Genomic DNA, 72,089 nt, shown 5'->3' with positions numbered 1-72,089 from the left:
ACAAAAACCTCTCTAAACAAATTTGCACTGATGTTGCTCTTCCGCCTCCAAACTTCCTCCTGTGTATCTCACTAGATAATCCGGACCACTTTCTGAGACCGTCTCTGACCAGATTCAAAAGCATTTAGGTGCAGGGAGCCAGAGCAGCCTGTCTAGTCAGGGTTTCTAAAGCACTTGAGTATTTCAGGTTAAGAAATTTATACAGAAATTTTAAGCCTGCGTTGAGTTCCCAGAGAAACTATGCCATTAGGGTGGGATTCCTCTTCTGCCTGTGCCTGTTTGATATGTAGGAGTTTGGTCTCTCCCACTTATCTAAGCCCCTAAGCAAAGGTACCTCCAGAGATTGACATACCCCATCTTAAGATGGCAGCTAGGAGGATAAGGGGAACTGACTTTTACAGGTGCTTCTCTCCTTTAACTATAGGAGGAATTATAAAACTAGAGGTTATACCTTGTGTTTGGGTGATTAATACTAGGTGAGAAGAATTTCATTACTAGGTGCCCACATTTGTGTTTTAGATGTGATTTAAGTACTGAGGACTTCAGGTCTGCTTCCAGGTAACAGGACTTGGTTTTAAGATGCTTTTGGAAATAGTCCTCTAAATATGTGTTAACTATGACTACAATGAGGGACGGGAAGCAACAGAGCAATGTTCCCTCCCCAGTTCTGCCCAGGAGCTGCATGTGTGTTTCAGCAAACTGCATGAACACCCGATGCCTTGTATATGTCCTCATGCAGCACTGAGCTGCTTCCCTCCAGCTCGGTCACTGTCAGGGTGGCAAGTCCTCACCGGGAAAGGTTTCCGCAGAGAGTCCTGCTGCAACCGCTGGTGATGCTACAAGAGCTCTCACAGAGCACACAGCATCTCAGAAGGTCTCTCAAGGTCTCACATGCCTCTCAAAACAGGGATAATTTTGCATTTTGGGGCCTTCTCCAGTTAAGTTTTGAGTATCCTCAACGATGGCAATTGCACAACCTCTCCAGGACCCTGTCCCAGTGTCTGACCACCCACATTGCGTAAAACACCTACGTCTGCCCAAGGGGTCTGCCCTGACATGTGGGGGTCTGCCTCGGTTAGTCTTAGCCACCGTGAGCTCGCTGAATAAGATAATTTCATATCCCTCTGTATAAAAACGCAATTATGTTAAGGCCTAGACACATGATGATTGAAAACTGCTGGGCAGATTAAAAGCTTCATGTTCCATCTTACACCCATCAAAGTATCCTGTGAAAACACTCTACCTGCTAATTATGGGTGTGCACACAGGCCCGCTGGGTTTGTTTTTGCTCTTTTATTACAACGTTGTACCTGGCAGGGTGAGCAGAGAGGTCAGGGCTGCAGATCAGTAAACAGGAACGAAACTGGGAAATCTTGAAGACAACTGTAAAGCAGAGTTTTTCCACTCAAAGTTTGATCTATTATTGTAATGAATGTTGCATCCTGCGACAGGAAGGTGTAAAAATAACAGGAAGGATTCCAAGGAGAAGAGGACAAACCTGCAGTCAGAGCGAGCTGGGCAAAGAAAGTCTTTGCAAGCTCATCAGCTTTGACTGAAAAATGGCTTTCAGCTCACCCCGCATAATGTGATTTGTATGCTGTTCAGAGCAATCATTAGACGAGGTAGTTAACTGGCTCTGTTATGTATTATGCTACAGGTGCAAGGTCTGGAATCCCACATAATTGCTGCATAGATCTAGATTTAGCTTATCATAATTTTTTACATTAGCTTTCGAAAGAACAGAAAGAGCTTTGCAGTTGCCCCGCGCTGGGCTGTGAAGCCAGTCGCTCTCTCGGCTTTACTGGTGAGCCCCCCGTCAGAGGAAGGGCTGTGGGCTGGCAAGCCCCCAGAAAGGGACGCACAGCTCACACATGGGCAGTGCTGCATCCAGCTGCAATGACCCGGGCAGGCAGATCCAGTATTTTGAAGAAGAAAATGAGCCAGGAAACACCTACTAGCTAAGGAAACGCCTACACCTAAGGACCACCTACTAGCTAACCCTCTGAGTACACATGGGGCACCTTCCCCTTGGGGAACCCCAGAGGCTCCCCAGCCTTCTGACCCCCTCATAACCAGACCCAACAGTGTCCATACGGAGGCTGATGCACAGAGAGGCTATGGGGTTTGCCTGAGGTCACGCAGAAGAAGGCAGTGGCAGGGATGGTACCTATATCACGTGAACCCCTGTCCTGGGCTTTCACCACAAAAACATCACCGTTACGTAGTCAGGCTGTCTTGGCAAGGGGAGATCAGTTTTGTTTAGAAGCTTCTAGGAAAGCCATGCCCTTGAGGCTTGTTTAGACAAGTACATCCCAGGGAGTTATTTTATAAGAGCCTGCGCTGGTACTGCTTGCTGCAGCCCGTGCGAGGAGCACACGTACCCAGCACTCAGCCAGGCTCTCCAGCCGTGCCCCGGCTTTGCTAGCACTGCCCCGGCACAGCTCGGCACCCACAGCCACGCCAAGTCCTGCCGGCCGCTGCTCGGGGCAGTGTGTCACGGCGTCCTACTAACCATGGCTCACCTGCCCTGGCAGAGTGACCCACACCGGTCTAATCTGTAAGTCGTTCAGCCTAACGCAATCCCCACCGGGATGGCTAGTAATTAATGCTGTGCTAACCACTATTGAGGTGGGGCGCAGGGTGGAACCACTGGACGAACAAATAAAACCAGGACACTGAAACCAGGCTAGCGCCCTTCTAGCAATGTCACCTCGGCAGGCAGCAGCCTGCTTTCCCCATCGGGACCCATGGGCACGCCGAGATCACAGCTGCGATGGGGGTGACTCACATGAGCTGGGCACGCCGACGTGCCCGGTGTGCAGGAGGGCTGACACGGTGCAACGCCAAGAGCAGGTAAACGTCAGCCCTTGTGGTGCTGTGCCTTCGGTCGGGTGTTTGCTAGCAGGGAGCAGTGTGGGCAGATGAAAAGGGGGAGCAGAGGACGTCAGTGCTGCAGCCCCACGGCTTGGGTTGCTCTCACCTGGTGGGAGTGAAACACCCGCTGCAGAGCCAAGCTTTGTGCCCTGAGTTTAGGTGGCTCCCCGACCCCCTGACACCAATGGCATAGCACTGCTGCCTCTGCAGGACTGCTGTCCTCGCTCTCCACCCGGGCTCTTTCAAAGGGATTCCCCTTTTTCGCTCCGTATATGTGGGAGAAATAAGGCACAAGATATTTTTTTTTGTCGCTGTTGTATTACCCATCCACCTTTAAGACAATATTTTTGTCTCTTTTTTAGGAAGGAGAGATGAAAACCTCTGGCCATGGGAAATGAGAGCTATCCTCCCTCAGGAAATCCTCTGATTAGAAGCTGAAATTTCAGATTCTTTTACTAGTCTGATTATTTGCTGTGAGGTAATGAGGACTTGGCCTTTACTGCAGGGAGGGAACTTCCCCAAGAAGCCAACCGACTCCGCTGCCATGAAATATAAATTACCTGTTACCAGGGCCTGAATCCAGCTGGGGACCCTCTGTCCTCAGGGCTTCCCAGGTGCAGAAGAAACAGAAAGCCCCTGTCTCAATAAGCTTACAATTTAGGACAAAAAGACAACAGATAGATGCAGACAGACAGACAGACACCCCAGGAAGTACCAGGAGGCAGTAAGAATCACTAGCCTAGTTGCAGAGCATTAGAGGCACCTTGGGAGACAGGTCGTGTACTGCTAGTTTAAGGATTTAACAACTGAGTAATGGGATCACCAGTCAAGGAAGGTAGGAACTGACATCCCAGGCAGGAGAGAGAGAGATGAGGGAGGGTGGGGATGTGCCTCAAAAATGAGCCTGAGCAGTCGACGTTTGATGTGGTAAAGGAAGCAGCATGGGAAGGAGTCACAGAGAAGACTGGTGTGACCAAAGCAATGGGCTTTGACCCCAGCCCAGGCAGCAGCAGCACCTTTAACTAGCTTTGTGTATTTTGTTCCTCTGATATTCCTGACGTGTGATGTTCCCAGGGAACTTAGGCAATGTGGGGGAGCCAACCTGCCAGAGACTGAAATTACCTGGTGGCCTCTTCAGTAGCCAGCTGCTTCATCTTTTCCAGTGTCACTGAGAGAGGCAGAGCCAGGGGCAGAAGGGACCTGAGCAAACCTGTTTCTTTCCTCAGCAAGGTAAATCCATCGCATTTCTGCAACAAATTGCACTGTCAGGCCAAAATCTTCCCGGGGAGCACAAGCCCCATCCCAGCCAGACTGATGCCTGCTGTGTTGGCAGGACTCCGAGCCTGCCATTCTTCGCCCCTTCCTCACCTAGTCCTCCTCTCCCGCTCCATACTTGGCCAGGAAGCCAGCTTGGCTCCTCGCCATGCCCTACCTGCACTCCCAGTGCTGGAGGAGAGCTGACTCCACGCAGAAGCTGCTGTGACAAGCTGAGAGCAAATGCTCATTTCCATCTTTGTGGCAGATAAAGACTCTCAAAGCAGCATTAAACACAGCAGCAGGTGTATATTAAATGACTTTAAGTTCACCTGATGCATAGAGGCCTAAGGAGCCTCTTGTTTCCTCTGCACATAATTAGGGGGAGTTTGCTGAGGTCTCACCAGGCTGCTCGTGGCTGCAGCTCAAACTGCTCCTGCATTTCCACCCCAGAGCACTCAGGGCATGGGGAGCAGAGAGCAGGAGGGCTTAGAGGCATCATTTAGCACAACAGCATTTGCAAAGACAAAGCCACATTTCCTGTTGCAGTGGCACATTCAGAAAGTGTTTGACTTATGGGAGGAAAGGGAAGGAGACCTGCTCCTCTCTAGCCACCCAGCTGGGCTTTGAAGGGACAGGACTGTGGCTTGTGGCGATGTACCAGGTACCTATGGATGGGGGCAGGCCAGTATGATGAGCCTGGCAGCAGAGGACTGGCTGTGGTGTGTGTGCCTGGACAGCCCGCCATAGTTTGCTGGTCAGGGGAATGAGCCCCACTGCTCGCTAAAGGAGTGGGACGAACGCCCCACTCACCAGTTTGGGTTATGTTGCTACCACCAACACAAACCCAAACCTCTGCCAATGCCACACTCACCTTAACTCTGCCCATTTCCCAAACCCTTGCAGAAACTGGGGGGAAGGGAGCACTTGACTGCCCAAAGCAACCCTCTCTCAGCTCCCTCCTTGGCTCACATGTCCCTGTGCTGATCAGCTATCACGTTTACACAGGGCATTTGTCAGTAATGATCCATCAGCTCATCTATGCTCAGCTCACCCACAAATCTGCTCCATGGCTCTGTGCAACCAATGATGGTGAAAAGTCAAATCAATGCTGCACAGAAATGACTGAAACTGGCCTCCTGTTAATTAATTGGCCACCAAAGCCCTCTCCCCCTCCCTCTGCTTTTAGAAAGTGAACATTTTAGAGACTAATTCTCTTATGAGGAGCCCTGAGCAGGAGAAAGGGACGGTTCATACTCAACAGAGGTCCTCTGGCTTGGCTGCTGTTCACTAGTCAATCAGACTTCTGTGGGCACTCATAAACAGCTTTGAGATATCTGTGAATGTTGGATGTCAACAAATTGATGCTGGCCATCTTGATGGCCAAGTGTACTGGAAAAAGAGCATCAGCACACATTTTGGCTTTTAGGTGTTCACTTCATGTTTGTAGGTGCTTTGACATTTAAAGCAGGTTTTCCACTGGCTATGTAGAGCTTATTCCCCCCTTGTCAATTTAAATTAAAAAACAAAAAAACCCAAACAAACAAAAACCAAACCCTTTTCACTTTAAAGAAAACAAAGTTTAACTTTTCCACCCTGCCAGGAAATCAGATATAAATGACTTGAGATGCAGCCTGGCTGCCAGTTAAGGCTGTCAGCAGATGTCACTTGCAGCGGAATATTGCCTTGGTTCACAGGTTATCATGCCACCTGTCTTAAACATCCACTGCTTTACTGACACCACTGCAGTTTTGTAAGTGACAGAGTAATGTATGCAGAACCTTGTTTAGGTGCTGGTCTAAAACCAGTGGTGGTTCATAGGTGCTAGCTCTTCCCCTGCTTGCTGCTCCTCAGGCAATACCAGAAGCTGCTGTTGGCAGTGGAGCAGCTCGTTTCCTCTTCAAAAGCCCATATTTTAGGAGTCCCAAAATGCAGGGGATTGGTGAGGGAGGCTGGGGGTGTCAATTCCATCTTGAGAGCCTGTGAAGAACAGAGATGACAGAGAAGCCCAGGAGAAACGATCATGTTAGAAGAGATGTGGTACTGGCGCCAAATTTGTGTTTGTGTGCACCCAGATGTCCCCTCTGAATCCAAAACCATGATGGCACAGGAGAGTTTGGGTTTATACCATAAAGGCACACAGTTTCCCAAGTGATTGAGTCTTTCCTGGTTGCAATTTGTCTTCTTGTAAAAGGAAAATTATTTCTAGATTACCTACGGAATTAGTCATTGTCCTGTTGCTGCTCCAGAAATAAAGTTTTTGTGGAGTAAAGCAACAGTCCTGAGTGGCAGCTTTGAGAGCCTGGAGCAGAAATCAAAATAAAATATCATCAAGAAGAGTTCTCCATTCTTTAAAGCACTAATGTTGCTCCCTGGGGAAGAATGATGCCTATACGATGGGAGAGAGTAGAAATAATATTTTCCCCCCAGAATGAGAGTTCACCCCAGACATTCCCAAACCAGTTGGTTATTTTTTGTGCTACTGGTCAGGATTTGCCTCTAAGATTATGGCCACAGCAGAGAAATGAAGTCCTGAGCAGGTGAGAGAGCTCCACAGCATCTCTGCACAAGCTGTGCTGTTTTATACCTTCTACATCGAGACACCAAGGAGGGCACATGGAGACTTCACGGTCCTTAGCCCACAGGTAGTACTACAAATTTCAAGGTTCCTTCAGGGAACAGAAGTCCCCATGGGAAATCCCCTCTAAGTCTGTTATAGTACTATCACAACCTCCTGCCCATACAAATTCCTGTTTCTTTAAGGAAAAAGGAAATCTTTTCTTGTTCAGCAAGGAAACCCTTTGGCTGCAGTTGCTAAAGAGCAGGCCCTGAAGGTTGGTGGTGAAAGGCTGGAGCTTGATCCAGCAGCACTTCTAGAGAGCTAGACATGGACACCAGCAGCTGAGGAGTATCATCATATCTTGGACACAAGTTTGATAATGCAGAACCATCAAAACCCGGCACATTGCTTTCTTTTACACCTCCACCCCCTTCCTGTACACTCTTTCCCCTAACATAAGGCCAGAAAAGTTGGAGGACAGCTAAGATGACTCATTTGAAGTTCTCTGAATACCTTCACCAGTCTCATTTTGAAAACCAATCCCTATTGGTAACATGTGGCACTGATGATTCAAGTGACAAGTTACCATTTTGAGCAACCGACATGTTTTGCTAGAAAATCTAGCAAATTTCCAAACACTGACCTGGAGACTCTTCTGCAGCCCTTGACAAAACAGGCAGGGCCTTTTTCTTACATTGTCTGAAGACTCCAGGGCTAGGCGAACATATGAAAAGCAACAGGTTAGCTAAATGTTGCTCCATTCACACATTATGGGCCAGGCTAGCTGGCTAGTACCTACTGAGGACCAGGTCCCGCAGAAGTAGTCCGTACTGTGGTCCAGCAAGATTATCCCAAAACCCAACCATCCCACTCCAACGGTGTGAAGATTTCAGTGAGGGATAGGCTTCCTCGCCACCACCAAGTGAAATTCTGCATGGAAAACTTCCACCCAAGCAGGGAACTGCAAATGAGCTAGGGGAAGGCGGCGATTTTTGAAGCCGGGTGTTGTACCCATGTCAGGGACAGGCTGTTCCTAGGGCAGCCAACTTGTCTGGTCCTTGTAGCCAGGCATCCTGTCGCTGACAGCGGCCTGTAACAGATGCCTAGGGAAGATATAAATGCTAGGAAAGCCTCTAGTGACACTTCCCCAGAAATACCAGAGACTTCCTGGACCGAAGATAGTATCTCTGTATTTAATAGCTCTCAGTGGATTTTTCATTCACCACTGTGTGAAAGACAAACTGTGTGAAAAAGCATCTTCTATTGTTCTAAAAACTGCTACCTGATATTTTAATCTGATTCTCCCTGGTGTAACAACTGCTCCCTCATTGTTGTCCCTGTGCCATCCCAGATGCGACAGGTCCTGGAGCCCCATCCTAGCTGGTTGGACCTTGCCTACTTGGCCCTTTGTACAGAAGCTGCTCCGAGCACTCTCCTTACCTTTGCCAGTTCTGCTATAAGCCAACAAGTGACACACCAAAACCTTCGTACAGCCAAGAGCTGTGTGGTGTAGCTCAGCAGCAAGGTGAGAAATGGCTCCAGGAGTGACTTGGGTCCAAGAGACCAGTGGCTCCCCAGAGCTCCTTTGGTTGTATTACGATCCAGGATGGCCCTGACCAGTCCCTTACAAGAGAATTGGACTTAAATATAGAAGAAGGTGAGCAGGCAGACCAGGAGAAATGCTTCTTCATCCTTTTGTGTTCTCAAATCTGGTAAACTGTGGAAGAGACCTCCACCTCAAGGAAGTCAAGGGAGGACCATGGCTGGTAATGTCTTGCACCAGGTGCACAAAGCAGGAGGGAATACGCCATAGATCAATGCTTCTCAAACCAGTTTTTGCTAAGGCTGTGCACAGCAAATTCTGCGTTACCACATTTATCATAGAATACTGAGCATGTTTGTCTATGATGACTGCAAATGAGGTCTCTGATAGTGATGCTCATGAAGGTCAAGCTCTAAAAGGGTCTATCAATTTTCCACCATTATGATTGAAAGAGTCAGATCAAGTTACCAATGTCTGAAATTATAGATGGCCTCAAGCATCCCCCACAAGAGAAGAGCCCTGCCTGCGGTAACCACGGCAATACGTGATTCAGATGCAGGTAACAATCTTTTGTTTCTTCTGACTTTATTCAGGTCTTTAAAACATTGAGTCAGGTTTCAAATCGGCATAACCTCTTGCTGTCTTTTTTTTAGTGAATGGAGATACAATCACTCAGCACCAGAATGATGACACAGAAATCTGCAGCAGACAATCAAATGTGCAATAATAAATTGATACTGGAGCCACCTCCTACAATTGCTGGCTGCTTAGTCATTTCTCCCTCCACCTCCTGTGGTCAGCTCCACCTCTGCTACCCCTTCCACAGCTCCTTTCCCTGGGACATCCCTAACATGGGCTAAAAACATCCGGCTGTGCTCTCAGGAAACTGCAGAAACAAGGGAAAGCATGTCTTGTTGCTGAGACTGCTGTGTGTGTGCAAGTGATATTTTTAAATCATCATGCCAAAGGATGCGGTTCCCATCAGCCAGGGCATGTCCGAGCTTCTGTGAGACAAGGCTTTTCATTTCAAAAGGCAGAAAATGTGGCATGCACTACTGCTGTTGCTGTGGCAATACCCATGCGCAGCGAATGCCATAGCATTCAGTCACATGTTAAATAAACACACAGACACAACACAAGTTAAACTAACCCAGAGTAGCTGTTATTTAGATGGTGGGCATTTTCTTAAATTAATTGTTTTCTTTCCAGTATTGCTATGAGGAGGCAGAGTATGCTAAGTCAATCTCAGATCACCAGAGATTGACTTAGCTGCTCTCTCTCCTGCTCTGCATGGCTGGGGGACACATCAGCAGCTGAATCATCTAGACCCAGAAGAACAGGGCTTCTGCCTGTACTAACACGAAGGATCTGACTTGCTCCCCATGCTTGTACTGTTGCGGCAGTAGACAAAGTTGAGGCACCCACAGGGTTGAGCTTTATGGATGGGGAGGAAAAGGATGAGAGAAGTGAAGGTGCAACAGGCAGAGAAGAAGATACAACACAGAGAATGAATCATGGATCCATCACCTGTGCTGCTCTCCAGCCGCAGAGAATACCACGTTGCGAATCTCCAGCAAGTGGTGACGTCCATCTCATGGCACAGCCTGTATTGCTTGGTTCTCTGCCCAAGACATGATTCCCCTCTTGCCTCTGGAGCACAGCTTGCAGAGGGGACCAAGACTGCTCAGTGTCTTGTCTGCACAGACCTGGAAGCGTCCTGAGCAGCCAAGGATGGACCCTCTCTGAGGGTGAGTGGCTCCAGCTGAGCTGCTGCTGCATGGGGCTGTTAAAGCAAGGAGCCTGCTTGGCTAGAGAGAGGGAGACAGGACACACGTTCCCTCTTTGGAGGCTTGTTTGTAAGCCAGCCCTTGCCCTTTGGCTGTTCTGTCTTCTTAGGTTTCAAGCCTAGCCAGCCACCCCCTGTCTCCATGAGACACACAGGCCCTGACAAGGCAGTGGCTATCAAAGAGGGCATGGCAAACCCTTTGACTGCTATGCTTCACCCAGACCCTGAGGAGCTTCACTGCTTATGCCCTGCTCTGTCCTGTGACAAACACTCTGATATAAGGCCCCCACACATGCACTACAGAAGCCTTGCTGATGTCCATCCATGGCTTTGTTCATCATACAAAATCAGCACATGTGAAAAGCAGTCACTTCTATTAGAGATGTTAAAATGCAGTTTTGGCACCTTAGGATGGCTTTTCAACAACGACTTCAGCAGCTGGCAGCTCCCATTGAAGGATGCAAACAGATTTTTCAGAGGAGCTCAAGTCCATTTGAGACACAAAGGGGCCCTTCTCTCACCTACACCAGCCCGTTTCAGAGCCTTGGCTGAGTGCCTTTGCTCATTACCTCTTCTCTCTGCCCTGCAAAAGGAGACCATTGCTGAAACTAGAGATTGTTTCCTCTCCTCGGGTTTCAGTGTAATTTTAGAATAGGTTCATGCTGGGAAGGATAAATCCTGGTCTGCCTCCAACAAGAATCTCCACTACAAATAATTGGGAATTTGGTGCAATCCAGGGTAGGGATGCAGGGGTCAACAGTGAAACTGGAATGAAGAAGTGCTGCTGATTCAAGGTCTCTCCACCCCTCTCACCCCTTCCTGACTTTCTTAAATAAGGGAGAATACTTACTTTGAAACCTGCCAAATTATTTTTTGTGGGGAGAAAAAAATCCCAAAAGAAAGACTGTGTCAGTATCAGTGAAGTTTAAGTGTAAAGTTTCAACATTCTAATTTAGATTAATTTTCTCTTAACTTTAAAACTTTTGTCCTACATTGATATATTTTTAATGTGATTTATCTCTTCATGTTTCCAGTTATTAAAACAAAATACTTAATTCTCCCAATTTTTTTTAAATTTTTCTTTAACAAGCAAATTTAAATTAGATTGCAATTGAATTTGTTGCTGTTTAAAACAAAAGCAGGTGTCAATGGAATGGAATCTGCTTTCTCTTTATCCCCACTCTAAAGCATCTCATCAGAAGAAATCGAGGGAGCAAAGCACATCAAGAATAGCTACCTGCAGAATATAGTTGGGCACATATTCCAGGAAGTTAAGTTGCACCTCAGCCCAGGAAATCAAATTTGATTAAGTAACTGAGATGATCTATGAAAGCAGGAATCCCCCAACGAAATGCATACCAAGTTCTGTCATTGAAGGATGATTAGCTGGAGATTTTATTCACAGACTGGCTGACTCCAGCATCACTGCGAGTGTGTTTCCCAGCAGCTGGCAATCCTCCGGGGTTTTCTGACTTCACGGCAGGCGGTACGGAGCATCACACCGCTCTGCTAACTATCCGCGCTCAGCGCTCATGGACTTACCCAGATCCTTCCTTCCCAGAGCAGGACACCAGAGCTTCCTCTCTCCCCTCTCTTGCAGCAACCCACCTGTGAGCTCCCATTTCACTTCAACATGAAGCGGTTGGGTTCACAGGAGATGTCAAACCCCAATGTGGCCAGCCAGCTCCTTACCTTTAGGACATGCCTCGCTCTTGCTTTGCACGTACCAGATAAGACCATCTATAATTCTCCCTGCAAAGATCACTTGGCTGCACAGGCACTGCCTAAAGTCTGGGGACTGGGCAGGAAGGAGGGTGTTGTACCACTAAGGAAAGGGAACTCTCTTCCACAAGGAAAAAGCATTGGGTCCAAGACTTGCACCCCTTATACTTCCTTCCCTAAGCTCACAAACGGCACAGCATTACTGGTCTCTCACCAGCCTTGCTCTCCCTCTTCTGAAATACTCCCATGGTGTCTCTATCCAGCCATCTTATCTTGAATGGCATCCAAAAGCTCTTCCCTTGCCTTGCTTTGCCTTCCCTTCCCTTCCCTTCCCTTCCCTTCCCTTCCCTTCCCTTCCCTTCCCTTCCCTTCCCTTCCCTTCCCTTCCCTTCCCTTCCCTTCCCTTCCCTTCCCTTCCCTTCCCTTCCCTTCCCTTCCCTTCCCCTCCCGTTGGCCTCTTCATTTCCCACACCACCTGCTGTTCAGCTTTGCATTTGCTGTGCTTAGCACGGGGATTTTCGAGGATGCCACACAATACATGACATGTCTTTGCAGTACATGAAATCCCAAAGGCACCTCGGGATGTCACAGCTATGCGAGCAGGTGCCTGGGATAAGGCACCAAGAGCCAAACAAGTCAATCACCCACGTGTGTGTATGTGTGTGTTGGTTTGCATCTTTGCTTTGTATTTTACAGGGAAAAAGGCAAACAGGCTCACCCTTGCTAATAGTTCCTAAAAAGAGGCCTAAATCACAACCTCAGCCTGTCTCCTTCACACCAGCACAGGCATGAGGTCATCAGCCTTGTCCTGCCAATAATTGTTAACTGCCCACAAATCCCTGCTGAAACAGGTTGGAGAGCTTCAGGAGCTAATTCCTCCTCCAGGGTTTTGAACAAGTTTCACAAGACGGTTCAAAGCCGCAGCAGCTGGAACAGTGATACGATGTCATGTGCTGCAGATGAAGTGCTAATGCTTGTCCATAATGGATTTGCTGGGATGTGTTTCATGTTTCCTCCACCTGTTGCCCCTCCTCGTGGAGTCCTCCCTTCGCCTGGGTTTTGTCTTCAGAACGCAAGATGTCTGTTTGCGGGGAAGCGGAGACCTTACTCTTGGTTGACCTTACTCTTTTTCACCTTACCTTCTTGTCCCATCCTGACACGAGAGCTCAGCAGTTCCCAGGGGAGGGATGCATGGTCTGGGGAGAAGGAAAACAGGCACAGCCTTCTCTAAGGCTGTTACACTAACCAGCTAATTAAGAGCTTGCTGATTGCACTCTTAAAAGAAGTACAGTTAAAGGAGGACATGCAGTGTATATCTTCTTTGCCTTAAGAGATGGTTGTAAATGAATTTACATACTACACAAAGCGGGATTACTTGGCTTGATACATTATGTAATTATCCGGACCAGCTGGTGGGGAGAAATCATAACCAAAATGGAGCTCCTGCTCCACTGCACAGATGGGATTTCTCTTCCCAGACCCACACGTTCAGTCCTGGTCCCGACATACTGTCTATATACACAAAGTGGGTATATTAAGTGACATGACTTTCCTGCCAAACATATATGACCCCCTAGAAGTTTATGCTTGTGAGGAGAGAAGAATAAAGGTCTGCACTGTATCTAAACAGGCATCCTTCCAAGCACGCGCTCTCAGACAGGTTTGGGGGCAGGGGAGGAAACGTTAAATGGTTGGAGCTCAGGAAACCTGGGTCCTCGGCCCTGCTTGGGCCACAAATTTCCTGATGAAGTTTGGTTTCTGACCTCAATTTTTTTCCCCTAAGAACACAAGAAAGTATTTGATGCTTTGTCCAAAGTGCCCATATACCACTCAAAGCTGCCTGAGATCCTAGGTCCTTAGATTAACTCAGAGTGTCTGGTACTTTAAACCATATGTAGGCACTTAAAACCAGATGAAAAACCAAACGCACACACGTAAGTGAGGTGATAAAGCATGTCTGTAGTCAAGCAGTGATCTAAACCCAGGCCTCTAGTTAATGCCCAACTTATTTCTAATACAGTCTGTCTGTGCCTCTGTTTCCCAAGCTATCAAATGGGGTGAGAAGGACTCCACTACCTCTCAGGCACGAGGCAAAGCTAAACATGTTCAGATTATCCACTGTTCAGGTATTGCATTGATGTATAAAGGACCAGGGACTGGCAGCAGTAACAAGAATCACAAATTAGAAATTAAAATTACTTTTAATAGCAAAATAAGCCACAGTACAAGTAGGACCAAATCTCTTCAAAGTTCAGTTGCATCAAGGCCTGGACTGCAATGAGGGCTGTGATAGAAACACTGTGGGGAAAGTTCATTATGGGAACTAGCAGTGAAATGAAAACTGAACTTGCTCCCACATTAGAGTTGAAGGCCAGCAAACTAGCAGATCACTAAGTGTGACCTCCTGTAAGGCGTAAGCTTTAATGCGTCACCCAGTGTTTCCTCTCAAGCCTTACAGCTTGAGAATGACTAAAGCACAACCTCCAGAAAGTCTTGGTTTAATCGGCTGAAGAAGACCCTACCACTGGTCCCCCTTCACGCAAGCAGGGAGGAGGCCTGGCTCAGGTTGCCGCACTTGCCACCGGAGGCGGAGGAGGAGGAGAAGGTGATTGCCTCCACTTTCCAGAGGAAGTTGCACACTGGGTTTTGTAGCCCGGCTCACATCAGCGCCTACGTTGTCTTTGTCACGGCAACGGCAGGGGAGATCTGTCAGACAGGCGTGCGCAGAGGGCTCCCCATCGCAACATCCTGCGGCGGGGCTGGAGCAGCACGACTCGTCTGGGAGAGCGCACCAACTGCGTCAGACCCTGCGGCTTCAGAGAGAAACCACGTACAGCCCCGGCGAGAGCGGGGAGAGGCAGGCTGCACGCTTCTGCGGCAAGAAAGTGGTCTGTATGACATGGCTGATGTCACGACTGACTGATAGGGGGTTTGAGGAATCCCCCTCCCTCTCCCGATGGCTTAGCACCCCCCTTGCCAGCTCACTCCCTCCCCCTTTACTTCCCCCATCCCCAAATCACTTCCTCTGCTGGGGCCAGTTCATGTGGTGGTGGGGCCATGCTCTGGAGCTTGCTTATCCACGTTCGCACACACAAAAATCCATCCAAACCCAAACCACAGCCTGATTTTTTTTTAGCAGGGCTATTTTCAACCCCAACGGCAAAACAGAGAGTGAAATGACACGTCATGGTGGAGCTGCTGCGACTGAAAGCGGGAAATGCTGTTCCTCCTCCCACCCCTGCTCATCCCTGTCCCCATCCCTGCTCCCTGGAGAAGTTCCCATTGCCTCCTTTGTGTTGGCTTTGGGGCTCGTAAGACCTGCTTCAGCTCATTAATCCAGCTGAAAATGATCTGTTTTGACTTGCTAGGTTATTTCACTCACTGGGACACTCTGTGAACCCAGGTTAAACCACTCTTTGTAACCTCCTAAAAAACCCCTCCAGTGATTTCAGTGGCTGGGGCCGCAGCACAGGCCACCCACGGCTGCCCTGCGCAGGAGGGGGACAGCACGCAGCAGTGGGTGGGCAGGACGAGAGCAGGGCTTGGGGTGGGGGAACCCTCTTAAACCAGCTTCATCTCCCAAGGAAACGGTGGCAAACAGCAGCCTGGATGCAATACCAGCTGTAATGATCCCAAATGAGCCTTTGTTTTCTGCAGGGAATGAGGTGTGTTTTGTTCTTAACAACAGAAGAAAACCAGCCAGACCTAGAAGAGCACAGACAACATAGTGAAGCAACCTGATTTCTAAAAAACTACTTAAAATTACTGCCTAAATATGTGCATTTAGTTGCTGCATGTGGCTTTCCCAGTAAGTCAGTGATTCTCTCACTTTTTGACTCTAGGGACCTTTGCCAACCTTCAAATTTTCACCAAAAAACAACCCGTTTTTCACTTCTAAGACTGCCAAAGAGCAGAGTCAATGGGGAAAAGGCCTGAAAATCTTAATGCTTGGGAGCGGGGTTAAATAATTTGACAAGATGATCCACAGGGAGACTTGCAATGCTGTGAGAAAAGGGGACCTGCATTTTTCATGGTTCCCAATGCAACAGTAAAATACAGAGTTTTTCAGAAAGGTCAAGGATAAAGTTCATGACTGACACTTAAATAACTGACCAGGCCCAGTGCTTTTCACAGCTTGCTCCAGTAGCGAAAGGAGTGCTGCACGCACACAGCTGGGATCCGTGCCCCGGCCATTTTGCACAGGGGAAGTGCCAACTGCCCCCATTTCCCTGCTGCAGCTCTGTTGCCAATATCCTGTGGCCTAGCTGGGCTACCAGAGCAATTATGTCTCCCAATTGTCTGATCATCTCTCTGGGTTATTTCTGACCTGGAGAGCTAAATGTATGCAGCCTCTGCAACACGTTCACGTGACTGCCACATCTCTGCTTGCCCCAGCAGCGCACGTGGCACGTACCTGCACTGGAGCACTGCTAGCAGGATGGCCTGGGCATGCGACCACCCCATGGGTACCACGCTGGGATGCCCACCAATATACATTGCAATCTGTTGTAGGTGCCTCCAGGCATTTGGGTTCTGAAAAAAGGCTAAAATTAGCTGTCCAGGCAAAATCCCTATCTTTCCACATGGTCTTGGTACTTGATTCTTACGTTGGCTTCTTTCATACTGGAGGAGTCCATTTGCCCTCCTCCCCCAAACACCACAATGCCTTCTCCATTATAAAGTTGAAACCTCTCTGCAAAACCCTGGTGTTAGTTTGCCTTAGTCCCCTCAGTAATTGTTGAATAATTAAAAAATAAACCTGAAGAATGTTGAGTGCTTCTTTCTCCCTCCTCTTCCTCCCAATTACACAACACATTGATAAGATCATTAGTAATCATTTAACATCTGATTTTCATGTTTGTTGTTGCTGTTGATATAATATTTTTGCTTTTTAAAATTCCAGAACTTGGCTTTTCAAGAGTGACTGAGGTTGTGTGGGAGAGAATTTTGCATCCTTGCCAGGGCCCCAAGGATACGCTTTATATCTGGACTGCTTAAAATTTCCCTCACCATCAAGGATCCTGTTGCAGCTACCATCATTTCTATTTTGTTATTGTGTAGAACCTTATATTTTTGTCATTGCCTATGACCTTCTTAATCTAGAAATGTCACTCTCAGACAGAATGGTACTGCTTGCTTTCTTTTCCTGTTGGAAAACTTTGTTTAGTAACTTGAATTCAAAGGTCTCTTCTGCACTTGAGATGTGTGAACTGGGACTGTATATCCTACATAACCCAGACCAGAAAATTTCACAAAGTGGCTAATAACAAAATAAGAAGAGAGGATGTCCCTTCCAACCCAAACTATTCTATGATTCTATGATACAGGATACAACTTGCTGTGACTTTGAGGAGCTCCTGTTTGCTCTTTATTCTAAATGCTAGGAAACAGATTTCCAAGTGCCTGGACAGTGCAATGGCAGCACTCTCACCCTGCTACTGCAGAGCATGCCTGGAGCAGCGCTGAACATGATTTGCTGTTCTGAAGGTGCCTTCATGCAAAACAAGAGTATGTTGAGGATCAACATCTATGTGTGCCAGACATGAACAGCCAACACAACTGTCCAGGCAGGACCCTGTTTGAAGCCTGTACTGGGGTGCACACTTGTCAGAGTCATACTTTGATCATCTCAGTGGGGTCTTCTTTGTACAGCAATACCAATTGTCTTTAAGCTCTGTGATGGGTCCTTGCTAGCCCAACCACTGCCCAGATGTCTTGGAGACAGACTGCATCATAGAAAAGCTGCACAAACTTCCAAAAAGCCCCCTTAAAACCTGATTGAAAGTCATCTAAAAGCCTGGTACAGGCAGAGAGCCTTCCCAGGAATCCCTTCAGGACAGCAATCCTTCTCAGGAGGATTACACTAAACCACTTACTCAGCTATAACAGACTTCGTGGTACAGCGCTGTGCTAATCCTCACCCAGGAGATAAACACCTCATGCGATAGGAAGCCGATGTGATGTGAGTACTCCATGTGTAATAAAACCTGCAGTAAAACAATTCTGCCAATGCATTACGAAGTCCTATTATGGATCAGTCCTACAGCTGCCTCTCGGGTAGAGCTGCTAACCCAGGTGATTGACTTTTACATTTGAACAAACTGCAGTCAGACACCCACAGAAGACCAGCTCAGGAGCTCTTTGTTTTTGAAACAGATCCTTCTCTATCTGTGCATGGCCAGGATTCACAGCAGAGGTCCTCTGCTGCTGTCACTTCTTGGCATGTGACAGACTGAAAAGTCCCAGCTATGATTTCCCAAGCAGGGCTGCCCAGGCGATGTAAGAGATCCAGTCCCTTATCATCGTAGTGGGGATGAGTCGTTCTGCTCCCCCAGCCAAGCTTGAAAAATCTCACCCTTCATTTTAGTATTCAAAACATTTTCAGTTTTGCGGAGGAGGGTTCGCTGATATTTCAGAAATGAGAAGACAACTGCTTCGTGATCTGGTAACTAGGGAGCAAACGAGAGCTCGTTAGAAAATGGGAAAGGATTGCGGGGGAGTTGCACATTTCCCACCTAACTCCTGTGGTTTTTTGCATTACAATTCAGTAGCTTAAACAAGGCTTCTGCCACAGATCTTGTGATATAAGGTGTTTTCCAGGAAGCCCATTTTCTTGGGACTCAGAGCAATATCTAAGACCCTCAAGAGTTAATACCAAGAGTAAAAGCAGAGGTTTCTAGTTCACAGGACTGAAAAATGTGGGCAGTATGAAGCCTCAAAATTCAGAAACATGCCTTCCATCAAAAACAACCGGAAATCTCGGCTTTTTGTTGTTGTTTTTGGAGGCTGTAGCTAAGGGCTTTTTATTGCTTGTGCTTTAACCCCCAAGCACAGTGAGTGGTGTTACAGTGAGTACTAATCAATTTCCCTGCATGCTGCCTTGGGAAAGAAAACCAGAAATGATTGTCCCATGTGGGATAAATTAGCACGTACCTCTAAAGATAATGCTTCCTGGTCCATGTATTGTAAGGCCAGGCACAACCGTAGAATTCATTTAGCCATTCTGGCCAAGCTGTGGTTGAGGTATACAGCTGATAGCAGACCAGAGAGCCTGTCCTCTTCTTCTCATACTAACATCAGCGCTTGGCCTGAGCAGGAGTCACAGGGCTCTTTCTCAGACAGTGGCATCTCCTCTGGGGAAATCCCACCCAACTCTGTTTGTATCCTGTTCCTTGCGGCATGCTGCGTTTTGCTCTGCAGTCCCTCCATCAGTTGAGGGACCAGCACTTTTGTTGGACCCAGTTGGTCTCTTTCAGCTGGGCATAAGGCGGGGTAACAAATAAATAAATACGCAGCTGATGTTTTGTGGTAGAATTTAGAGTCTCCTTCTTCCCCCTTCTCTCAACATTTTGTATGGAAAAAGGCTGTCAGAGATAGGTACTGGAATCTGGTCACTCCACCCAGCATGTACAGCTCTTTTCTGCTGTCATATTGCTACACTTCATCTACTCAGGGTCTTCGGAAGAACAGGGTGCCTAAAATATCTATACTTGGAGCAACAAAAATAAAGTAAAAACCCCAGTTGTAGACAGTTCTCTATCAAGTTCACCATTAGCGTTGGATGTGCTCTTTGCTAGGGAGTTATTTTTCTCTTAAGGGAAATTTAAGAGAAGAAGCACAAAGCCTGTTAAATAAACCTTTTCTATCCAATTGTTAAATTAGCTGTGATTTCTCCTAGTGACAAAGCCTCACTGGACTGCTTACAAACTCCATTATAAGGAGACAATTGTAAAGAGTCACCTTGAAAGTAATTAATCTTATCTAAGTCTTTAATTGTAAATGCATGAAATGATAATATGCTAAGCTTAAGGGTGCTCCATTTGCTGCTGAAGACTGGTAATAGGATAGGATTTGTGTCACCTTATTGATCTGTGTTTACACAACACCACTGAGCAGACAAGCTTAAGGAAAGGACCACATTTCCTTTGATAAGGGATATGCCAACTACCTCCCAACGGCCTGACAACAGGGAGGAAGGGAATGAACTTGCTCCCTTTGATTCAGAGGTGTGGGCTGTGCACAGGTCTCCATTTCATTTAAGGCACAAGGTTTGCAGGCAATATCCTCCTCTTCGATGTTCTCCCTCAAGAAGATCTGGAGGGAGAGAGCCCATGTGAGCAGAGAAGACTAGGGTGCCATCTTCTCGTTAGCCCTGGCTACACCTAGCCGTGTTCCTCCAGAACGCAAGTGTATAGGGAATTAATTACTTTTTTCTCATAGCATTAATTCTCTCCCAGCTCAGTTTCCCTCGCTTTCCAGCCACACCAATGCTAGTGCTGGCTCCAAGGAGGGAACAAGACCACAGCAGCCCTGACATACGTCTGCATGAAGATGCTGTGGTGCTGCATGTCCCATTGCTGTGTCTGTTGAGGCTGTGCCCATTGCAGGTACCCAGATGCCCCAGGACAGAGGTGAGGAGCTCTTCAGGAGGAAGGGTTGCATTGCCTTGCATGCATGGGTGAGCCAAGCACACTGCGAGCAGCCCGGGAATACAAATCAGAAGCCATCGTTGCTCTGGCTAGCAAACAATGTGGAGAGAGCCAGTCAGTCATTTCTAACTGAACAGTGTAAGCCCATTCATCCATACACATGCTCTCTGTCTCCCCTCCCTCTCCCAAGAAAGTAAATGCCATATCTTTTGTATTTCTTAAAATATCCCTTGTTAACATAATGAGGCCATTGACAGTAACCTCAAGTCAGCATCCTACCGCGATTCTGACAATTCAGCAGCATCCTCACTGCTCCAAGGAATTGGAAAACACAAGCAGTGCGGAAAACACAAACATCAATGTGCAAAACAAACACATCTGATGTATCAGAGCAGCAACAAAGAGCCTCCAGAGACTGCAGGGAAAGCACCTATTTGTTGGGGAGAGCAAACCCGGGGGACATAATGAGCTGGTGAGGCACGCTTCAGCTTCCTGGGATTCAGAAGGTAATTAAAGAAGGCAGAAGTCAGCAGAACAGCATATTACACCGTGACTTCGTTAAAGTCATCAGCACTCACCCCCTACTGAGGAGTCTTCTCTTTCCCTCTCCCCCCGCCCCTGGCACATTTTATTACCAAAACCCAAGGTCATCTCACATAAATGGAGAAGTTAATTTTAAAACTTTCTCAAAATGCAACTTGGAATCTTAGACTTTCTGTGTGGGAAACATATAGCGGAAATAAAAGAAAATTAAGTAAGAAGAAGGTTAGTCAGACAGTGAAATGAAATGAAACTACAGCTGCAAAACTTCATGGATTTTTATGGCGGGGGGAGCCCACAGCAACATTTTGGTCTCCTCCCAGCATGGGCAGCAGCACGAAACCCACCACCATATGGTTAGATCAGAATGTGTCTGCCACGAGCTCTACTGAAACCAGGCCTGATACCTGGTGCAAATACAGCTCTGTCCTGAGTTCAAAACAAGTGTTTATTTTAAACATCAGTAAAAGAAGAACCTGTCTACAGTTGGTTGCCACAATATACTGATTGGAATAGGATATATCTGACACTGAAGAGCATGCAGGGCTTAAGGGTTGCTTTCAAGCTAGTATGGTTACATACTTCCACGTGTTAAGGTCCTTGGAGTTTTCGTAGGAGACCTTGTTCTCTCTCATTTGCTTTTTCATTTTCACTCATAGCTACATATCCTGTGCGTGGCCGAAACTGGACAAAACCCCATTGTTATGAGAAGGAGTGATGTCACGGCGATTCCGAGCAGGCAGGGTACCCGGGCATTACAGCTGTGTGTTGCCATTACTGCAGTAACCAGAATAGTAGGAGACTTCCAGAATGATGAAGTACGGAGAACAGCAGGCTTGCCTATGCCACTTTGCAAGGCCAGCACCACATGGCCCAATACATCATCCCAGACAAGGCCAGACCCTCTTTGCAAGCTTACATTTCCAGAAAAGAGGAAAAGATCAAAGCTGTGGGAGTATTTTTAAATACAGAGAGAATTGCCTCACACTGTTCTGCTGCATGAGAGAGGGACTTCGTTGAAGAATTAATTGCTTTTATGTCAAGAGATCAACCTTGCTCTGCCTCCACCCAATTCCCAGCCACGCTGACCTTCATTACACCTTGACTCTTTCAGCCCATCTGGCTATAAATTAGGACAGACAGGTTACGCCCTTTCCTTCTCCTGTAATGCACATGAACATCTCAGCAGTGCTGTTGGCACATAAAAGCTTTTGCCCTTTCTGTTTCCCTCCCTAGATAATGAGCCATCTATTAAGGAGGCAGATGCAGTTTTAGCTGGTGATATCTTATGTAATTATGTGGGTGAACAACAGAGACGGAGAGAAGAGAAGATGGTGGAAACCAACAAGAGCCAAACAAGCAGAATTTCCAGAGCCCTAAGAGCTGTAATGTCACCAGTGCTCTTCCCCTTCGTTACGTCCCCGCTGCTGGAGCCTGCAAGAAAAGGTTTGCTCCCCACGACTCCCAAGCAGCTCTTTTCTGCACCTGTACTGTATCAGACTCATTTTAAATAAGCCTCAAAGCCCAGCCTATCCCACCAGTGTCAAGTTCTTTCATCAACCAGCTTAGGACAGCTGGACACCCACCAGTCCAGTCTTAGGCCTCGGCTCCCAGAGGAACAGGGTTTTCTCTGAGATTTGTGTGTCTCATCAATCCCCCACTCTTAACTGTCAGCCAGATAATATCTTTCCACTCACTTGATTTCTTTGGTATAATGTCCACCTTGTGTTTGTGTGCTGTTCCTTAGCTTGTGCCTATATTCACCTGGACTTACAGATGCTCTCTGGTCAGAACTGGTGCAACCGAGGCTGCCACCCTGAATCAGCCAAGAAATATTGCAGAGGCAGTCTTCTGAACAGGAAAACAGTAATCCTGGTACCAAACAGGGAACAAGTGTATAAGCAACACAAGAAACTAAAAACATTTTTCAGACTTCAGGGAAGTATGGGTACAACGAATAGTCACAGGTGGCAGCTGGGTTTGGGTCCCAAACATTCCTTTGCCTCAGTGCAGATCTGTGATTTGTTCTAGATGTGGGTGCAAATCCACCCCAAGTCTCATAGCCTTCTGATCTGAATGGTGAGTTTGGCCTCAGGACGAAAAGAAAAGGTTTTGGGTTAAGTTTTGGGCAAACTGCTACTGATCTTACTGTTCTTTTATTTTTACTCCACTTACTCACCCATTCCTATCTTAAAGCTGACATAAGCTTGGCTTACAGACCTCTCCTGTGGGATCCACTTGTAGCTGCCAGCCCTGCACGCACACACACATTAAATCTTACTTAATGAATAATTACCAGGGGACTGGGACATTTCATTCTCCCGATAACAGCACACACCTCAGGGAATGAAATAACGTTTCGAGGCTGGACACAAATGCACGTAACACAAAGATGTCACGGTTTACCCTACATGACATTGCAAAGCCCAGACACAACATGAGGAAACAGGTAGGAGAAAAAGTGCCCTATGGGACTAGACTCTGCTATATTAACCTGGGAATAGGCAGTTCTTCCTTGGAAGATTTTATAATTTAGGACAACAGTGCATGGGTGAGATGAAGTACTGCTATTTTCACATCACAGATTGGAAATGGATGCACAGATGTGAGAAATGATTTGCACAAGAACTTGGTGGCAGAGCCACAGACCCTGTCTCCTTTGCACCCATTTCTCGATGCTTTACCTACAACATCTTCCCTCTTACTAGTGGTGTGTGAACCGAAGAAAGTTCAGAGTGGGGAGCTTTGCTTGCAAAGGCATAGCAGGAGTGCTAAAGGTCACCCAAACTTTCACACAGAAGCTGGAAATCCTGCATGGACGTGCTGTCTCTGGCCCAGGGCTACATCTGAGCCCCCAGCCCCAAGAAAATAGGTGCTCTCCTGGGATACTCACTCCAGAGAGCTGTTGAACTGCCTCCTCTTCTGCAGCAAAAGTAGATATGATCACCTGCCCATCACATAGCCACAGACAGCCTTTACATCAAATGTGGCTGTGTCTCCCTGTTCTCCTCATTTTTATTTCATGCTGGTGAAAAATACTTGGCTGATTGCACTGGACTTTACTTACCTACGTGGCGGAGTGACGAAATCTCTCCTTCACCTCACCCAGCCAATGCACGTACTGGGACCAGCTTGCGGGCTGGAGGGGCAGTTTGGTTTCCATTGTTCACTCCCACATCAGCCTCAGACAAAAATGCAACGAAAAGACTGCCAAGTGGAAGAGGTCAGGGAGGCAGGCGCACACTTGTCTAACCGGATTTGCAGTGACACTGTGTTTCTGCTGCTGGTGCGGGGCTGGTTTCCCTCCTGCCAAACGGACCTAGATTTGTGCTGGTAACAGCTTTGCATTCAGTAACATGCTGTAGTCTTTGCTTCTAATTTCTTGCATGGCTGACTCCTTTGACCACCGTGTTAGAAGAGAATTTGAGTCCAAAATGTGAAAGAGCATCATGCAGGAGGCAGAATGATACCGGGGAAAATAGCACGGGATCCCATAAATAAAGACTACATGGGAAGGAGCATTCAGAAAAGGTGCTGAATTAATATGTTATGGACAACTTTAAATTTGGATGCAATTTAAATAGGTACACAGAATACAGAAGTGAATATGTTTTCCGATCTCTAAAAGGGATAGTCTATAAATAGACGTCTAAGTCATCTTTTAAGACCCATGAAAGCATTCAGTAAAGACATCAAATTATATTTATTCCTCAAACTCACCACAAAATGGCTGCAGCCATTTCCTTTTTTTTCCCCCCTTTGAAAAACAATAGGAAACAAACTGGTTTATCTTACTGTACCTGCTGTAAATACCTTTATGGCAAGGTAATTGCTAAGTGCATTGTGTTGAACAATTTGTTACTTTGTTAGAGGAACAGTTGTCATGTCCTTGGAGACGGCAGAAGAGAATTCTCCTGTGACCTTTGGAAAATGAAATCAGTGGCATTACTCAGAAGCCAAAGTTGAGAAGTTTAAAAACGGACTTAAGGGTTTCCCATGCCTCCTGAAAAAGACACAATCTGCACTTCCACTGGAGCCGAGCTAGCTTATTCCAGCCCTTTTAGACCATTAATGATTTGTGCCTAACTAGCACTCAGGGTAGGTGATTTCACTGACGAAAGCATTGCAGGGCTCCCTGTCCTGTGCACAGCCCCGCTCTCATCACAGCAGTACAGGGCATAACACTGCAGGCTGCCTGCACTGGAGAGAAGATCATGAGCTCGATTGTGTGCTACAAACAAAGGGAGAGCCATTATCAGACGCTGCCTTGCCAGGCTGCATGAAAAACCACCTCTGCAAATTGCATAATGCCCCTGGATGTTCCCAGCAGTGCCATGGCAGGCCCACGGGGCTGGCGCTCGGACAGAGAGGAAGCTGGATCTCCTCCCTCCCAGCATGGGAAAGCTCAGGAGAGCTGTTGTGTAGGCAAAAAACCTCCTCACTTATCTCCTGGGAAAGAGCTGTGCTGCTCTGGAGTGATGTCTGACACACAGAGTCATGGTCATGGACCAGAGGGAGGCTGGCATGGTGGCAAGATGCAGCGCAGAGCTTTGGGGAGCACCTAGAGAGGGAAACAGGAGAGACGTCATACTTGTTCTCCTTGTACGTATGTCACATCCCTGTCCCTCAGCCTGCGCTCACCATGTTCATGGAGACAGTGCACCCCAGTTTTGATCGGTCCCTCTGCATTATGATAGGAAACTATCTGTCTAAAGGACAGGAAAACACTGTAAATACAAAGCTTGTGTATACTGAAGACCCTGTCTCACACTCCATGTGGAAGAGGTGTAGTTTAACAACACAGTGAGGCTGATGTGATACCTTGTTCTTTGCTGTTCATAGGTTGGATGAATATCTGTGCCCGCACCAAGCAGGGATGGGAAGAAAAGTGCAGCTGGGGCAGGGGGAGGGGGCTGCTCGATTGCCTCAGAGGTACTGTCAAAATGCAGCATGAGCCTGAAATCTCCAAGGAGCACAAAATTCCCACCGGAACGGCAAATGGCGACATTCCTAGCCGATATTGAGTGGGCAAGATTTCACCACGAGCGAATGTGACCGTGATTAGCAGTGTGTGTGACCTACCCGGCTTCATTTCACTTGCCTGAGAGACCATATGCTTGGAATGCCTCCTCCTCCGCCTCCTCCTCCTCCGCCTCCGTCTCCTCCGCTGTTGTTGGTGGCACCAGGGATTTACGAGGCAGCAAGGAACATTTCCTAATATTGGTTAGACGTAACTTTCCAGCGTGACTGATCGTGCTATTAACTGTGGCAAAGGGAAGAGCACAAGTAGGCAGGCAAGGGAGACCGCTTCAAACCCTGGAGATGAACGATAAGTGATATTAAATAGTTCTGTGTATGCAAAATAAATGTTTGAAGCTTGCAAGGCTATTGTTACAGACGTTGCTGGGTTTATTAGAAAAAGGGAAAGCTATTTAGAAAAGTGAAGCCTATGTAGAAAAAAATGAGATCTATGTAAACAAGACAGAAAGGAGCTGGGACTTAATGGAGTTAGAGTTGCAGGAGAGTTTTAAACTAAAGACTGGGGGTAAGGGAGAGATATGGAAGAACATGCAGTTTGGTTGAAGCTCTCAAACCTCTGTTAAGAAAACAGATGGGACAGAAGGCAATGGTGGGATAAGTGAGAAACAGAGAAGACCAGTCTCCTCATTTGTAGCCCCAATTAAGTAAGGTGCACGCACACACACACACAAAGCACACAAAAATAGGTAGCTACCCACAACCACATTTAAAACCGTTTCTGTACAAATGGCAGCTATCTGAAAATAAAGGAAGATGAATTAGAATGCCTAGCTTTAAATAAGAATATTGGCAACACATGTGTCTGGGAAACTTTCTAGAAAGAACTAATTAGTAAATACTATTATACCAGGTTTAAACAGTATAAATGTCAGAACAGTTCATGCCAGGGAGGGAAAGATAAGTAAGTGACTCAAGTTCTCAGAAGATCTATGTAGATTGAGTGTAACAAATTAAACGTTTACCTTTAAAAAGGGGAACCACATAAAAGTGAGGAAATTAGTTGAAATCAGCAGCTAAAAACAGTAAAGCACTTGTAGATGACATAAAATTGTTTAAAGACACTCTACAGCAGGCTCAGCATCAAATAAAAAATATTCAAAGGGAAAGAAAAAATAAGCCAATGATGTGATTAAACCATGTAACACTTCTGAGATGTAAAAATAAATTCTTCAAAAACTAGGGAGTTAAGGAAGATGGAAAAGAACACAAAGTCTGACAAAGTGGATGTGAAACTACAATGAAGTACAAGAAAATGAAAAGCAAATTGCTAAAGGCATAAAACTGAATGATAAGACTTTTTCAAGCACAGCAAAAGCAGGAGGCTGCCAGAGAGTTCGTGGGGTCCATGGATGACCTGTATGTAAAAGGAGCACTTGAGAGAGACAGGCCATAGTAGAAAATCAAAACAAATTCGGTGTGTTGGTGTTCCCAGTGGAACTCCCACGCTGGATTACTCTTTAAGGAGGATCAGTCTTAGGGGGCAGTTTCATGACACCTTCAACAGGACCAGGCTGAGGCCACTGTGACTTCTCCCTTCTCTTTGGTCAGGGTCTCCTGTCCCGTTCCTTGCGTCAGCACTGGTCATTGCTTGATCCCATGGTGGGCTGGCTCGGGCAGTGAAGGCAGACCCAAGAGAGTCACCGAGGCTATAGGTGATACTGCACACAGCCTGGGATGCCAGGTAGCAGAGACAGGCTCCCGAGCCAGGGACTCCCTGCCTCGGTGTTACGAACTACCAACTTTCCCAGGGAGGAGTTTGATGAGGGACTTCCAAGATGGGGGGATGTGGAGGGAAAAGCCACCAGCTGGACACTCAGCCCAGCATTCAACAACAAAAAGACATTATGAAGGAGCTGTGAGAGGGGCTGAGACCTTGGACATTAATGTAAATATGTTCCCGGGTCTCCTCCTTGCCAGAAAATGGGCAGAAATTGGAGGAACCCCAGGATTATGTCATAAACATATCTGGGTCCACTGCTGCACGCGGGAGCCAACAAACCTCACCCCGCTGAGCACAGAGCCAGCGCAGCCCATCAAGTTTCCTCACCACGCTGTGCCTGGGTAGCACTCAGCAGGCAAGGAGGGGCAATGTGTTGAGGATACGAATATGACATTTCTGAGCTGTGTGATTCAGAGGCAAAGCAGGTGGACGTTAGTCAGCCCACTGAGGTGATTCATGGAGGCTGGTAAGGGCTGGTATCCTCTACCTGATACAGAACTGACACAAAGCAAAACATTCACTCTCCATTCCTCATTGAATTCCTATATAAATTAGGATAATACCCACCTCATGAGGTTGCTTCAAGAATTAATTGATATGGCCAAAGCTTTGAGATTCTTAGATGCATACACAAATTATTTAAACGGCTTTTAAGCAGTTGTCTTTTAAATGTGAAACAGACATGGTTATGTCAAGATTATGTCAAGGTTATGTCATGGTTATTTCAATTGGATATGTGACCAAGATGAAAGTGAGGGTCTGGAGCTGATCATCTTCAAAGTGGGAGCACCTGGGGTGGCTGCTCTGTGTGGATGCCAAGCACCGCACAGGCACTGGAAATTCAAAACATTCCAGCTGGTGATTTGTTACACCAACCTTTTTCATCTAAGCTAGATCAGGCTGTGAATCAACATGGCACAGACTTCCTGCGATGGACAGAACCATGCTGCAGCCATTTAAAGTAGTGGCATACTAAGGTTGTATCCTTTTCATTTCTGAGCATTTCTACTTATCCAATAATTAAGCAATTTAAAAACTTTCAGTTTTCCCATAAACATCTGCCACAAGCAATTACATTTAGCCATGTCTTGGCAGGTCTTAGTTCCATGAGCAGGTTTTTTTTAATGATAATGTCTATTTTTTTAATGGTAGCTCTCCAAGACTTTATTTGGAACCATGTTGTGCTATCTGAAGGAGAGAGACTTTATTCTGTATCCAGACCCAAGAATAGGATTCTCTGAAACCAAGTACAGCCAGAAATACAAAGACATGACCGTCACAATATCTGACATGCTAACACAATTAAAACAAAATTAAATTAAGATAACGAGCCTTTGACAATTGCCTCTTTTCCTTAAATTTGGTTATTTGGAATTTCCTAGCCACATGGATCTTCCAAACCAAAAATTCAAGTGTTCCTTTTCTTCTCCAAGTGTCAGCATGCTCTATCTGAGGGCACTAGAGACTTTTCCGGGAGATGTGGTTGGAAACACTGTCTCCTATCAGTCCCAGCCACGCTCCTGAGCCACGCTGGTACGGAGGGCAGGTGAGGTCGGTGTTCATATTCTTCTGAGTGAAGCTGGAAATCTTGGCAAATGCTTTGGATGCGCTGGGTGCTTTATTCCTAACATCCCTCCCTGAAACGTCACATGGTCTGGCCATGCCATATGGTCTAACAAACAAGCTTAAGGTTTAGGCTGTTGTTCCCTTTTCAATCAGACCTTAGGTCACCATCCATTAGGCCTTAGGCACTTTGAAGCTCATGCATGTAATTAAATCCAGTTAAATAAAGACTAAAATCCATCTTGTCTTTATATCATCTTGAGTGCTGACCTGAAATAAGCTGATGTTTTGTTTGCACTTTTCAGCACTCCGCAGCAGAGATCAAACACATCCCATTTCTCATGCTGGGATTAATAAGTGACTCCTGGCTAATTGAACCTCTCAGCTTCCATGATACCAATACATCCAACACTCTCGTTTCCAAGTATTTTAGCCACTTTCATGGTTGCCATTACTGTGGTCTCTGATCAGTTGCATAGTCTGGAATGCATATATACCCGTGACATCTCTGTGACTGACAGCTGCTCTTTTGTCAAGAGTACAGACGGACATCTCCGGGCCAGAGAAGAGAATATGTGTCCCACACCATGGCAGACACCTTCCAGCTCCTTGGAGTCCTTGGCAGCCAGCACAATCACTGCACCAACTTTTCTTTCCCATTTTCCCTCTAGCAAAAGGCATGGGCCAAATCCCACAGGCATCTACGAGCATCTTACCATGGACCTCACAGACCTTCTACTGACTTCAGCAAACTTGGCTCAAACCTAATTGCTCCTGCCAGCCTTCCTGTGTTCCTGGACTTCACAGGGTAACTGCTAAGGACAGAAATAAATCCTTTGTTTACGCTGGTAACTGGAGAGCTGCTTTAACCTCTGGCTAAAAACAGGTGCATTTTCCTATCAGGTTCATGAGTCACTCATCCCAGGAAAGACTGGTGAACTTGGAAAGCCCAGGGCTCACTGAACAACAGGAAAGGACGACTTTCTAATTGAATGGTGGCAAATGTCATCATCTGGTTTTTCCTGGGTGGCTTTTTTGTTTTTAAGTCATGTTAAGTCATTGGTTTAACACAGCTCAGGCCTGTTCCTCACAAATTCCTTTTCTGTGTGGTATTTCAGCATCATATCCAGTTTGGGATGGAAAACACTACTGGTGTTAGACTCCTATAGGAAACAGCAGGTGTAATGTGAGACTACATAAACAGTGCAGGCAATTAATACCTCTGTAATAGATTTTGTGCTTGGTCCTGCATAATCAGACCTTTCAGCACAGGGACTTGTATTTTTTTTTTTTTTCCCTGATGTGAAAACAAAGTGCTGTCTTCCTACAGACCTGTTTTCACAGAGAACAGTATTGCTTCTCACATACCGTCTGGCCAGGAACAGCCAAGGAATTCTTAAAAGGTGACCTTCAAAGGTGACTTCTTTTTGATGAATTAAAAAAAAACCAACCTGCAATATCTTTCCTCTCCAATTTTAACACTAGAAATTCAGGTCTCATCACCCTCTTTTTCCACAACTGAAGACTTATGACAACATCCCGAGAAGCCACTCTGGGGATATTTCTCCACTGCACAGTTAATTCATGTTCTGACTCAAATTAAAATCAGTGGCTCTTGTCATATACAGAGGAGAAACCTCTGACCAGGCCAGGGTGTGCTCCCAGTCCAGACCACCTTACCTGGTTGGCTGTAGAGGGCAGAACCTGGGACTGGACCTTACTTGTTTTGCACTGTGACTGCAGACAGGAAAATTAAATCAAAATCACTTGTATTCTGGTGGTTCTCCAATGCACCTCCTCTAGCTCCCCTGTGGCAGCCAAGTGGCTGCGAAAGAATCCTACAGCCTCTGAGCACCAGAAAAGTCTGGCTCCGTGGCCAGAAACACACAGATTAGCACAGCATTGGTAAGGTCACAGAAATATGGGAAGGTCTCTGCTTGAGATTGGGCCAGGTTAACTGTGCAGTGAAAACGAAGCTTGGTGGGGGAACTGATTTTTGTGTTAAATCTCCGACAGTTTTGCTAGCGCCTCTATAAGTTAAGCATCTTTGAAATAAAGAGAAGTCACGTGGTCCCTGCATGGCAGGGATGTTCAAAAGAGTCCTCTTTTCATATCTATGTCCTCTGAGGAAGATCAGTGCATGAATGGTGAAGAGAAGGCTTGACATTCTTGGCACTGCAAATGAAGCAGATAAGTATATCTTTGGTGTAATGGAGGAAAACATATATAAGTCCCTCTCAACAGAGCTATACAGGGGAACATGAGCAAAGCATCTCCCCCTTTACAAAAATTGAAGGCTTTCTTCTTTGTTTCATATCATAAACCACAAATATTTCCAGTTCCTGCCCATCCCCACCCCATTCCTCCCTCTCCCCCTGCCCTGCCCTACTTCAGGTTGCTTTGAATGACACCGGCACTACTTACAAAACCAACAGAAAGTCAATTACCCACATATATTATTGCGGGGTTAATTTTTAACCTCTTCCAGCTGCACAGTCAGCTGGCTCAGTAAGATGTGTTCCTCCAGCCAGTGATAAAGTGATAGCTTTCCATTCCTGCTGTGCATGATTTGGAGGCTCCCACATGAAGGCAGAGTCCTGCAGAGCTGCACCGCATGCTCACCTCCCTGGCCCGAGCCCACACCAGGACAAGAGAAAGACACCTGAGGACTGCAAAAGCCACACGTACCCAGAGGGCTGTGGGGATGGATCTAAGAGGGAAGATGAGATGAGTGCGACACATGCATCTGAGAAAAGCAACGTCGATTTGGGTCACTATGAGCCTCAGAGGTCTATAGGAAGGGTGTCAGTGTCACAGGCAGTGCTTATTCACCGTGACCAAAGGCAGTGTCAACAGGCTTACCGGGAGCAGAGCGCTGGCCGGTATCTGTCCATGAGCTCTCTCGGGGCCACAGAGCCCAGACTTGGTGGAGCAGGCGCCAGCACACACTATACACTCGCTCCATGCTGTTAGAGAGAGGATCTGCAAAGCATAACTAAGCCCTGGTAGGGCAGGAGTCAGTCTTTGTCTGGCTCACGCAGGGACCCACAGCCTTGCAGCCGCAGCAGCACAGAGCCTGCTACCCACCCAGCTGGGGAGAGGCATGGGGACGAGCTTCATGTGGGGTCCCACAATGTGGGGCGAGCCCAAACAGAAAGGATCCTGCTCTTCTTTGCCACCTCCTGCAGCCTCAGTACCCAGCCATATGCTCCAGCTGAACCAGCTTGCTAGCCCTGCAAGACACCCAGCTCAGAAAAATGTAAAATAAAAAATATAGAAAAATATAAAATAAAAGGGATGAGCAGATATTTTCTAGCATAGCAAATTTAACCAGCTCATCCAAAGCATTCAAGGAACACCAGAGCTGTTGTAAATGGTGGGAGAACGTGACAAGGACCGGGATTGTGGGGGAAAAAAGATTTTTTTTCTCTGGTGATGGGTAGCTGCTAAATGCCTTGCACCGTGGCAAGAGCAGTACTGTTAGGCTGTGTTGAGGGAGCAGCCACTTGAAACTGCAGATATCCGAGCTGAAGCAAGACAGGCAGTGCCTGCCCTCTCCCTGGCTCCCTCCTTCAGCCTTCCCTGCAGCGGTACCCTGCGTGCCCGTGTCTGCGGGGCTGCACCAGGACTAGAGCTGGCATGGGAGAGAATAGATTTACACCGGATCCAAGTGCCCATGTGCCCATGTGGTTATGGCAGGAGTCTACCGCAACAAGGAAGAAAGATTTACATCTTGCTGGGAAACATTTTATAAAGTGTGTGAAGTTTTGTCAAGCCTCTTTTTGCAGTTATGTCCATGGACTTTTCAACTGAAAAGCAATTTTATTCATTTCAGTTGAAGAAAAGGTATGACCAGCTCTGTGAAACACCCCTAACTGGGGAAAGCCCCAAGTGCAAATACTTTTCCCACAGGTGTAGTCTGGAACAGAACAGAATCAGAAAAGCATGATGAAAGAAAAGTTCAAAACAACCAGGTTGGTGATGCCTGTGCAGGCAGCAAAGCCTCAGCCTCCAGCCCCGCTTCCAGTGGCCAAGCTTGTGCATGAGAGTAACCCACCCAGCTAGATAAGGCTGGAAAGGGAGTTTTTGACAATAAACCTGCCTAAACAACAGCCCCAGCACTGCTAGCCCAAACTGTGTGAGAAGTCAAGAGCAAAATTCAGCAAAGTGGGTGAAACAGAAGTGGCAATGGAACCGCGCTCAGATATAAAAGTGACCATATGTTCTATTTAAAAATAATTACTCTGATCTCAGCTGTCCTTAGTACCACTAGTAAGGAAACTGGTTACGTTACTATGTCTTTTTATAAAAAAAAAAGAAATACTACTACTACTAAAAATACTTCTACCTCAGTGACAATTTAATCAAGGCTTCTCAATTCTCAACGCTCCTGAGCCCTATGGGATTAGACCACCTTTAGGGCAGCCAGTGTGGCATGCCATGCGAGCACAAACACAATTATTTCTAGTTGCCTGCTTGGAGGCCAGTATACTCGGGAGCCAGCTGAGCCTGCTACGAGTCTGATCCACCCCAGGCACTGTAAACCAGGAATGAGAATCCACTTCTGCTTCCACCACCATCACTGTTAAGCCAGCACCATCTCTCCTAATGGCAGAGAAAAGGGACTGGTCAAAAGCAGGGTGAAAAAGGATCTTTCTGCCCTGCCAACATTACAGACTGAAAACGCCAGAGAATGGGAAGGTGATTGTTCAGTATGTTTTCACAGCAGAGAGGGGAAGGACATCAATAATACAGAAAAATGCACCCTGCAGCTCTCGTGGTACCAGTGCTGTAACACGCATGTATTTCTGGGCCACCTAATAATAGCAGAATATTGATAAATGGAGGGCTAAGACCAGGGTGGACAGTGAATGGGGAAAGCGATGACGACAAAGGAAAAGCTGATGGGGAGGAGGCAGGAATTGATTAACATGAGAAAACTGGTAGTTAGCTTCACTATAAGCTGTCCACATGCGGGTGAAGGACATAAGTGGGCAGGCTGGCCAAGGTGACAGCCTGGCTGCAGGAGGTATGGGGTGTTCATCACCACCAAGGTGACGAGTGTCAGGTGAGGGACCGCAGCTGGATGGGAGGCAATGGCTTTTGTTTCTACACTGCTCAGTTTAACCCAAACCAGCCTGGAACAGCGCAGCCCCACGCACCCACCAGCTGCTGGGCTGCAATGCAGACCAACCTAATGCTCTGCGGTCCAGCCCCCAGCAGAAAGAGAGAAAACAGCTTTCTCACCACCACATACCACCCTCTGCCCCCCACCCTGCATGATGGCCAGGGCCAGGCTTTTACACAAGTGCTGATTTAACAGGATTCTCCACCTTTTGCAGCATTCGGTCCTTCAGAGGTCCACAGGGTGAGGCCATGACATAAGGGAGCACTTCGCAGTGAGCGAGAGAAAATCCAGCGATGGGGAATCCTCCCCCCCGCCCCGCAACCAGGAGACGCGGCATGGCCTCTCTGCACGCCCATAAGCGCTTCTTCCTGGGAAGTAAACTGCTAGTAAATAGACCAACACGTATGTCAACGTCTGTTTTTTCCAACCTTTTCAAGCACTTGGCAGCTATGAAGAGGGCTGGGAGGATCTAGTTTTGGTAAGGAATTAGTGAAATCTTGCAGTTCTTGTTTATGTGTCAGGCTTTGAGGAGCCAGCGATGAGCCCAGGCTGTGCACAGCCATCAGCAGGCCACGAGCAAGCCGTGCCTTAACCACCGCAGGGGAGAGCGAGTCGGGAAGAAATCCCTTGTGGATTCCCAAAACGGCCACCGGCTGATCTGGTCCTGAGGTGACTAATAACAATTTGGACTGATTTGGCATTCTGTGGCTTTACTGGAAAGTTACCTTCCCTCCCCCACCCCCCCCAGCCTAAAGAGCCTCCCTCCCCTTGCTGGGTTTCAGGGAAATACAGAGGAAGCTCAAATGAAATAACAATTTACTTCAATGCTGTAAATGTCACAGTGATGCTCATGGGAGGGAAGTGGGGAATTTAATTTGATCTGTGCTAAAATGTCCTAACTAGATCGTGTTCAGATCTGGCATCTCAAACAGGCCCCACAATAAAGAGGGCCAAGAGCAGAGAACAAAAACACACATTGAAGAGGGGAATTTAAGCCAATCTCTGTCCAAATGTAATGCAAGTTGGGCCTCAGTGCACCTTGCTCTCATTCAGCTTTGCTAATTATCCTTCCTGGGTCAGCTGGTTGGTTGCTTGGCTTTAAAATATTATTTCCCTGGTCTCTGGTTGAAACCTATTACGCCTGCTCTCCAGGCTTCGTGGAAGCATTATCAGCCTTCAAAACCTCCTGCATTCCTCCTTCATGCTCCTGTTCCTGCATCACATCAGCCTCCGCCAGCCCAGAGGCATCAATTAGAGGATGATCCCAGGGCACTCATACGATGCCATCAAAAAGCCGCCGTGTCACCTCCTCACACCACTTCCTTGGCATTCATTCCTATGATTCCCATTTTGCTGGAAGGGAGGAGCAGGAAAACAAATGTGACCTGTGCTTCTCTAGGACATCGTCGCAGCAGCTCTTTCTGTCAAATTAATAAAAGGAACTGGCAGAAAGGAGCCTGTTATTCCAGTTCTGCTGGCCACCTGATGACAGAAGCCATTGATCCCAAATGCAAATAAAAATGTTACGAAATGAGTAAGAGTCAGTTGTACTTAAAAAAAGTTTGCAACCAGAAAACTGCATTTTTTCTTTCCTTAGTAACAAGTTCAGCAACAGAAATAAATTTGTCATCTGGAGGTGCTTAGTCTGCAGGTTTCTCGGAACAATACTGAAGGATGAGATTTTTAAAAGTCGGAGAAGAGGGATACAACCAAGTTGGCCCCTTCTTCTTCCCCTTTTCTAAGCATCCTTACTTGCATTATCAGCAGAGGTACAGAAAACATAACAGAGGGGATTCAAGAAGCTCAGAAATGTTACATTTTTTTCTATCAACTTCTGAATTTTCCAACATGAGTCTTTTCAAGTGGGATGAAGAGAAATTTCTATTTTTTTCTTAAGAAACAAATAAACAAAGAAGCCACCCACAAAGCATAACACCACAAGGCATCCAAGTCGTGGTTTCAAAGTGAGCATTTCATGTAAACCTAATGTCTAGTTTTGTGAAATTGCTCCTGAGAAAAGCTCTAAGCCACAAATAACTCAATTATAACATTTTCAGACCTGGAATTCTCAGGATTCATATTGTTTTGGGGCATTTGCATTTTCCCCCTCCCTCACTTCCTACTTCACTACAGCAAATATTTCAGGGAAGTGTTTAAATGCAAGTAAAAATCTGCTTTCTGTGCTGACTATAATTTTCAAGTACACAGTATTGAATAGGGAGGGCAGGAGAATCTATCTTGATTTTTTTGTGGCTTTGTCCTGAATCACAAAGACCAGATGGGTAATTTCAAGCAGAATGATTTTTATGTCTGAATGGGAAACACGCAGAACAAATGAGAGCAAAAGCCAAGCCTCCGGCATAGCAGGTCCCTCCTATGGCAGTCCTCAGAATGAAACATGAAAAGCATCCTTGCCCCTGCAGACCCCTCAGAGATGGAAAGCTTCAGAGCACTGCAATGCCTTTATAACAGACACTTCATAGCTATATGCACCAAATTTAGAAACCTGTCTATTCCTTCACAGACAATATAGGATGAATGAACGGTGAAAGGCACAGCTCTTTTTCACTCGTTAATATAAACGTGGCCAATTCTTTTCTTCCTGTGCAGAGTATCTCGTGTACATATACTTGGTGTGCGAATAAGACAGTGCAATGTTATTCTGATTTGGTCTTTACCTCTTGCCAAATGGCTATAATGGAGAATAAACATTTCTATGAGTATATCTTGCTCCACTCTCCAGTATTTCTTCCCATCCCTTTGCTATGACTTACTTAAACAATTATTTCTACACTTATACAATCCCAATGCTAACTAACTCACCTGTACCAATTAAACACTTGTAAAGGTATTATCTCCATTTAATCCTTGTGGTCCTATAGCTGCCAATTAGAGCAGCAGTTGAAATGCACACAAGCGAACTCGACCTGTGTGTTTAACTTAGTTTCCTTGCTTGTCGAGGTGTATGTGGCCTCCCTTGCCTTAATGAATATCTTCCTATTGCTTCCCTTTCCAAAACTCAAACATCACATCCACACCTATACAATTCATCTGTTCTTGTGCTGTGCCCCTCCATATTCCCTTCTCCATCTGTGTCTGCTCTTTCACCAGCTACCCAGACTCCACCACCCTTTCACTGTGCAAATACCTCTGAGCATCTCACACACTGAACCCCAACTGGATTTGTACCTGTCCCTTCGGTATAACCAGAAGAGCATCCCTGCTCCAGGAGCTGCTGCTCTGCTGGATGCCCACTCCAGCCAGGGCACAGAGAGGAAACAATCAGTCCACAATGGCAAGGCCTCTTTTGACTGTTAATATTTCTTGCAAGTTTGCATATTTAGGAAATAAAGACAAGCCTGAAGCTGTATGACCATGGCCCCCTCTTCTGTAGTTCTTCCTCTTTAATGTTTTACATGTCATGTATTAGATTGCAAACTCTTTGCTCTGTGCAACGTCTCTGTTCCCAGTTTTGTAGTTTGACACAATGAGCCTCCAACCTTGATTTCAGTCTGAGTGACATGATCATAAATAACCAGTAACAAATAAACCGTAATAAATTTCCACATGGTTACTGAGTCTATCTGAAGGATATAGGCTGCACAATAGCATCCCTTGTGATTGCTTGAAACCGGCAGATCTAATAACCCAAGACTTCTCTAAGCCTGGAAGTAAACAACCTCTCTATGGCACCACCCTGCGCTTCACCTACCAACTCGACTTTCCAAAAATAATGGGCAATGAGTGAAAATGAAAGGGTTAATTTCTCTCTGTCTCTGGTTAACCTTTCCAGGCTATTCAGTTTCCTTTCAGACTCCAGCCCATCGGAGGCATGCGAGGTGAAGGATAGAATTACACACTGGGCATGTTTCCTGTACTTAGTGGGTGGATAGAGCACAACTTCCGCACTAATAATGTCAAGGTAATTAGGACATCCTGCAAAACCTGTAACAGGGAAGAAATAACCATTGTTTATTGTCATTTCTATTGCTGAGGTGGTGGGCTCCCCTCACAACTCTTCTTGCCTTTCGTTTTGAGCCCATCTCTACTTTAGCAGAGACACAACTCGGCCAAATACAAGAACCCCAGGATTCGCAATATGGACTTGGCTAAAGTCTGATTTTTTTTTTCCAGCCCCACCACTCCTCCCAGCCCTGTCTAAGGGCCTGAAGCAGTCACTGAAACCAGCACCTCTGTCCCTCATATGAGCCTCTGAGACACCGGGCTGCAGAAGCACATCTCTGGCTCAGCAGTGAATTAGTTTATGCAGTGTGACACAATCCCAACAAGATGGATCGGGAGCACATCTTGCACATACCCTTCTTCCACAAAGCAGACTCTAGTCTGGTGGTCAGGACAACCCTTGGGCAGACGAGGCAGGGCTCTAGAAAGGCATCTGCCCTCTTGAGAAGAGCCCAGTGTGCAACAGCTTCTTACTGGAGTCAGTTCTCCTTCTGGCTTCTGCTGGAAAGAAACATTCCTTGCTTGGCTCTTGAAGGAAAAGGCACCAGCACTGACCTTCAAGTGTTATGAAGCCCAGCAGCCCCCTCCCAGGCCATGGGGGCCACAGAGTGGGGTAAGATTTAAATAATTCTGCTCAGAGTTTCCTACTGGCTCCCTTAAAAAGCTCCTTTCTTTGATGTAGGCTTTGGTGTATGCCGTTTAGAGGAGTGGAGCTCTTCCTCTGCCCTTTGGGAAGCCAGATTTTGGAGAGAACTAACAAACTTGCCTTGGGGTCAGTGAATGTAGCTGGAAAAAAAGCAGACAAGCTTTGGGTAACTGAAACTTTTTTTAGATCTCTGTTTCACAAGATTTTTAGCAGCAGACAACTGACCCTACAGGTTTGCTATGAACTGCCTCTCCTCTCACTAAAAATATACCAAGGATGATATGGTTGCATGGGCACGATACTGGGAACCAGTTGGACATGCAGCCAGGCCCCCAGCCCAGGGCTCTGCATTCGCCGAGAGGGATGGATGGGAAATGAGACAACTGCGAGACAATGCGCAAGCCTTCGCCTCTCAAAAAACAAAAGATCCTTTGCTCGTCTTTCTGGCTGCAGTCATCGCAGCCTGTGCATGCATACAGATGCCAGCACAACCCGTCCCATATCACAGGAAGCGTCTACGTGGTCAGATGCAGACAGTCATATGGTAGCTCAGCCTCGCCGGAGAGCTGCGGGCTGCTGGGTTCCTGAAGCCATTTAGATGCATTAACAAGGACCATCCCAGTATCATTTAAACCTTGGCGAGGGAACGTGACTGTGCAAACGTACCCTTGACCAGGGCCGCTAGGTACTAATTCGTGCATACGCTGCCCAGCTAAACGGGCCTTATGTCCGTAATGGAATACAGATAATGATCTGTTAAATTATTGCTCTTTCCTTTTGTAAGGTTTCCTGGCTGCTGGGTACTGATGTTCGTAAGCACTTGAAGGAAGGCAACATTGATTTTTCCTCAGGTGGAGGATTTCAGGATGCCGCGTGTCTCTTGTTTGCTCCGCCAAACATATTTCTGAGAGTCATGGTTCTGCACACATTGCAAGCACAGCCTGCATCAATATCCTGGGGGGAATTGTGATTCTAATTAATGACAGAGTCCTTCTAAAGGTGTCTCTATTAAGCTTGTACATCAGGGCAGTCTGCTAGGAAATTTCCCTTCCCTCTCACGTGGCGCAAGCTGTTGCCATCTGCAAAAGATATTGACAATAATGCTGAACCTAAATTGTTAAGTGCACTGCTGCTGGGCTTGTGGGGAGAGCCACATGTTGTACAAGCCTTGTCTGAAGGGGCTTGTGTGTAATGAAATTCTGTGCTTGCTTTTCAGAACTGCCAGGTTTTCAAATTGCACTTGTGATTGTCATCAAATTCAGCCTGTGAAAGAAAGCTGTGCATTTCAGATGTGAGGGAGAGGCAGGGAAAAAGGATCTCGGGTCCTGAAATAATTAAAGATGACTCTGAAAGAGTCTGAAAAAATGAGATTGTGAAAATAAGTAACAGTATAAGTCAACACAAGATTGCTAGCAATCAGAAGATAATGGTTGTCTGTAACAATGCTTTTCACCCTACAAAATAACATCAGTGTCTAAAGGCTGGTCTCCACTCAGAATTTACTAGCATAATTATACTGCTGAGAACACCAGTATAGCTCTGTGTGGACACACTTACTTCAAAATAAGAACATTCATATAGGGTGGAAATACTGGTGTAACATAAAGTATAATTATTCTGGTAAACTTCCCTTCCCTAAGGAAAAAAACCCTCTTGTCTGGTTCATTGCATGCACTGATTTTAGAAGCAATCTCTGACCCGCAGACGAAAGAAAGAGCACACCCACCCAAAAGACAGGTCCCACAGCCTGTGTGCTTCTCTATCTGCCAGGCTAGAACTAAAAAGCTGAGACTTACAAAAAAATCCACCTTTCCACAAAAGTCTGGAAGGAGGAGGTTGGTGGCTGAAGTGACTAAGTAACAGCAATGCCTTTGGTCTAGCTCACTGTTTCCTCTTCGCTGCTACAACGTGGGAACGAAGCTGTGGGATAACTGGGGGTGGGAGAGCTGCAATGGTTGGTCTGGGCAGTGCCTTTCCCTCAGAGGCTGAGAATTTCATATACAAAGCAGCCTGTGCCTCTCAGCCTTCTGGAGGAGTGCGGGCGGCAGAGGTTAACAACTGACCCTAACCCTTCTGTCTGGGAGTGCGTTGAACTGAGGCAGAGGCAGCAGAAATTCCTGCTGACAGCTCCAGAAGGGTCACCTAGTGATAGACTTAAGCTCTACCCAAACTCTGAAGAATGTCCCTGCTTGCCAATCTTGCTAGGCCACTGAAAAGGTGGGGATTTCATGGAGCTGCTCAGCTGCAGGATTTTCCACCCAGTTTTCTTCTGAAAAAGAAGATCCCAGGCACTGGACTTGGGCACTGTAATCCTGAAGGTCATCTGTGAGCAGTCCATGACCATTCCCTGCCTCAGCGCTTTGCTCAACTCAGCCTGCAGTGACACAAGTTCCATGGGTTTCAACCACTTCCTTCGCAATGCTGCCTCATAGATGTCCCCATGAGGAATGCCATTTCCTTTTGCTAAGCTTTTCATGCTATTTCTAGTCATGCCCAAGTAGCTATTCTCCTGTCCGACTTAGCATTTGAAGACAAACAGCTCCTAAGAGAGGCAGGTGCCAGAAAGTGCTCTTAGGAGTCCAGCATTAGGACATGAACACTTAATTGCTGCAGGCCTTCAAGTCCCAAGCATGTTGCACCAAATCCACTAGCAACTATTAATAGCAACGAAAGAAAGGCTGTCTTTTGCCCTAGAGACTCTCCACTACTTGTTTGTAGCAGAGGGCTTTTGAAACAAAGCAGAGCTGTCATGGCCTGGATACAGACCAGAGTCAGTTCTGCTCATTGACTGCCTTCGGTTCCTCCCTTTTTATAACAGAAAGAAGCAGCTGTCCAGGACTCAAAGTTCTTCAGATGTTGATTTAATCTGTGCTCAGAGCTGTGTTTGCCCACAGGAACTTGGAGATGTCGGATAGGTATAAGGAAGAGCTTCTGGTGGAGGGAGTTTGGAGCAGCTCTGCTGTCTGCTCACAGCTGCTGGAAAACAGACTGGGGCAGGACACAGCGAGTGAAAGAGGCCTACAAAGTAATACTGGTCACAGTTACTTTGAACAAAATGTTGTGAATTTACCAGTGGAAACCCTTCAGGAGACAAACGAGTCACCAGAGAGCCTCACAGCAGGCTACAGACATCATCCAGCTGTCGGGGAGAAAACAAATTCCCTTCATTGTGCAGTGCCATGCAAACAACACATCTGCATCTGGGGACAAGCATCATGTCAGGAAAGAGCATCGAGAAGGGATGACTGGTGACAAGCAAAGAAACTGAGATGCCTTGCAAGGACCCTTCTTTAGAGGCCCTCTCATATTTTGCATGGTTTTATAGGATCCTGAATGGAGCATGTTGCCTTACATGATGCTGTCTGATGGAGGAGACCAGCTGGAGCACTCAGAAACTGCACAGGGCCTCTCTGAAACCAGTGTAGATAACCTGTGCTGGAGCTTAACTGCCAGATGGCATTGGGACTTTCATCAGACGATCAAAGGTCACACAAAACATGTACATATTTTAAAATAATCATTTAACACCCTCAGAACAGAGGTGACGAGTCTTCTCTACACAGTTATTACAGCTTTGTATAGCTCCAGTTGGTGAGAAAACCTTAAAAGTGCTCTTCTTATAAAAGCAACAACAGAAGAAATATTTCCCATCTCAGCTATCAGTCTGCGAACATTGCAGAACTCAGACTTTGCTCATGAGACACCTTGGATGTCAGCAGTGAGGTATGTCTACTAATTCCCCCAAATCATGCCTCCTGGTTCTTCAAAGAAAACAGCAGTCTCACTAAAGACATATTGCTCATTGTCATTGAAATTTCTCACACGGAAGAGAAGCAGAGCCATTCCCCACCAGGTGACCCTGTAAGGGACATCCTGTACAGACATGCTAACAGACCCCTACCCCAGCTCCACAGACACCTTGAATGACTGTGAACCCCACAGACACCTTGTCCCGAGTCTAAGTGCTTGGACTTAGCAAACGGCAGAGATTGCCCCTCCAGCTCTGCATGGGAGACTCATGAAGTCATGTCTGCACTGAAAAGCAGGGTCGGCTGTTATTTTTTTCCTTAGTTCACCCTAACACAATCCTTTGACTTGATCCTAAACCAGCCCCATTCCTGCCAGGACACAAGTATGTTCCAGCGCCATCTAGCCAGCTTGCCTTAGAAACACACAGCAGCACCTGAAGCATGAAACCCAGTCCAGAAGTTGTCCGAAAAGCACAAACCTCTCACCGCCAAACCCAACGCCGAAGGTCGCACTGCCAGCTCTGGTCCCGACGTACACCTTGGCTCGGTAAGTTTGCTAAAGGCCTCTCGAACTAAGTTGGCCAATAAGTTCAGTGCTACCCGGAGTCTGAGCTTCATATGCCATTGCTACCAAAAGAAAAAACATAACAAGGGAGCTATCGTGGCTTCAACTAACTTTCATTTCAGGTTTTGTAGTTCCTTTGAATGAGAAGCAAGAAGCGAAACCTTAGGGTGAGGGTGCAGTGTAAATCCCCAGATAGGTCTAATTAGATGAAAACTAGAGTCTCCGTTCAGCTCCATAATGTGGCTTGACCTACACCAAGACTTTGCAAAGAACTCCAAGCAGGAAACCCAGCCAGCACTTGGAGGCAGGATGGCTGTGACATGCATGGAAGGAGAACCAGTGCTAACACAGACTAGAAGCTTTCATTAAAGGATTTGTTTTCATGATCAGTTTAAGCCAATCTGAGTCTGCTTCCTCCCTGCCATACATTGCCATCAGCTCTCCTGTGTGGGTACCGATCATCACAGGGTTATGTGTAGTGCCAGACTGGCCTGCTGATCCAGTTGAAAACCAAAAGCCTGAAAAGAAAAAGTCTTCAAACAGGTAGAAACTAATCCTTCTCCCCATCCCAAGTGCCAGCACCAAGAAGGGAGGTGGCAGGAAGATGTAGCCAGATATTCAGGGGAGGACAGGACTGCTTCTTTTGGCCACAGTGCAAACCTAAGGCATAAATCCACACTTCTAGCACTCTAGAGAAATCACTTAATTTGTAACAACTAGCTAGAGTACAGGCTCAGCGTCCCCATTGAATACACTTACCTCAGTGGTGAACCTTCATGTGAAACATTAGAAGATGACATAGAGGAAACCAGAAACTGAACTGCAGTAGCAATAATAGTACCACCTGTAAGGTGACATGTCTGAATGCTGACCTTTTTTACTGAAAGTTCATTCTGCATCTGTCACACAGAATAATAAAAATAGATATTTGCTTCATCAGTTGCAAACCAACCTGCTTTGTGTGTACTGAGGATCCCCAGCATTGATATGATACAAATAAAAATAAAATTCCAAGGTAGAATGGTTTACTTCTAAAAACTTAACTGACACACACATATATATACATATATATTAAAAAAATACATAAAAATAAGCAAATCAGTACGCTGCACAATTACTTCTGGCCTCATCTGGGTAAAGGCCACTAAATTTTAGTGGAAGAAGTTTTGTGACAGCAGATTTTTCCTTTGTAGGAAACACTATGGCGGATGTCAGCACAGGCAGTTCTGTAAAGCTGGGCTGATGTGAAGCACCGAACATCCCAGTAATGAGTTCTGAGATTACGGATTTCTGAATGCCTAATTTTAGAGAACGTGGGAGTGGTACCCCTATTCCATTTGCCTGGGCAACATCAAATAATCTCATGAGCATTCTGTACTTCTGAAAAGAAATATCAGCCTCAAGCTGGTCCACCTTGGTTCACTGGTCACCAGAAACTGGCCACAGAAGACTGTAGCCTAAAGCTGCATGTCGAAATGAGACATGCATTTGCTTCCCAAATGAGCAGTTCATTCTCTTTAGAAGGGAAAGCTGCAAGGGAAACACAACAGCTACTTTCTCCTGCCTTTTGAAACCATAAAGAAATACTGTAAGCACTCAATTCAGAGGCTTGAGCCTGATGCCCTCTAGCTATGGGGTTCCCTGTCCAGCAGCGTAAGCACCAGTTGAACGTGGGGTGTTCTTTTAGCAAATATCTCAACCCACAGGATGGTCTCCCCCAGCAGAGACTTAGCTTAGGCAGGAGCTGTTCAGACATTTCCCCCCAAGCCTCTAGCGCAGATGCCAGCCAGTGCAAAGGGCACAGGCGGTTCCTGGCAGTGTAGAAATGCAGCTCCCAACTGCCAAGTCATGGGACAGTGACTTGAAATGGCCAGCTTTGCTTGTCCCTAGGACCACAATTTCCTCACTGCAGCATGTAGACGAGACTGCTTTTGCCAAACCTCTCCCCAGAGAGACAACAGTTCAACTTTCACCCGTTGTCCGACTCACCCCGTCCAGAAGACTCACTGGACTGGTGAAAGCAATGGCGTGATATTACTTACTTGGGTTATAACCCATCACACATTTAAGAATTTGGCCTTTTGATTTGTAAATGCTTTTTATTTTCATTTAAAGGATTTTAGTGCGATTTGGAATCTGTGCTTTCCCAAACACTGGAAAAGCAAAAGGCTCAAAGCTTCGGTCCAGGCCTATCTCCAGGCCAGAACTTGGTGAGGAAACCGCTGACAGGACCCAGTATTTCCAGTTTTTCAGATCTAAATTGTGACAACAAACCTTCTCCCCTCCCCAATGTTATGTGAACTTTGATACAGCTGCTTCAATAGGCACAAAGAAGGCGACAGCTGAATTGCAGATCCTTCTGTGTCACTCCTGCATCACCTGTGCCTGCATTAACCATGGTAGGGCTGGACTCTTAATCTCTGGATTTTCTAAATGAAAACAAGGATATATTTCTGAGGGATGTGCTTTAAAAAAAAAAGCCAGAAGTTATTGAGCTCAGCGCAAGGATAAGCAAGATGAAAGTCTGTCTAAAAGGATGTTTCAAGTCTGAACAGTAGCGGATCCTGTGTTATAAACCAAGATAACGGGAACACAAATGGGGTTGCTTCTGAGAGTGATCCAAGTTCATGCCATTGGAGGAGAAGGACAAGTGCTGTACCCCTGATTTTGCCATGAATATTGAGTCAATCTGGTCTGCAACACCAAGAGAGCCAGGAAGTCTCTCCTGGTCACCCATTTAGTGGCCAGCCTCCCCAGATCGTCACTTGAGGTAGCAACATGGCAAATGAAGGAGTGATTTGGTGTCACACCATGAATCAGGTAGACGTTTATTTAGGAGGCACTTATTTACAAGTAGCCTACATCAGAGCAAGTCTGTTAGGGCCAGTTATTTGAAAATTACTAAGAAGATCATTGAGCTGATGCAGAGAAGGGCTGATATTTGGGTAGATTCTCTCTATTTAGCGAAGAGAGATACAGAAGAGTTGGCCCAGCAGCAGCCTTTTCTATATAATAACATCACAGTGACAGGAAATGCATGCTGTTTTCCGGCATTGAATTTCTAATTCTGGCATCTTGCTTCCCTCAAACAATTTTTGTTGTGTATGTAGCTGCACTAAAGCATTATTATCTTTTGAAAGGCTGGTTTGCAGGTTTTTGTGCTATAGTCAAACACGAGCAGTTTTTTGGCTTTGTAAAGAGTAGTATATTATTGCTCCGTCATCGGAAAAAAAGGAGAAATTTCTTTTGAGGCAGAGCAGAGTTGCAGAGGGAGAGAGGGAGGAAATATAACTCTGTAGCTTGTTATGGGCTGGATGGAGATGCTCTGCTGTTTTTGTCAGTAGCTGTACAGCTCTTATATAATGTTTTTGGGCAATGGCCAGCTCAGCCTCACAGAACTGTTTTGGTCAATGTTTTTGGAAAGTAGGAGAGGATTTGAATATATCTGATATCTATGGGTAATGGAACGAAAGACAAAGATGATGCAGTTAAAGCTGCAGCCCACATACACAGCTTCTAAACACACTCCTTGAGAAAGGGATTTTATCAGCAACTCTTCCCTGGCTATGTACGGTAAAAGTACAACTGAATGCTGTGATGGCTAAGAACCTTAAAAAGTACCCAGGACACCCCTACACAAGGAAATAATACTTTACGTTAACCGTCCCCCCAGTACTGCTGGTGGAGTCCCACCTGCATCCAGCACAGAGGCACAGTTTGCAGACCGGGAAGGGAATAAGCACTGTGTTATATAAAAAATTCCTCCCACTAGAACAGCAGCATAGTCACAAGAAGCTTTGCAACCCTTCTGGTTAAAAACAAAACAGAACCAACCCACACACCTAAACAGCATAGTTACACTAGTACCACATCCCCCTGCCACCTTCAACAGGACACCAGGCTGGGTCAGAGGAGCACCTTGCAGAGAGGCCTGCGATTTAACGTGCCAAAGTATTTGGAAATTACTGGACAGCAGGAATCCTGAGCTCAATGTATGCCAGCCACCAGAGACAAAAATATCCCAGCATTACATAATACCTATAGCATTATTTATGGCGTACATATTTACCTAGGGGAAAAGGGAATTACTTCTGTTGTGAAATATTTTTCCTGCTTCAAAATTACCACTGTTCCAGTAAATGCTGAAAAGCCACTGGAGATGCCCCTGTTGATGCTCGACGCTGTTAAACCTGCTCTGGTGCGGTAACTGACTGTCACTGTGTCTAAGGGTGGTTACTCCCTTTGCTTGTCCATTCAGGCAAACTAAGTACGCAGTACTGTAATTTTGGGCTTGCTGAGCAGATGACTGATTTGAATAGCCTGAAGTCTGTCTCTAATAACTGCAGCATCAGTATCAAATTATACTGTTCCTATGATTCCAGGATACACCTAAAGCAACCAGCTGCTTTCTTGGATGGTCCCTTTCAACTGCACCTTCAATTCAATCCAGCGCATTTGCCATCATTTCAGCTCCCATATTTGAAGCTGGTGAGCTGATGTGCGCGTAGGGTGCAGTGTCATCAGGGACTCCTCAGTTCCCAAAAGTACCAGCTGACATCAGGAAGGAGAAAGGAAATGGTGAAAAGTCATTAATCCTGGTGGCATTAAACCTTGAGATTGCATCATGTGGACAAGAACAGCCTCATAAAACCCTTTGTGCCTGCCTGGGGATTTGCGATTTCAGTTTTTCATTTATGAGCTGTAGCCAAATTTAGTTTCAACCTATGACACTCCTCTCTCATATTTGTTCCCATCTATATTCTTGATTCATCCTAAATTAGCCTATGGCCCAATCTAGACTGTAACAGTCAAGGACTCAATTACAACTTGTGTTGCAATCAGGTCTGGGAACAAATGATTTCCGTTTTGTGGTGTTGATGGGAACTGTGCCCATGAAAACTTGAACCCAGAGAAAGCCAGATGGTCCCATCAACTCCCTTGATGGGAGAGAGGAGCAGTGCTGGCAGAGCTGCTTTTGCACTGTTGTGCTGGACTATTATGAGAGCAGATTTCTTTCTCCATCCTTTAACCCAAGCTCACATACACATTTTTGGTGGGTGGCACATCTGGCTCTCAAACTTATTGTTTTTCTGACTGACAGTTGGCAGAAGTTGGTGGGTGATTTTCATGACAAAAAGGCTTTTGTTTGGCGCTCCTTTCCAGCTAGCAGATGAGAAGCAAAGACACACAGCAATATTCAATGAACACAGCGCAGCTCTTTCCAGGGATATTTTCTTTTTGAGCCTTTTCTGTAACAAAAATAGCTTTTCCACAGAAGTCTACACATTTCTGGAGAATTTATATATATATTATTGGTGTTACTCCTCCAGAATAAACATAGATATTTTATATTTTAGCCTATCTGCTGGGAAGACTACTCAGTTTGAACAGCCTCCCCAGAAGAATCTCAAAAATGAACTGAACAGATTGAACTCAAGTCTCAACCTCAGATTCCCCTAACCAGTCTAAGCAAATTCAGCTCAGGTCTGAATCTTATAAATGTGAACCAAAGGAACTTCCCCATACTGCTCTGAAATAGGGAATGACTGCCTGCATTATATAAAAGATTATTTCAGTCTTGCACAGAAATCTGTTTGCCCAAGGTCACAAGAATATTCTGGCAGAAGCAAGAATAAAAATCTCGATTTCTTGTCTCCCAGTCTGCCCTTCAGGCAACTGAAACCAAGCAAGTACCCTGGGGAAGGAGATATGCAAGCACCATGCCAAATTGGGAATAGGAGGGGAAGAGAATTTGACATTGTGACAGGACAAATATTCTCTTCCTCATGGGAACTGTATCTCTAAGGCCCCTTCCAGCAGATGCTGGAGCTCAAAGAAAAGGCTGATCTTTGTTCTTGTACCTCAGGAGCGCTGGGACCCCACAGACAAGCCGTAAAACCAGAGCACCGACATCTCCCATCGCTTTGCTGACATCCCAGGAGAGTTCGCGTCTGACACCAATTACTCCACTCACTCCAGATGGTTTTCAAATACATATCAGCAAATATTTAAGGTGTGTTTTTCCTTTTTAGCAACCGCTTTTCTCTATGGCGTAAAGAAATGCCCATTAATGAATCGATAAGAGAGGAAATCAACCGAGGAGTCAGAGGAGTGTGTGATTTGCTCCCACACCTCACATCCTAAATCGCTTCAAGACTTTAACTGTGAAACGATTCTTCAGCATGTTAAACACGTTAAAGCAAAGCTCAGTTCCGGGCTTTAGCTGCCCAGCGGTGTCCCCTTGGGTCTCCCAGCCCGCCAACGCCAGCAGCTAGCACCCATCGCCCCAGCTTCTCTCATCATCTCTGGCTGGTGGCACCGCACTGACTCTCTGTGCTGCCTTCCCTTCATTGCTGTACCCCGCTGTGATACAGGCTGGTGCCAAAGAGGAGGCTGCCTTTGTGAGAAAGGCCAGATGAACGGAAAGGCTTCTTGCCTTTCAAAGTCAGGAAGGCACGCCGTCCCCACGGCACACCTGGCTCTGCACTTCTGGGAAAACCCAGCCACCAACTACAGTCCATGAATCCTACTTTGCAGTGGGGCCTTTGTGTGGCAGTGGGCTGACGCCACCGCCACGGCAGACTCTGGAAGATTTATTTTTTTACCTCCCTCTGAGTAAACAAAAAGACCAAGTAGCACCTGGCTGCTGAGAGGAAGGGCGGGCTGGTAAACTTTAATAATACCATGCTCGCTTAGAAGCACCCTTTGACAGAGGACTGAGAGGCATTGACAGCACACTGGTTTTCTAAGTCTGAATTTGGGAGGGGCTGAGGGTATGCAGTGGGAGGAAACAAGTGTCTAAATGTGGAAAAGGCACGTGAACTGTTAGGCACCATGCTGTCAGGTGAGTAATCAAGACCATCCAGGGCTTGCCTGGATTACGACCATTGCAGCAGTGCCTAGAAACACTGGTCCTGGTCTGAGCCACCCCATGCTCCTCAACATGGTGCAAACACAGAACAAGGACCGTCCTTAGGCAAAGAGGATACCCCAACCCACGGCACCACCAACCCGCTCATCTCCAGTTGCTGTCAGTATGGTGGCTTGTTCAGCTTAAGAAAAAAAAAAAAATCTGTAAAAGCCTGTTGAGATCTTTGGACAAGACCCAGACCCCCTCCTACATGGCATCTGTAAGAAAAAATAGGTTATATCGCATTGGCCACTGAGGATAAGTCCTCATAATAAAGCCTGGGCCTGCTTAACTTAGCAGGCATTAATACTGACAAGAGTTCAGGGTTCATCAGCCAAGCTAATTTGTTGAACATTACCCTGCTGTTGCTTATCTGGGATAATCTTTCCTGCTGGAGGAGGGCAGCGGCAGGCTAACGCGCTTGGTCCCCCTTTGCATGAACTAGTTTTATCTTCCAGCCAGTGCTCCTGCTCTATTATAGCATCTCTGTTTAAAGGTGGCCACAAAGAGGGAAAAACGTGTATCAGTGCCCTTTTTCCTTCTATTTCATGATGTGCCAAGGAGACAAAGAAGGCTTATTTCATTATGAATACTGTATCTGTGCAGTTTCAGCAGCAGTACCAGAGGGCTGATATCATGATAGGGTGAAACAGAGGGTTTAGGAGCAAATTGGTTTTGAAAAGCCTCTGTGAAACTTGTTTTTGATAACCCTGATTTTCATTTATTTTCCCAATACACACTTGGGAGAAAAAGTTGTGTGGGAGATATGCCTGCCTTTTCCATCAGGAGCTGAGAAAACTTTTACTCATCAATTCACTTGTGAAATTCTCCAGCAAAAACAACTGCCTGGAACCTTTCAAAAACACAGAACGTGCAATATTAGAAGGGATCCGAAAATAACCCTTCCCTTGACAAAGGCTTCAATGAAGGCACAGTAAATTGTGAGACCAGACTGCTTTAGCAGGGAACCATCAATGGAATGGAGCAGGGGAAGGGCTGAGGGACTGCGTGTTCACTGAAGCATATGGTTACCAATTTGCTGGACATATGTTGTATTCCCCACAGGGCACAGAAGGACTTTTGAATTAAAGGGTGTAAATCATTGGTTATCACCATAGAATTAAGTTCTATTCTAAATGTACAGAGTCTAAATATATACCTTTTTCTCCCCAGAGATCTCTTCCCCTACTTGCAGATCAAAAAAAACCCCACCAATCACACTGTGCATTGCTTTTCAGAAAGAAAATGAAAATAACTGTTCACACAGACTTTCTTCCCTTTATTATAAGACTTTTGGGGGGCACGGAGCGACAGAAAAGGGCAGGGAGAAAGTAGAAAGATAGAAAAATATCTTGGGACATTTTATCCCATAATTTCCAGAGGAAGCCATTAATCACAGATGTGCTTTTACACCACAGCAGCACCTAATTATTTTTCATGACTGTTGCAATACTTGTTTAGGAATCTCTGAATAATAGAACCATATGGTAACATTATCAGAAGGAGAAAATAGGAACCCAGTAGGCTGGGGGGAGGGAGAAGGCATTAAAATGTGCTGGCTGTAAATAGAAAACAATTTGTCAAACAAAGAATGAGGAAAAAGCAGGAATGTGAATTGTTGAAGATAAAAGATTTTCTTCACGTTCTGTGGAGAAGACTCCAAGAGCCTCGTTCTTTGTTTCCCAGCCTTTTTGCTACAGTCATTCCCAGAATATCTGTCCTGTGAGACTGGGTATGGTGCTGTTGCAAAATTTTCGGAGGACTGAGGAGCTTGGACAGTTGCTTTACACCAGGGCAGGAGACCTGGACATGACATGCACGGGGACTTCTGGATGTGCCATTGGTTGTGTGTGGTCTGATGCTTCTGTGAAAGCTTCTCCTCGTGTCCTGAAAGGTGCTGAAGCAGCTATAGAAATACGGGAAGCTTTGCCATGGAAGCTTTTCACTTGGGACAGTGTCTTTCTGGACAGAGGTTGTCCAGGCAATCCTGGTGTCTCCAGCTTCACAGCCATAGGAATGCAGACTTGAGGCACCTACACTCTTTCTTGGAGAAGTTAAGCCAGGACCCACTGAAGGGTTCGGCTCTCACAGGCACACTGAAAGAGCTCCTTTTAGGCCCAAGAGCTTCCACCTATGCCTGGAGCATCTCAGAGAAATAGATGTGTATGTAATGGATAACACATACTGGAGGGGGTAGTCTGATATGCCCATGATGGTGTCAACTCTATTTTACATACACTGTAGTTACAGTTCACCCAGAGCCCAGGACGTTCTGATGCTCCACACTTGCAGCTGGGCTGTGAGATATCCCAAAATCCCAAACAAATATCCGAAGTCCTCAAAATCCTTCTGGATAAAATGCTCACTTAGAAAGAAGAGAGCTGCCTGCGAAAAACCCATGCCCAATAACTGGTAGGACCGTCCTGGAACATTACCACAGCTGAGCTCTCTTCCCCTGACTTAATCTACACCCTTACTGCAAAGTGGGCAGGTCAGAGCTCAGCTTCAAAAGCAGCCTGGGCTCTAATCTGCCTCACCAGATGGACAAGAAAACACACGCTACAAGTGCGTGTGCACTGGCATAAGGGCTCCTTGTCTAAGTGGTTACAGGATTGGGAGCTAAGGTAAGTTTCCAGGATAAACCTACAACACAGCACCAAACACAGGAGACACAGACACACACACACACGCACGCAAGAGGAGGCTTTTTCCACCACACAGCTTGAGGTGAAATGACTCTACATGCTACTCATCTGCGTGGGGGTTGCAGTGCAGGAAATCCACCCTGCTGAAATCAAGGCATCAGAAGGAGAGTGGGGCTGTGCATGGCGCTGGAAGGAGCCTCTCCTGAACAAAGGGATGCCACTGCACTGATCACAATGTCCCCAGCATGAGGCAGGGGCAGCTGTAATTGTGCAGAGTGCTCTCTATTCATTACCCTTCACTGAAGCTGTGTTCTTGATTGTGCCTCTCAAAAAAACTTCAGGGCCACTTCTTTCTTGTTCTCAGCAAGATGCGATTTCCTCTCTCCTCCTGGAGAGTACATTTAATCATTCTGCAAGGGACCAGCAAGTTTAATTGGCCCAATGAGCTAATTTTAGATATTCGTTCCTGACTTCAGATTCACTTCAAATACACTTTATGAACAGGAAATATAAATGCTAACAATTTTAGGGTCACATTTTTCCAAGGGGCCCAGAAATCCTCACTGCAGCTATGTTCTTCTGCCTATATAAATAACTAAAGTCACAAATGATAATTGCTAATTATCTGTTAATGTGCAGAGAGCATCAGGTAGCCGGATCTCCAGAGGGCATTCACTGCAACCACAACTGATTGCAGGAACAAAATTGGAAACTGCTTCCCACACACACAGGCCCATAACGTCACTGAAGGACTGGAAAGGGGAAGGAAATACGAAGACCTGTGTTCCTCCCCTCAAAAACCCCCAAACCTAAAGAACCCAAAGAAAAGCCAAGAGAACTAACTACCTAGCCTTTGACAAAACCAAAAATGACTACTCAGTCTATTAAAAAATAACTACAGATGGCGTTAAGATATGTTGCCATCATCCTTGCTTAAATAAGTAAGTTTTGAAGAAATAAGAACAAACTCTTCATGCTTATTTCTTTTATTTTCTTTAGCTAGCTATAAAGGAACTAGTCTGGGCACAGGTAGTAATCTCCCTACACCAAGAAACTCTCTACAGGCTGGTTTACTCTGCTAAGACTCAGTTTACTACTGATAATTAAAGCAGTGTAATGTTTTTCATTGACCTGTCATTAATCTTGGCCCACGTAAATCTCTCTGGATTGCCTCAGGTGCTGGCTAAGGAAGGTAGTGACCATGTGTTAGCCAGGCCTAGACTCAACTGTTTCTCCCCATCAAGACTCAGACCTATCACTCTTCCACACACTTTCCAATTTTACATTATCTTTCTGCTTTTGCTTACCATTGCCAGCTTAATCTCCCTGTCCCTTCTGGCTTTCTTTAGCAATTACCATTTCCTAGATTTCTCTTTTTCACAACATGAGTTTTGGATTATTTTCTTCCCAGATTTAGAAGTCTGCCCAAGCCAAACCTCAGTGTTGCTTTCTGCCCAGGTTTTTAATCCTCCTGGATCAATTTGTATTGTCTTTTGTCAACAGTGGTTGCCACAAAACCTCTCCTATCTTGCCATGATCAGCTTTTAAGTATTTTGTTAATCTTTTTTGCTCGGGGCAAAAGAGGAACATTTTAAATTTCCAGCTCCGCACCAGAAGACCGCAGCACACTGCTTAGGGGCCAATGCATTGCACAGGAAATATGTTCCCTATAGACATTCCTAGATGACAGAGTGGCAGTTGCATGCGACAGACCAAACTCTGTTTTCTTAGTGATTCATAAAGGATTTGCATCTACAACAGACACCTAACATAACAATAATTACATGCCTAAATCCTTAACAAACCACACCGCTGAGAAAGACTTCCCAGATGAATTTATCAGAAAAAGGTTCAAGTGATAGCTTCTTCTGCTGCTGTGCTTATATATCTGACCTAGAGACACTAATTCCAGACTAAGAGCAGAGTTTCAGTTTTCATGGCTCGTTTCACCGTTGACTTATCACTTATTCTTTTATGAGGGGATCACAGCAAGTGCCAACAAAGAGAGTATTTTCTGGATGTCCATGGGAACAAGAAAAAGACCCAGAGCATCCTATAAAAAAATAAAATACATTAATAAAGACTTGCTGCTCCAGACACAGTGGGGCAATAAAAAACCAACGCTGTAAACTGTAAGTAGAGAAATTCATTGGGTACTTTGTCTTATTTAGGTTTCCCTATCTGCTTGCAGAGATAGCTCTGTTCTCTGAACAGCCAGTATGTTCAAGATTGCTTTAAACTGTGCGGCTATAACACAGCCACCTTAGATAAAATGTAAGGCTTTCTGGATGGACAGCAGTCAGTCAGGGGAAGCCTTTTTAATGATGATATGAATTTGAAAACAGTCATTTCTTAAAATCATGAAGGTGACAAGTGGATTCAATTAATTCAGCCTATGATCTTCTATTAGCTCTCCTTGGCCTACACCTGCTATCAAAATTTTCTGGGCAAGAATAGCCTCCATGGAGCTGAGGCTGGGGGCTTGTACACGCTCCCTTGGGATGCTGGACTTGGAGTCCAGTCATCCCTGAACCCACTCTTGTCCAGCACCCTTTGTGTCCCAAGAAGATAATTTGAGGCTCAACTCTAAAAAATGGCCACATAAAACTCTAGACAGGATGTATTTTCATCTCTGCCATAATGATAGTGAGTAGTGGGTATGCAGCAACAGATTCACATTTCCATCATGTCAGCTCTGCTTAGCATCCTTCCACAGTTTCTTTTTGGTCACACCACTGACTAACCTGACAGAGACTAACATAGCATGAAGCAAGGTAACATGATCGAAGAGCTTGAGAGATATTAAACCAAATACATTGCAATGAAATTTGTACCACTCTAACTGCTTTCCCCCCCTCCTCTTTTTTCTTGAGAAGAGCGCAGGTGGGAAGAAAGGTGGTATTCAAAACCAGAAAGGGTCTTAAAAGCAAGCCATGCGAATCCCTCAGTCCAGTAACTTGAAAGCTGGCCTTTATTTCGGGAAATTTCCAGCAGTGCCAGTAGGCTGAGAGAGAGGGGAAGAGAGGACCTCACTCCTAACCAGGGCCTTTCCCGTGCTGACGGTGTAGGCACTGCCACTGTTCAGTGGAGAATCCCCACAGATGACTCAACGAGCTAGACAACACTTATTAGTTACAACCTTCATTTTCTTCCCTTTATGCTAAACCTGGATCTGCTCTTTCCCCAGAACAAGGTCAGAGCTGGGCCCTTCCCCTCTTTTCCTTTCCTCCCTGACCCCTATTTTGAATATTGCTGTTAAAGTATGATGGCCTAAAAAGTTCTCTTCATTTGTACCCAAAAAGTCGTCCACATTTCGGGGCATCAGAAGGAAAATGATGCTGCTATCCACAGCTTTCAACCCTTTCCCCTGACTCTGAGTCAGGTTATCCAGTGCCTTGACTCTCCATTTCTTTCGTGGCTCCTTGGGTGCTTTATACCCTGTGGTGCAACCCAAGAACACTGGTTATGATATATTCCTGTTTTAAGTTACTCCAGTTTTCTTAGTAGGCCTTTTGCTGAGGAACTGCTAGGTTCTTCAACCTTAGTGTCATAATGATGCTGTCTTCCTGAAAGAAGGAAACAAAGGAAAGAAAGACAGAAAGGACACAAAGAAAGAAAAAGAATACAAATAACCTGCTTAGCATTACCACCAAGATGTACTTCAAAGCTACAGAAATGTTCACAAACTCCTGCACCAAAACCTAGCTATGGTTAACCGAAACAAAGCTATTCTGTAGCATTATTAATGACAATAAGGGGTAAAATTACAATCAAGTTTCCACTGAATCCACAGTACTGCAGCTCCATTACATTGGTATCTTAGTAAAGAAACCCTAGACATCTATTTAAAATTAATTAATTTTTCCACAGAAATACTCTTATGAAGTGTCCATGAAATTAGAAATAATTAACACAAGTGTGATACTGCTACTTTTTTGCTTTCATAGGAATGGTTTACAATGTCTGTTGGAACACAGAAAATATCAGATTTTGCAACAAGCAAACCTTCTCATTTTTCTCTCTTTATGAAGTGATTTTCTAACTCAAGCTAACTTAACAATATCTTTCTACTTCTTGCTTTTTAGTTTGATTAAAGTTCTCACATGTGCCTTTAACTTCCTGACTTGCCCTGGACTTTACAAGTCTTTTCTGAGGTTTCATTTCAACCTACTTCCCTACCCCTGATAATTCAGACTCTTTCCACAGCGTAAAAATACATCTTTTTTGGCACTAGCCATTCAGAACATCTTCTGGTGTTCGTATTGTTCAATCCACCTCTTTCAGCATTGACTCATCTCTGTGACGTCCACTATTATCTATCCTGTCATTTCTAATTCATGCCTTACAGCATTATGATGTGTTTTCCCTTCCACACTGATGGACAGATATGGTTCGAAAGAGAGAAGTTATAGAAAATAAAGGGCTTTCCTACTGATCTCACGTCAGCTGGGTTACTCCACAATGACACATTTTTCATCAGAACCCCCACCAAAAACAGAGGAGATCTCTGTTCCCCCAAAATATCAGCCTTTCTTTAGATGGATGTCCTTAATCACCATTTGTTAATTCGCTGCATTCCCACTCAGTGCTGTTCTACGCACATTTTTGTACTTGTGTAACTTTAGCAGTTAAAGTTGAGCCATTTCTCTATGAAATGTCTATAAAACATAAGCTTTAAAAAGGTGCTTATATGTCAGGAATAAGTCTTACTGACGTAAGGACCTCTATTCGCACTTAACTGCGCCTGTTCCCAGAAGGCTCATACCATGCAGATGTGCCCACGTGTACATGGCTCTAGCCACGTTGGCACAGATGCTGCACACAGACCAGGCACAAACGTCTGAGACCCCACTTCTGGCCCTTGAGCCCTTCTGCGACAGGGTTGCCGAGGGTGGCTTTTGCCCCTCGGAGCTGGAAGCTTTAGGGGTAATTGACCTAATCAAAGAACACAACAGACAGCTACTCTGAGATGTCTGACTGAACCTAGCCGTGCCAGTCATTGTCCTTGGTAGTTTCATGGTTTTTGGCAGAAATCACGTGAATACCTGTGCTTGTGTGGCTGTTACCAGAAACCAGACTAACCCAATAGGTTCTGCCTTAAGGAACAGCAATGCACTAACACAAGGAGTTTCTTTACATGAGATAGATGAGTGGATAACAGGTGGTACTTAAGAGACCAAAATGAGTAGCAAGAGAGTAGGATGTGACAAAAAAGCATTATTTAGGGACACAGAAAAGAGACGAATCAAATAATTGACAACAGCAATCTGAGGACACATATCTTGCCCAGGAAATAACAACAGGAAAACAACATTTTGAGTTGTTACCTACCGTTGTCCTGCAATCGCCTTATGGCCTCATCTCACTGCCATCAGCAGCGACCTGTGTGGCTGTTAGCACTGTTGCTAGCTCAGCACTCTGCTCCCTGATTTCCCGCTTCAGTGCAACAAGTACTTCATGCTCTGATCGTAACTCGGCAAGGAGGTATGTTGTTCCCACCAACACTTCTGATGGAGAGGTCTTTCACAGTTACCCAGGATATCGTATCTGTGAAAGATATCCTAGATATCATACCCACAAATATAATATTGGAGGAATTCCTGATAAAAATCAAGTAAAATCACGCTGACCTACAAAGCAAGCCTGAAGGCATCACCCCCACTTCTCACTGGCCTACAACACTAGGAAGGTAAATTATTGCACACTAACATAATGTTTTGCTTTTCCTGTGAACTACAGCAGTGGCAGCCTCCCAAAGCTAGGGACAGCGGAGAGGAAGACGGTGACATCCCGTCCACTCTCACATAGGCTGCAGACCCCCGTGAGAGCAGGTCTGTGAGAGGGGGAGTTTCTGACCTCCCATCTCACACAGCCCACGGTCAGCGAGCACCGCCACCCAGCCCCCTCTCTCCTCAGCTTGAGGTGAATCGAGGTTTCAGCCACACGTTTGTGTTCTGCTCCAGGTCTGGGGAGCTACTTGCTGTTTTGGAAATTTGAGGGCGAGGGAACCAGCAGCCTTTGGAGACTGGTCAGCAATACCGATTCATACACCCAGACAACTGGACTGATCCTAGACAGACCATGTTTAGGAAAGGGAAAGCTGCAGGGAATCAGCTTTGCTCAGCAGCAGGTGATGTAACGTCTCTGGAAAGCAAGATGGGCAGAGAGCTCTGATGCATCCTCTCTCTGTCACAAGAACGAGCACTGGGGATGGAGGATATTCATACAAACGTGGGAAAAAGCAGAACAGAGGGAGGAAGGAACAAGCAGACGGGGAGGAGGAGGTGCTGAAAACCGGCAGGGGAACAGCTCTTTCTGGGAGAGAGTAGAAAGGATTTTGCGTTGAGGAAAGCTGTCGCCAGTTATTTTTGTACAGATTTTAAAGTTCACCAAACCCAGCTCTGGAAGTTGCATGTTGTGTTTTTGGCTGGCAATATCAACATACCATATGGAGAAGCCTCAGTTTGAGCTTTACAATATTGTTTGGATTTGATATTGACGTATTTTCATTGCTGAACCTGCCTTGAATTGTATGTTCTTTTCTTTTGATGTACGATGGATGAAACAAACCCATGAAACAAAGCAGCAAAAACTAAAAACAACAAAAGAAATGCACAGGGAAATTCCTGTATTTTGAATTAGACCTGAAATTCATTGACTTTAGCATCCTGTCTTTAACAGCATCAACCAGACACTGTAGATTCCAGACAAGAGGAAGAGGCGAAATACTATACTACTGTAGATGTCATGGATGCTGTTTCTCCATCTGTTTGTCCCATTATTATTGGACTGCTTCCCTGTTTTAGGGATATGCTGAACTAGTGGGGTAAAGGGGGGAACAGTCTAAAGATAGTCCTTACATTTACTGGTATAATAAGAAATTAAGGGCAACAGCTCCCACCTTCTACACTCTGAGAAGATCCCTAGCAGAAAATAATCTGGAACAAAAACTTGGCATGGATGAAAGCATAGAGGCTGAAGGGAGTGAAACGTACAGGGAACAGAAGAACCGGAGGTCCCAGAGACGTGGGAGCTAAAACCACTTTCTAGTTTTTCTACTTGTAAAGCTTTTCTCTTGTAATGTTTTATTCTTCTGCTGAAATTGTGCCATACATACTTTGAAAAGCTCAGGGCTTTTGTCACTCCAGACCGCTGATCACAGCCACCAAAGGCAAGACTGTCAGGTAATTAAATGCCATGCAGCTAACCTGCTGACCTGATCACAGCACTTGGCGTTGGAGCCTGAGGACCCGATCTAAGGTGAGGAGAACAACCATGGCCTTCAGGTCAGCCCAGCTACTGCTTGAATGGAGCTGCTGAGGATGAGCAGGAAAAGTCAGAGGGTGGGTGCAAGTCTCCAGCCATGAGAGCCACTGTCAAGAGAGAAGGGCTGCTTACCTTGCAGACCCAGCATGCTGTAAGGATATCAGTTAATTACAGGGACTGTTGTCCATGGGGAATATGAGAATCTCAAGAAGGAACCTCTGAGCTGCATGGAGGAGCTGCAAGAATACAGGGGAAGTCTAAGGGAGGCTAGCTTCATGAGGCCCAAACCGGCATTTGCATATCTGAACCTCATTTTGGGGTTTTTTAATAATGTATTAAGATTGCAAACTTTTTAGAACATGAATACTGTTGACTACGTTCTTGTTGTGCTTAACACTTTGTGTCCTTGTCCTGGATAGGGTATGTCATTGCTACTGTAATATGAAATCCAACATCTAACAGTATCCAGCAAACACCGTGTACTAGATTTGAACCCGACAGCTGTGCAGTGAAAGATTTTGCATTTCGTAAGCCTCTCTTCAGCCAGCCACTGTTCCTAGTTGATACTTTTTGCTACAAGCTGTATTTTAATAAACAATACTTCCCTCTGCTAATTATCATCAGCAGCATGAAATCAAGCAGTAGTAAAAGGCTCTCCTACGCATCTCTTCCTCCTCCTTGCAGCCCATGCCGCACCAAACCGCATATTTGCATTTTCAGAGACTGCTTGCCTGAAACGTAGTTGAAGACGTACAGATCATCTGTTTACAGTAACAAATTACAGTAATTTCAGTGAGGCTTTCGTGACAATTTCACCCCTAACGTGGCTATTTTTGATACGCAGTTAAAACACAAGAAAGACGATGGTGAGATGATCAGAAAGCTTGCAAAGACATTAGATGAAGAAGGAATGCTGTAGTAATCTTTGCTATAGATATAAGAAAAGCTATACTAAAAAGAGAGCCTCTTTTCCCTTCCTGGAACTCCAGATGAGGAAGTTACAGGTACGTGACTGCAGCAGTGTACTGTGTGATGCTACACCTCCGTAGCCGGTGTGCGTTGTGCTGTGCAAGGGAGAACCCTGCTAGCCATGACCCTGCTCCAACACCTCTGCTGAGCATCTCTCTAGCAGCTACTCCAGTACCCTCTTCCCTTGGCATCTCTGTCTATTCCTTAGCCTTTCTACAGACCACAGAGTATATCCATCTTCCAGGTAGCTGCAGGAGCCATGCAACACAAGTTCAAATCGCTGCTTGATTCACCTCATGAGATTTCCTACTAGGGTTATGGCCTCTGGTCTGCATTTATTAGAGCCCGGTGACATGGGGTGCCCAGCGCTCTGCTGCAGAGTCAGAAACATGGGAACTTTTTTCACTGGTCTCCTGTCACCACAACTTGCAGAAAATGTGGTGTTGGTACAGATTTAGAAAGAAGCGTGGACAGCAAAGGGAATTACTCCATTGTGGTTGGAATCAAAGGATCCGTGGAGAAACAGCTTGTTCATTACACTGGGCACTGGCAGAGAAACTTAGAGACCAGTGACCAACACAGAACAGGTCTCTGATCTCCCTGTAGATATTCACTGCAGGGAAAAGCTCCATTGGATTCAATATTTTCAGGCTTTTCCTGTACAAGTAGGAAAAAGGAAAAGGAAAAGGCATAGATGCATTTTTAATTTTCACTGAAGGTCACAATTAAAAACTGACACTACACCTTAGGGAAAAAAGAAGAAAAGAAAAAGAAACACTGCCTTTGCTAATATCACTGATATCACTTACTTGGACTTTAGTTGATGTGACTGATATCCCACTAGCCTGCCTACTTGCTGCTCAGTTCCTAAGACTCTGCTGCTGGTGCTTCTGAAAAATGTTTCCACCTCTGCTTGTGCTGGAGTTGGAGCAGTGAGATGGAGAGAGAAAAAAAAAAAGCCACTGCTGAAAACTCAACACTATCACTGTGCCTTCATTTCTACGTTTAAGAGCATTTGTGCAACGCTAACCCAGCTCTGTCATCTCATAATCTCTAAAGGTTTATTACCACAAGCACTGCGGAGGTAGGAAGCAGTCATATTGTTCCCATTGCAGAGCGGATCAGATAATTTGCCCAAAGACACCTGAGACAACTCAGGTCTGCCAAGCCAAGGCACGGTGCTGTCCCACCTTCTGACTGGTTCAGCTGACCTCTGTTCCTCTCTACTTTCTGCCATGCTTTCAGAATATCCACCAGTTTATTCTCAGTTTTAAAAGACATTAAAACAAACAGTTATTTGCACAAAGAACAGTTTTTCTGTCAGAAATGGCAGCCAAGTACATTAAATCTTGAAAATATTAAAAGTAATTCTGGAACTCAAATACTCCCTGAATTTCACTAAATGCTTGGTTAAAGTTCTTAAAAATGAGCCATAGTCCAAGTCCTATTAACAGATTACTGCTGTTAGCAATATTCTCTCTTTTCATCACATGAGAAAGAATATGAAGCATTGATGAAATTATGTAGATTAATAGGATATAGGAAGTATTACTCAACTACTCTGACCCCAAAGTAACCCCATTATTTTTACAAAGCTATTGATCAAGCAGAGACAGCTGGAAAACACAGCTGACATTGAACACAAGTGGCTTCCATGTGCATAACTATTGATTAATTTAAGAGACTAAATGTACATATAAATTAGTAGTTTTGCAGGGATGCAGCTATAATGAACTGCAAAAAGCTTCTGTATAAAAGAAACAGTAACCTGACAGGACAGAAAAACAGCATCTTCTAGGCAGAAGACAGTTCTGGAAGAAAGTTACTAAGTTCTCACACTCATATCAGAAAGATAAGACTTCACATGTTTTACTCTTCAAACCACAACAGGTTATATGCAGATGAGATGTAAACAGAAAGTTTCTATCAAAAGCCTGGAATTGTCCCATTTATAAGGCAGATAAATTGACCCAGGGGAAATTCAGGTCAGTAAGAGAGTAAAGCAGCGTTGCAAAACTGACTTTGTAATTTTCAGATTGGCAGATTTCAGTTATATTTTTTAACTTCTTTTCCCCATCTCTGACTTTCTGGCCAGAAATGAAATACCAGAATTTATGCAAGATCTGACACTGGTCTTCAGGAGAAACAGCCAGGTCAACCCCCCTGCACCTGTCCAAACCCACTTGGCACGTGGGAGGAAGGATGGTTCTGTGGTTAAGTCAACTGAGAGTCGGATTCTGTTCCCAGCTTCCTCTAGGACTGTGGGTGCCTAAAAATTATAAATCATTCCTCTGATAAAACAGAGGCTGCAGAGGAATTTCATTCATCAGTGTGAGCAAGCATGCTTGGATGCTGGAACATTAACATATGACAAAGTCTGTACATGCAAAACGTCTGTATGGTACAACTACCGCTGCATTTGAGTTCACCCCACAGAATTTATGCCAGATCTGACACTCCTCATACTCAGGTATGCTGTTGCAAAGACAGGGTCAATGCGCACAATGGGATACAATATGGATTGTACTGTTCTGCCACAATTAGTCCCAAAGTTTTCATTTGGCCCTCATACAGGATTTTACTTAAAAAAAAAAAACAACAACAAAAAAACCCCCAAAACCCAACAAACACTCAACCAAAAAGAGCATCAAATGGAGATACCAGCCTGGCAGACAAGGCATCACTGTCTATAGCCAACAATGTCCATTACAAACACGGGAAGCAAGAGGCTGTGAAGCATATATTGCTTTAGCTGTATTTTTACCTGTATTGCCTACAGACATTGCAATTTCCTATCTCTCGCCTATTTATACTGTGCCTACAAGAGTATGTGAGCTGGTGGCAAACTCTGCTATCTCTCATGCTGAAGTTGAAAGGAAATCAGATTCTCCTCCAAGAAATAAATTGAGGTAGATAAATCCTTAAGATGAGCCAGCACCTGACAGACGGAGCCAGAAAACTCCCCTTTCTCTGCCTCTATTTCTGTAGCGCACCGCTAAAGAGACAGCTCTGCTCCAGTCCACCGCAGAGTTCATTAGGAAGACACTGCATGATGCATCAGACGTAGGTGCGCGTGGGAAGCAAAGTTCATAGTTTCACAAAGCAGTTTGCAAATGCTTTTCTAAGCATGTGTAGTATCATTTGCCTCAGCTGTTTAAACCCTTGCGTTCAGAGCTCTGCTCACTAGAGTACTTCAAGCTACACAAGAAAAACTTAATTAAAGCTTCATAAATATTTCCGTAAAGAAAGCTAAATGAATTCTGTGCAAGCAAAAGGAAACAAATTGACTGACACCTCTATGAGCTGAACTCCCTGGTTTACTTACAAAGCAGTCCAAGGGCAAACACAAAGCCAGTTTTCCTCCTACACAATATACGTCAACCTGAGGAACCTTCTAGGAAAGGCAGGAAAGAATGCATCCATTCATTCATTCATTTTCTGTCCTAAGACTACCAGCTAAGGAGACATAGATGGGGAGGGGAAAGGAAAATAAAAACTCTGTGCGAGGCAGACCCTTGCCTGTTACAGAGGACTTGATGAGGGCCACTAAATTATTTTAGATGACCTTTAAAAAACAAAACTAACAAAAAACAAAACCAGGAGGCATTCAAAAGCAGGCTTTCTAATAGGGAAAGGATACACACACCTACCTATCCTGCCCTTAGATGCTTCCTTCAAGAAGAGAGATGGAGAACAGCACAAAGAAAACTTACATTGCTGCTAGAGTCATATGAACCTTTTCAGCAGCAAAAGTGCTCCAACCTCCAGATACATTAGGAGGGAAGTGACATTTATAGCCCTATTGAAAACAGAAATAAAGAAAAGCAATGAAGAGAGCAGTTGTTTCCCCTGCCTGCCTTCCTTCCTCTCTCGCCTCCCCCTAACTCATATACCCTCCAGGAAGAAAGATTTGACTCTCCCTTTACTTTTCAGAACAGCTGCTCTGTCTCCAACAAACGAGATACGCAGAAGAGGAAGTTTAGGAGTGATGGAGCTGCTGAAGAGACCCAGCTGACCTCAGGGCACCACCTCCCCTCTATTGGAGAAACCCAGCCCTTCCTAAATGCCAAAGTTGAGGCATTTCCCCACAGCAGTTCAGGGAAATCTCTGTTTTGTGGGATGCATATTGCTAATGCTTCTCATCATTGCTCAAATCTCACTCTCCGTTTCGTTTGAGGAATGCAGGGACAAACCAGCCACTGCTGTTTTGACCATTACAGCACTGACAACTGCTGTGAGCCTTACATGCGAAGGGCTATGATTTTAGGTAGAAATTTTAGAGCCGTTTCTAACAAACAGTATTTTCTTACTTGTTTAGAGATGTGTCATTTCCTTAGTTATTTAAGCGGTGTTAGGTTTCCCCTAAGCAAAGGAAAGCAAGAAATTCAGATCAGAACAATAGCTGATGCATTTCAAACCAGATGCATAAAAAATACTTTTATGTCAAGTGTTGCAATGAGTGGGGAGAGCCCCACCATTCTGCACAGCCAAGAAAGACTTTCAGAGTTAATAGAGGGAGTAATAATGATGGCAGGCTATCCGCATCATTGTTCCACATTAGCCATAGCGCAAAATGAGAGCTACAAAAAATGCCAGGGCAAGCAGAGAGACACTGTGTTCATTAAGGGTTGCAGATGGTAGTTAAAACCCGTCAGCAAAATGCTGTGTACATTCCTTAAGCAGCTCAGAGTAAACAGCAAACATAAACCACTACAGGAATGGCATGTTCCTCAAGTAATTTCCAAAGACCTCAGCTAAGACCAGGGGGCCAAAAGCTACTAATGAATGTGCAGATGGGTCTTAGAATGATGCTCCACACTCATTGTCAAAGGTGGTATGGGGTCTGCAGCAATATTTGTCAGAAATGTTGTCCAGCAGACTGAATGGCAAAGGGGGATGCTTTAATTATTATTGACAGCAGCTACTTTTTTTTAAGAGCTCCTAAGTTTCTTGAAATTGTACCCAGAGCCCATAGATTGTCCAGAGAAGTTGCTCTTTGAAATGCCTTATCTTGAAGCTCCCAACCCTAAATCTGCCTCCACTATCCCTGCATCCAAGTGGACAACTTGGACATCATTGCATCAAGTCATTGAACTCTATACCCACCTCCTATGACAGATGAGCTTGAAGTGGCAAATTTAGATCTTCATGCTGCTATAAACTGGCAGATATTCAGACGCAAGATCTGAGCCCTGTCTCCTATTTCCAGCCAATGTGTGAAAAAGCTAGCTTGAGAGAGTTAAGCAGTGGCAGTCTTTAGTTCAAGCATGTGCTGCCATAACATACCATGAAATTATCATCTAGCAATGACTTAATCTGTGACCTGAAAAGTATCCCCTTCCCCAGGAGGGGGAAGCAATACTGTCCAATCAAAGGCTGTCACTCACAAACCAAGTGTAATTAGCCAGAGGCATGTTGCTACTGATAATAACTATAATGAATCCCAAGCAGAGACACCTTCCCTGGCAGGCTGCTGTTTGGGCTTGAAAAACAGTTTCAGAATAAATAAAACAAAAACAGAAGCCATCACATTAGCTACTGATTTTTCACCTCCTACTCAAGCGCTCCATAGAGATCCACTCTGGGGTCTGTCAAAAGCAAGCAATTACTCTCAATCAGAGCTATCTGGCATGGCGGGAGTGACTTAGTGCATTCCTTGGGGTGGGTGGGTATTTTTATACTAATTCAGATAATAGAGCTGGCTTGCCGAGTGGGAGAGGACTACTCATTTCCAAGACTACCTCCCAGCCCCCCTTCCACTCCACTCCACTCCTTGATTTTTAACATACTCCCACTGCTTTATGACTGGTGCATTACACATAACCAGCTCCTGAGGTGACTACTCCTGGGTAACAGGAGAGAATTGCTCACATTCCAATATTGAGTGAGCTGATTTTCTTTTTTTTTTTTTCTTTCTTTTTTTTGTATTGTATATAACGACATGTATATTACACTGCACTGCAGCAAAGCCACATTTTTTCCCCCCACCTCCCCCCAAATCACAGAGTTTAGAAAGGTAACTGAGAATGCCAGGAACAAAGAAATCAGATGATGCCCTGTTGCAGAAAGATCTGGCCACAGCTTGTGCTCAGCTTTGCACAGCTGGTCTCAAAAGGTACCAGACTGGTGATCAGTTATCTCAGCCAAAACCAGGACAGGAAAAGAACCGATGTCTGACTTCCAGCTGACATTTCTGACATCTCTGGCAAGGGCCCCCAAGCCGATATCCTGGGCTGACGGCTTGTGTGGGCACATACTAACCTCTCCACGTTTTGCTAAGCCAGCATTTGTATTTCTGGTCCCTTTCACTTGTTGTCAGAGGATAAAGTGAGTCAAGAGAAAGCCTGTGCCGGCAAGCTGAGCCCGTTCCAGGCACATTCCAGGCATACTGCTGGTACAGGCAGCTTATTCCAAAAGACAGCCAAGACCTAGAGATCCCCTTCCAACTTCCAGCTACCCCAAACTCGCTACTCCCTGCTTGAGTCCATTAGGCTGTGTGTAAAGCGATGTTGTATCTCTACAGTCTGGCAAGAATTTGATGGTGTTTGTTAAAAGCTTTTTTTGTTATAAAGTACTAAAGAGTAGTGTGTACAAAGTAACTTATTTGCTGGTAAGTTCTTTTTGTAATCATGTTAGTACAATCCGGGAAAAGAAATACAAGGGAAATATTTTAACATTATTCCCTGAATAAGGTATTCCCCTATTAAGCACAGTAGGTCAATTATGCCATGTTATCAGTTATGCCATGTTATCACTGTCAGCCTCACTGCCTAGATGGCATAGAGGTGCTTTCCTGGAAGTTAATTTACTAGACTTTTTGTAGTTGAACCCAAATGTTTCCCTTCCTTCCACTTTTGAGAACACATTCTCCAGAACAGAATTAAAGAAATATTTACCCCAGATTGTGGAACGACAGTATTAGTGAAATCTCTTTCTAGCCTTATCTGTGCTAGACAGCTGGCAACTGTGGATGTCTGTGGCATCCAGGTAGAGACATTTTCAGGGGCTGCTGCTGACAGTATGCTGCAGCATGAAAGCCTGCAACGTAACAGATTTTTTTTAGTACAGAATATCTCTCTTGCAAAAAAAGCATGTCCCTTGCCAGCATAATATTGCCTGCTGTACACCAACTGCATAAGAGCAAATAAACTACAGCGGCACATCCAAATCTCAGAGTTCACTATAGGGAAACCTTATCAGCAAATTTCCCCTATGGAATACATAATATGGTCTTCAAATACATTATTGCTAGTAGTAGACAGCTGGAAGTCAAACAGCAGCTATAAAACCCTTTGTGATATGACAGTAGCACCTTAGAAATGGATATTGTTCAACACCTGTCATAATTTCTACCACTTTATTTTCTCCCCCATTATGAATCACACTGATGTCTCTGATATAACGCCCACACAGAGCAGGTAAGGTAGCTGGCCAAAGAAAGCAAATCTTAGCTCTGTATAATTCTACAATGAAGGTAATTAGTCACATCTTTGCTCTTATCATTTAAAACAATGCAGAAGAAAGGAAGGACCTACCTACCACTGAAAGTTTACTTAGATTAAGATAGGTGAGATTTAAAGACAATAGTAATCTTTGAACAATTTGTGTTCAAACTTAATCCAGAATAAAGGCAGTACAGCTGTGATTTACCACCTTCAAAGATTTGACTTACAAGGAAAAGAAGTTAAGCTGAAGGAGGTACCATTTCTCTAAAATATTAAATTATTATTAAATATTAAAACATTAAATTATCGTGGAATATTGTGCAGATAAATCCTCAGTTTTTCATAAAAACCACAACTCTTTACTATGAAAAAGGGAGGAACAGTTATTTCTGAGGTAGCATGTCAGAATAAACATGCAAGAACAGGAGAAGAGAAGGGAAATATAATGGAGAAGGAGAAAAGCTTTTAGATTTGGCTATGCATAAGAAAACAAAAATTACTCACTTCTCTCAACCTAAACTATGCTGAGTTTTTCTGTTATATAAATGTAGGCTTCCAATCCAGAGTCAGACCTACATTAGCATCACAACACTGAGTCACTCAGCTGACTGACGCAGACCTACTGAGTTCTCCAGCTGAAGAACTTAAGCCTTTCCCTATTAAAAACAGAAACAGAGTCTTCCTTTCTTTTTTCTTTTATTTTTTGTTTTTTAAACATTTTGCTCCTCTTAGGAATATCAACAGTTTTAAAATGGTGTAGTCTAAGTGTTGTAACATAGAGATTAAATTCTCTTCTTGGACAATAACCAACCTGCAACCTGAAAACAAATCTTACCTTCTGTGACAGCCTGGTTCATTTAAAGTTTAAAACCTTTTTTACCCCTTTGTGCAACTTCCCATGAGTAAAGTAGAAGCCTATCCCATGAACTGTGGCCATGGGAAAAGCCGCTGCTAAAGTATGCCCGACTCCTGCACATCAGTTTTACTGTGAAAGATTAAGAAATAATCCCCATTGCATAAGTATTCCTGGAACTCTTGAAGCCTGAAAGTTAGTTAGCTGTGGAAGGCTAATGAATATTGAAGGTACTAACAAAAACGGTATTTTGTAACTCACTTCAAAAAGTTCTGACCATAGTAGTTGCCATAATGATGTCTCATGTTATCGTGTATTTCAAATGAAGAGGATTTAAATGAAAAAATGCAATCCAATTGCGCATCTCACCACTGATCAACCCGCAATTTGTCTCTTAAGCCACTATTAATAAGCAAAGAGCAGCTCTTCGTCATCCTAGCAGATGAGAGCACTTTTCCATTAGAAAGTCACTTGCCCATAAATCAGAGCTTATCTAAAGCAACATTTGACGTGCGCAAGCAGAGGAGTAAGAGAGGAACTCGGCGAGCAAGCAGCAGGCTGAACGAGCGCACAGGAGCGTGCTATACGCTGGACCAAATGTGCGTATCAGACAGAGATTCAGCACAGCTAATGACATCTTTTCTTGCCAGGCATTAAGATCCCATTAACGGGTGAATCATTCTACCATCTGCGAAAAGCAGGTCCTTCCTCCCGCCTCCCCTCACTTAGGACAAGTAAAGGGGAAGCTTGAAAACAACTTTCAGCTCTTTTAATTTGTCCTTATGAGCAGTTTCATTGTCTCCCTTGGTTATATCATTGGTGATATCTCCAGTTCTCTCTCAACGAGATTTTACTACAGTGTCACGTAACACGCAGAGACCAACAGGTTTCCAAGCTGCATATACACCACCATTCAAAATGACAACCAAAATGGACACCTTCGAAGACAGCTGCATAGACGAATAGATGGTTTCATGTTCACTGCCATTAAGCAAAGCAGCATTCATTTTAGAGCCAGGATTGAAGAAATACAAAGTATAACAACAGAGCATTAAGTTGGGAGACTAACAAATAAAACTGAATCTAGCTACCTGCTAAGCCCCCAGTTATCCTGCAATTTCCAGAGATCACAGGAATCTTCTGTCAGGCCAGATACAAAGGTCGGCAGTTTTGTCTGCAGGCCAGCACCTGCCACACAAGTTTGACTTGGTGGTTTGGTGCTCTGATGCCATACAAAAACCTAGACAAAGAGGGAACTCACATCACCTGTCTTATCTTGAGCTGCCAGTTGCTAACCACATGCCAGGAACTGCTTCTCTTCCTCGTTCCAAGGAGACCAATTAGTCACTCATCAGGATGGCCAGACCCAGGACCGTTACAGTAGTGAGTTACTAGTTCCAAAGTTACTGTGAATGTGGTTCCCCAAGAATTTCCTTAGTAGCAGTCCGCATCCCACATTGTTCCCACCAGAGCTGGCATGGCTGTTTGGACACCCACACTGGCAACCAGACCGGATAACTGATCCAGTTGCAAAAAAAAAGGGTATTTTTGCTGTGCTAGCATCATTGGGAACCTGGCATGAAAGCTGGTTAAGATGACTTCAGCAACATTGCTGTAAAAACCAAAACCACAGCCAAATGATCTGTTTTAACATGGAAGTTGTTTGTTGTTGTTGGTTTTTTTTTTTTTAAATCTAATTTTCAAAATAGTTTAAAAATTCAAGTAAAGTAAAAAATTCAAACTCTGCGCTAGGCAGTACGTCCTCCCTCACCATCCTCTGTTTTTGTTTTTTAAACACTCATCTGGCTTCCAGATCAAACTGAGAGTGCCACTAATGGTCTTGAAATCAGCTTAGGGAAAAAAAAACAATCCACCAACAAACCAATTCAGAGAGTCCAAATGATTTCACAGGCATTTAGAGAGACTTTTTCACTACTGAGTTCAGACTTACAAACAGCCCACAACATGCCCTTGCCCCTCGAGTTACCTCTAAATCTCTAAAATCTAGGGCTCCTTCTTCCCCACGCCTGGTCAAGAACAAGGAGGGGATGGAGCCAGTTCGAACACCCTCCCAGTCCTCCCAGTCTGTTATTTACATTCAGGCTCCAATTTCTATCAAGATAAAGAAGATATGGGGGTTGGACTAGATGACCTTTAAAGGTCATTTCCAACCCAAACTATTTTATGATTCTAAGAGAAGAGCATCACAGTGCTGAACACCTAGTTTTTCTAGTCATTTTGCTTAAGTCCCATATTTAAATAAACAAGAATTGAAACAGGAGAAGGGGGAGGCTCGGGTTGCAGTTGCACCAGTTTCAAGGGCTTCACACTGAATTGAACACGACACTCATAAAATTGTTGTTAGCTGCCTGGTGCACCTGAAGGATCATTTCTATCTCAAGAATGACTTTTGCAGAGCTTGTATTTTTGGGACTTTGTTTTTCTGTAGAGAGACAACAACTAACTTAGCAAATTGTAGATACAGTTTAGCTAACATGCAAGCTTACCCATGCTTCATTATGGCATGAAGCATCTAATCTCTTCTTCACTTTACATTACAAAGAATGCATCAGTGGGTTTTTTTGTTTTGGTTTTAAAGAGAGCATCATTAAGTGCTGTGGCAAGAAACCTGATTAAGACACTATTTTAACTTCTATGTTCTTCTAAAACAAACATTCAATTGGCAGCTTTAAGTAGATGACAAATGAACTCCTTTAAAAGAACATTTTAAAATCAAAGAGGTAAACCAATTCTACCCTGTAAGAAGAGGAAAAAATTACCAATTCATTAAGACTAGTTTGATATACATTCACTTGACAAAGAAATGCAGATTGTCACAGCTGTCTTAAGCAGCGATTACAAATGAGTTATTCAGAAGTACTAACCGTTGCTTGATAAGAGTTATTCAAGTTATTCTAC

This window comes from Ciconia boyciana, chromosome 8 (genome assembly GCF_034638445.1).
Source record: "Ciconia boyciana chromosome 8, ASM3463844v1, whole genome shotgun sequence".
Classification (NCBI taxonomy): Eukaryota; Metazoa; Chordata; class Aves; order Ciconiiformes; family Ciconiidae; genus Ciconia; species Ciconia boyciana.
Note: the sequence above shows the minus strand (reverse complement) of the source record.